The sequence below is a fragment of the Pelecanus crispus genome, chromosome 5 (assembly GCF_030463565.1).
Source record: "Pelecanus crispus isolate bPelCri1 chromosome 5, bPelCri1.pri, whole genome shotgun sequence".
Taxonomy (NCBI): Eukaryota; Metazoa; Chordata; class Aves; order Pelecaniformes; family Pelecanidae; genus Pelecanus; species Pelecanus crispus.
In genome coordinates, this window is record NC_134647.1 from 41,944,547 (window position 1) to 42,014,873 (window position 70,327).

The 70,327-nt window shown below is 49.8% G+C and overlaps 3 protein-coding genes across 3 annotated transcripts; 1 reads left to right on the forward strand and 2 right to left on the reverse strand.

The window, feature by feature from the left end:
• The first annotated feature begins 6,373 nt into the window (after window positions 1-6,373).
• RAB17 (RAB17, member RAS oncogene family) lies at window positions 6,374-9,528 on the forward strand. The gene is made up of 5 exons (XM_009478188.1): window positions 6,374-6,530; window positions 7,896-8,047; window positions 8,485-8,610; window positions 8,820-8,913; window positions 9,416-9,528. Exons 1-5 carry the CDS (start codon window positions 6,374-6,376, stop codon window positions 9,526-9,528), a joined length of 642 nt encoding a protein of 213 aa, XP_009476463.1.
• Window positions 9,529-11,333: 1,805 nt separating this feature from the next.
• PRLH (prolactin releasing hormone) lies at window positions 11,334-12,434 on the reverse strand. Its single transcript, XM_075711188.1, has 2 exons — window positions 12,335-12,434; window positions 11,334-11,506 (listed from the first exon to the last, which is right to left on the reverse strand). Exons 1-2 carry the CDS (start codon window positions 12,432-12,434, stop codon window positions 11,334-11,336), a joined length of 273 nt encoding a protein of 90 aa, XP_075567303.1.
• A 4,567-nt stretch (window positions 12,435-17,001) lies between these two features.
• On the reverse strand, window positions 17,002-46,156 carry MLPH (melanophilin). The gene is made up of 17 exons (XM_075710737.1): window positions 46,047-46,156; window positions 41,886-42,107; window positions 41,527-41,663; window positions 40,073-40,111; window positions 38,885-38,979; window positions 37,751-37,879; window positions 34,184-34,376; window positions 32,687-32,847; window positions 28,063-28,146; window positions 26,141-26,332; window positions 22,344-22,538; window positions 19,980-20,135; window positions 19,774-19,866; window positions 19,211-19,276; window positions 18,975-19,032; window positions 17,441-17,538; window positions 17,002-17,028 (listed from the first exon to the last, which is right to left on the reverse strand). Exons 1-17 carry the CDS (start codon window positions 46,154-46,156, stop codon window positions 17,002-17,004), a joined length of 2,055 nt encoding a protein of 684 aa, XP_075566852.1.
• Window positions 46,157-70,327: the final 24,171 nt, after the last annotated feature.

Sequence of the window (70,327 nt, forward strand, 5' to 3'; positions counted from 1 at the left end):
CCTGTTCCAGCCTCTGCAGAGCTGATGGGAATGGACGGAGGAAGGTAAACACTTTCTTTACCTCCGGCAAAAAAGCTGCGTGCAGGGTAAGATCTGCTCTCAGGCTGGAGGTGTATGTGGGTATACTCAAGCCAGTTTTGCTGCGACGGTGCAAATCCGTGCATAGACACATTCCCAAACGAAGGGAAACACTCCCATTTGGCTCGCAGACCAAAACCTCTCATGGTGATTCCACTTGGTGGGGGCACTGCTCCCATATGAACTCTGTGCAACTCTTGGGCGTCTGTACATGGCATTTCATCATAGAAATGGGAAGTAATCAAGCCACAGCAGTGAGGCCTTCGAAGTCACAAGACATGCTCTTAATTTAAAAACTGGGATGACATTTTTTTAAACTTGCTTGTAGGACTCCTGTTTTTCACCCTGCTCCCTATAACTATTAGGACAAGATTTTGTAAAGTCTGTTTCACTTCCAGAAAACTTTGGTAGCTGTTACTTGAAGGAACTACACTGACTATGACAAGATGAGTGACGGAAATACAAAAACTATCTTCATTTGGATTTTTAATTATCAGATCTTCCTGTTCTTACTCCAGACCTGTCATCCCAATGCATTAACATGTTGTGTTTTCTCTCTCAAGATATTAGAGCTTTAACAAGAGCAGCCTTCTCCAAAGCACCAAGCCCCAGCTGCCTGCGGTAACTAGCTATTACCTTAATTAAAAGGCAGGAAAAGCCCAAGCGCTCAGTTTTTGCTTGCTTTGCACCTCCCCAGCTCATCTGCAGAAGCACTTTGCAGGAGAAGCGGGCGTGCTGTCTCGCACCAGCTGGTAGACCAGCCATGCTCCTGCAAACAAATCGCTTCAGCAACCCTGGGCCCAAGTTATCTGAGGCTGTACCCTGGCACAAGACCAAAGCCAGGTCTAACGTGCGTCAGCAGAAATTGCTGTATGATAAAAACCCGGAGAAGGCCAGATCCCCGGTGCGCCGTAGCTCCTGCCGGCCCCGCTCCTCAAACCCCTCTGGTGGGGTGCGGGCTGCTTTTACTCCCCATGCCCCTGGTAGCCGGGCTGGCCTCGGACCCTGAGACACGGGGGAAAACCCACCCACACGCATTCATCCACCCACCCACCGCCAAACCCCAGCATGGGAAGGTGGGAAGGAGGGAAGGATGGATGGATGGATGGAGGGGCGCGGGGGGCACGGCCGCCGGCCCCGCTCCCCGTGAGGGCAGCCCCGCGGTCCCGCCTCGCCGGCAGGTCTAAGGTTCACTGCTCTGCGGTCGCCTCTCACCTTTGACGCCGCTCCCCGGGAGCCACCGGGCAGTTTCGCTTTTGCGGGCCCCCGGAGCAGCGCGGCACGGGCCGCCGGACGGGGCCCTCGCCCCCGACCCCGCGGAGCGGAGCGCCCGGAGGAGAGCACGGCTGCGGGCAGGTAAAGGCACCCTCCGCTGCGGGATCACCCCGACCCACCGTCCCCCAGGGGCCTTTCCCAAGCTCCCGGGACTCCCGTCCTCCCACCGGGAAGCGGCCCCGCATCCCAGCCGCAAAGGGACATCCACCGGGGAGGGCGGCACCATCCTCGGCGGCTACCTGCCCAAGAGAAGAGATTTTAGGAAGACTCAGGAAGCCCTCTGCCCTACCCCCATCCTCTTGGGCAGCCGAGGAGCAGCTGCGAAGGTCTTAGCAGGGCGCTTGGTCTCACCCACGGCCCCGGGCAGTCTCTCTTTATTGCTGCCTTATTTTCCCAACCCGCTCCGCCTGCACAGTGACTGACCCTTATTCTCTTCCCCTTAGCTTTGAGGAGGGCTGATTGCCTCGAGAAATCAGCACTATGTAAATCTAACAGTGTTTACGCATTAAGTCTCTGCAGTTGGGATTTTCGTATCCCCTGGTAACCTTGGCTTAAGCGAACTTTCCAAGCAGCCACTCTCCTACTCCCAGCACTGTGAGAGCTTTAGCAGGTAGGAAGAGGCTCCTAAAAGCAGAGGAGTGCTTTGAGCTGAATACTGGACAAGTTAATGGGGGAGGTAGGTGCACGACCGCTATCTGCGGGGGGGGGGGGAGGGGCTGTAAAAAAAAAAACCAAAAAAAATTCTGCATCTGAAAGAACCTAAAGCATTGTCTCCAAAAATTGCAGGACTAGGTATTGCAGACTTAACGGGTAGCATTGGGATCCTGTTTTCTCTGAGGAGCTGATTAATTGTGGTTCTTGTTCACTGCTGCACCCCTGCAGAAACTCAGCAAATAGTTTTAGGATCTTCTTAGAGCTTGTGGTTTAGAAAAGCTTAGACATCAGTTAGACATCATTAGACTTAAACATCATTAATTTCCCAGGAAGTTAGAGTCTTAAATAACACTTCCCAGTAGCTCCATCCCCAAAGGTATGCATTTCTTTTCTTTTTTTACTGTTTTCCTTTCGAAATAAAAGGCTTACCCCCTGACCATAAATATAACAGGATGCCCCCTCCCCACGTTAAAAATACTGCAGAGGTACCAATTTATTGAGTGGCAAGAGCCAAGCCCTTGCTGTTGCATTCCAGCGCAAATATCTACTCTGCCACCTCATGTTTCTGATTTTTATTACTAGTCTTTATGCCCATAAAACACGAGTTTGAAAGGATGCTCCTTAGATAAAGTCCACTTTCCTGCTAATTATAAACAACTGAGTCACCATCATAAACAGATCTGTCAGGTTCCTTCTTGGAAACAATGAGGGCAGGCAGTTCAAGTGCAGTATCACTGATCTGGCGCTGCTGCCATACCCGGTGAACAGATTACCTTTAACTTGATTTACATTAAACCAGTGGGCTGATCAGAGCTGCCTCTGCACAATGTATCCACCTGGTGCCCACAGGAAGGAGAAGGGAGACATCAAGAAGGGGGGGACAGGGATGTCTGGTGGAGAACACAATTTCCTGGGTGCAGCGATGCTTAATCCTCAATTAGGAAGTGAGAAAGGATCTGCCTTGCAGTTGTTTCAGTACTCGCCTTCTAGGCAAGCATAAGATCAGGCAAGCCTGCCTCAAATATCTGCTGCTAGACACAGCTGTCACAAAATATTAAGCTCTATCTGGAGACTAAATCTGCCAACTGGATTTTTACAGCCAATTGAAGAGAAATGCTTGTCTAGCCTAATCTCTGGCTCTTTATATTGAATCTGAGCAGGTTCAGCTTTCCTTGCCCCTTGGCATGGCCCCTAGGCATGAGGACAGGACTCATAACACCTCAGCTGTTCCTCAGGTTGCTCCCTGAATTGCTGAGTTATTCTTTACTAGGATCGAAGTAAAAATCCCCAAAATCCAGCATCTAAGCAGTCCCAGTTCACATCACACCTCAGCCTTTCAAAGCCTGTGTGGGAAAATTTGCTAAAGCCATTTTGCACAGAAGCACCGGTGACTTCTTCAGAGTTTTGAGTTTGTAGTGAGATAAATCAAAATTATTCTAGTTATGCCAACAGAAACTTTCTGGCTTGCAGGTGCGCTCTGCTGGGGCTTAACTCACAGAAATCAGCAGAAAAGTTGCTTTAAATGTTTCTCCTGGATATGCTCAGTCAGTCACTCCCAGCCCAGAGAAGTCAGGGAGGTTTCCAGATGAAGAACAAGCTTCCTCTGCTTCACTGGCAGCACAGGCTGAAAGAACAAGGATGCTGTTTGCTGTGAGGCAGCAGCACCCTTATCCGCACCCAGAGTGGGCATCAGTGATCCTGCCAGAGCAGTATCCTGGATTTGCAGAGCTGACTGTAACCCTAAGCTGGGTCTTGCCAACAGGCTCTTCCCCAGGGCAGGGAGCAGCTGCAGAAGGGTGACTACCAGCCACATGAGATGTCTGGAAGGCTTTTCCCATAGTCTGTTAGCCAGCAAGCACAGAGTTTTACTCTGTACACTCCTTTTTCAACAAAAAAAGGAAAAAGAAAACAGTTTCCCCTAAATTGTATTTTCCATTGAATTAAAACAAAGCCACATGTTTTGCTGCCTTGCTGATCTCCTTGGGTGGAAAGGGAGATTCACCTCCTGCCTCTTAACACGGAAAAGAAATTGTTTCAAATGAGCTTTGGGAAAACTCCCTGTCTCTAATAGGTGCTTGCTAGCATGAAAAGTTTGCAAGGAAATTTCTGTCATTGCAGTAATTCTCAGGTGAGCTTTGTTCCAGCGTCAATACAGCCTTCTAGGGTTAAACAGAGAGCAGCAGAGTGAAATAATGAGAAATTGAGTTTAATATAGTCAATCTTGGGTGTTTTTTTTTCATGCAGCTTCTTGCTTCCCTAGAGAGTTTTATGGCATATCACCTGCAGTAGCTAACATAACTGCCCAGAAAGGGTAGCAGTCTTATTTCCAGGCCTACAAAAAGGCAAATATGTGTAATTAATACCATAAGGAGCACCCTTATGCTGTGCTGCAGGGTTTATCTTTTTCCTGCTTAAAAACCATAACCCACCGCTAACTAGCTGTTCTGCACAAACTGCAATGCTGCTGTTCATCACTGGGCTGTACAAGCTGGGGGAGAAGATTTTACCCCTGTTTTTTAAGGGGATGAAAGCCCATCTCACCTAGCAGAAAAAACACCTGCATCTAGAGATACACACCCAGGCTCAGCCAGCACAGGGGAACACTCTTAATGACAGCCTGCTTTGATAACAGCTCAGGGAAGGGAGAAGAATTAATCTGGAGCCTTCCAGATTGCAGGGGGAAGACAGGCAAAATAAAGGAGACACGTGGAATGAGCAGCGCGCAGGAACAAGAGGCCTTTGTCAGATGAGGGAGCCACAGAGACCTTCCTGGGCCGGGAGCTACATTACTAGCACTGCTGTTGGGTGTCTTTATAAAGGTACTTCTTGCTCACCTGCAAGTTCTGCACACCAAACTCCTGTGAGCTCCAGGTAGAAATTGGAATAATTGCACCAGATCTTCATTATAAGTCTTGCAGGTCTCTGCTCTCTGGTTGATGAGGGCTTTCTTCAAAAGCACATGGAAGGAAGCATGCCACACCAGCAGCATTCAGTCCAAAATGCAATAGCGTTGAGAGTGTCAGGACACACAGGCAGGGATGAGCAGCAGGAGACTAACATTTTAGCATCCTTCAGAAGGCTTCTCTGCTGCCTTTGGGTGTTAGAAGATTAGATCTATACAGGAGGCACATCCTGTCTCTGTACACAGCAGTTACAGGCTTGCTGGTGGCTTATTTCCCCTTTGCTGCTGTGTGTGAGATGGGATAAGTGCATGCAAGGTCATCTCATGCCCCGCTTCTGCTCAGTCCAACACCCTATTACCCTTCATCTTCAAGCTCTGCATGGACCTCCCTCTCTCCTGCATAGCTCTCCGCACAAGCTGAGTAATTTTAGAGGAGGAGCCCTGCAAGGAGGAGCCAGGGCACAGCTTTGGCTAGCTGCAAGACGGCATTATTCGCCACTCTTCGCTGACAGCAAGGCAGCGTCACTTCCTTGAGCTCAAGGCTGGGAGAAGGGGACACGTGCCACCCAGGAGGGCTCACACCGACCATCCTCTTCTCAGGGTATGGCCAACGCTTCGCAGCGGCTCTCTTCGAGTCAGGTTTGAGGTGACCACCGTTATTTCGGGCCACACTCCCCCATCATCCCGGGTCACCATGCAGTGTAGCTCCACCCCAAGTGACACAGAGTCACACTCCATGGTGCAATGGTCATGAGGGCATGAGACTTCATGGGCTTGGTCTGCCCAGGGTTTCTTAATCCATGGTGGAAGAGCACGTGCCATCTGCTTTGTGCGCTGCTGTCCTCAAGGGTGCTTGAGTCAGGTCCCCTCATTCCTGCTTTTTCACCCTGGCGAGCAACGTGCTGACTTGAAGTGTTGCTGCCACAAAGCCCGTCAGCTCTTGGGGTGCCCAGCCAGCCCCTGGGCAAGTCTTTAGCAAGCTGGTAGGAGCATCACCTCCATGCCTGAGTTCACCTCCGACCTTAGGCTCTCCTGGTATAACTTCTAACCAAGACCCACAATAAGCATGGAACATCAGCCTAAGCTCTTCACCTGGACTTTGAGGAAGGAGGCGTGCTCAAGAGCAAGGTACACCCATAAGTGATGTCCCTCTGCCATTAACTTTCTCCAGCATGCCCTTTCTTTAAAGGAGGTGCACCCAATCCAATCTCCTTGTCTACCTCCAAGAAGGCCTCTTGCATCAAGTTTCTTCCTAAAGATCTCCACCCTCTGGTCATAACTGACAGTGGCAGATGGTTTGAAGTATTACATTTGATTCAGGATTTTAATGGGTTTGTTCTAGCCTATTTTGAAGTTAAACCCCACCTGCCCTGCTGCCACTGGTCAGGAGTTGATGCAGGAGGCTCAGCTGATGGACCTGGGATCACTGCAGACGTGTTTTTAACGTTGGTTTCCTTGCAGGGCATGGCACAGAGAGCAATGCCAGGCACCTCCCTGGAGGGGATTCGTCCCACCTACATCTACAAGGTGGTTCTGCTGGGAAGCACATCAGTGGGAAAGTCAAGCCTGGCCTACCGATACGTGAAAAATGACTTCAAGGAGTCACTGCCAACCGTGGGATGTGAGTGAATGGCTTCAATAACTTGATGGCTCTGGACAAGAGACCAGGCCTGATGCCCTTCCTTGCAGTGGGGTGGGATGCAGGAGAATAGGTTGGTATATCCTGCAGTAGCACAGGCCCACTTTTCAACATGATATGGACCTACCCCAGAGCCAGACCTCCCCCATTGCTGTCACCTTCAGATCTCTGCAGCCCATTTTCCTCAGCACCAGGCTGTAAGCAAAGCCACATCCAAATTGCACAGGTTTGGTTTAGTGTTGCTTTTTGGAGGCAGATGAGCAGTTAAATGAGTGAAACCTGGGGTCCAAAGTGCATGGGCCTATCTGCCCTATGTGTCCTTCATCCTGTGCTGCCCTCACAGCTGTTTGGACACCCCAGGAGACTCTGTCCTCTACATGTGCTGCCCCAGCCTCAATGTCCTGCTGGAGCAAGGAGATTCTGGCTGGGGTGCAGGTGGGCAGGACAGCCCAGGAGGTGATGGCCAGCTCACAGCAGTGCCTCATTCCTCCAGCCTGCCTGCAGAGATGAGAGCGCAGACCTCCCCATGCCCTGGCCAGGCTGCAAACCCCACGATCTGCCCCCCTGGCAAAAGGGAGAGCATCTGCCCCTGCGCATCCTGTCCTGACAAGCCATGCTGAACAACCCCCATCACAAGGCAGGCCACATGCGTGCTCATGCTTTGAGGAAAATCATCTGGAGAGCTGTGAGAGCCCTGCTCCCTCTATAATCTCCCTCTGGCCAACACACCTGCTGGGATCAAGCTGCCTCCCCTGTACTTTCACATCAGCACAGCTTCCTACAGCACCTAGACATTATAGTTGTTAATTTTACATGTTATACCTGGGTTTTGCCCTAAAAAGGCACAGCAGGCACACAGGTTGTGGTCCCACCTGGAGCCTGAAGAGCTAGCTGGTGGAGGAGAGCAAGGTGCTACGGAGCTGCTCCCCTTGGTTCATGTAGGTCCACTCACACCGTCTGCTCCCTGGGAGTAGGGATGGAGGCTCCCCTCCAGTGGGAGCCCTTTTCAGTGGATATTCCTATTCACAGCTGTCACAGGTCTGACCCACCAGCAAGGTGGAGGTGGCTTGCTCTCTGGGGGCTATTCTGCAATGCTCAGAGCTATCTGACATCAAAACTGGTGTGCATCCACCAAATCTGCTGCCAGGAAGGGCTCCCAGCCTGCCACAGGCTGCCCTGCCTTGTAACACACCATCTCATCAATTGTGCCAGCGCGTATGAGAAATCGGCCCCAATTTTGTGCATTAGAGCATCGTTACCAGCCCTTGGGATGAGTTTGACCTCACAGCAGATCTGAGCTCTCTGCTCTTGCTGCGAACAAACATTCACGCTGCATCTTGCTTGCAGGCTCCTTCTTCACACAGATGCTCAACCTGGAGGTAGCCACTGTCAAGTTTGAGATCTGGGACACAGCAGGCCAGGAGAAGTACCACAGCGTCTGCCACCTCTACTACCGGGGCGCCCACGCTGCTCTCCTCGTTTACGACATCACTAACAAGGTAAGGCAGGGGACCCTGATCCTATCTGTGCCAAAACTATGCCATGCTGCAGCAGCACTGGCACGGCAGAGGTGTCCAGATGGTGGTGTTTGTCCTTGGTAGAGCAGAAAGCAGTACATGAGCACTGCCTGAGAAGATGAATGTCCAACCTGGGACATATCAGGGGCTGTCCCTGCTCATGCAGGACCACACCACCACCCCAGGGACAATTTCTGCTGCTGTGCAGAAAGGGTGCATCCAATCCAAGGCTGATTTATCCCTAAAGGTGTTTGAGGGCTAGTGACCCGTTTCCCTGAGAGAGAGGGCAACCAAAGTCTCCCCACCACATCTCTTCCACCCCCTTTGGTTTGGTACCACCTGTCCAGCTTTGCTATGCCTGAGGCAAAGGGATTAAATCCAGACCAGATCAGTGGATGGGTTTGTCTCCATCTCTCCAGGAAACACTGAACAAAGCAAAGCTGTGGCTGAGGGACCTGGAGAAGGAATTCCTTCCCGATGAAATCGTCATTGCTTTGGTGGGTAACAAGACGGACCTTGCTGCTGAGCGAGAAGTTGCCACCGAGGTGAGCGCCCGTGGTGAGCTCCCAGGCCCCCCTCATCAGCCCCTTGCCAGCAAGCACTGGGATACGTCCTAGTAAAGCCAGGAATTTAAAAGGCTTTCAGACACCTCCAAAATCCCCATACAATTACCGACCTGCCATGAAATGCCACCGTAACTGAACAAGCAGCCCCAGAGGGGGACGGGAAAATAACTCTGCTTGTCTCCACCTAGGAGGGGGAAGAGTTTGCAAGGACCAAAGACCTCCTGTTCATGGAGACATCTGCAAAATCCAACCACCAAGTACACGATATCTTTATGGCCATAGGTGAGTTGTGTGATGGCTCTAGGTGAGAGCAGAGGCGGGTGAACCACAGGCCCCAAACCTCTGCTTTGGGGCTGCAAATACCTTCCCTCCCCCAAAGCTGACCCCCTTCGTTGCTCGTGCTTGCCACCGAGGTCTGCTCCCCTGCTGGTCCAGCCTGCGCTGCATCTGGCAGCTTCAAGGGCCATAGCCACAACAGTCTGTGGTTTCAGTGCAGCATGTCACACCTCTTAAGGCAGAGGGACGGACAGATCCATCCCAGGATGCTCCAACATCAGAGATGGAATTCAGGCCCTCACCCAAAGCCACAGTTTTATTTTGCTTTAGTACCTGAACTAGGTGCAATAGTGTCTCCAGTGTAGCTGTTTGGTAGAAATCTAACACCATTACTGTGGGATGGTACCAGTGGCTGTCAGTGGGTTCCCTGGCATGGGTCGGGACAGCCATCACATCCCACCCCACTGGCAGGAGAAATGAGCCGTTTCTCACCTTGTGTTTCTTCTAGCCCAAGAGCTTGTGCAGCGGGAACAAGAGAAGGCATCTGCTGCATCCTTGCATGGGAGGTCAACAGTTGACCTGGGGGAGAGCAGGGCGAGGACGGGGTGCTGCCAGCTCTGAGGATGGGCAGCTCTGGACCTGGGCAGTAGCTGGATGACGTCTCCAGGAGGAGCAATGACAAAGCAGGGGGGAACACAGAAGCGCAGGGGCAGCTCAGCCCCACCACCCTCCCCCTCAGAGCCCATCCTGGGGGCACAGGGCCTCTTCAACCCTCTAGCACTGGCTTCATCCAAGAGGTAAAGCACAGGGGTTTCTTCTACCAACTTTCCATTTCCAGAGAGGAGCGTGACCCACCAGCACCACTGCACATCCCTCCCACCCCAGCTGCATGTCAGCTCCTCCATGTCCCATCCCATCTGAAAAGGGAGGGCTTAACTTTCTTGGAGCAAAACAGGTGCATCCTGGTAGCTTGACACCCAGGCTGCAAATAAAGAGAATATTGCCCTAAGGGTGTTATTTTTTATTCCTGACCTGGATGTCAGCCTGCAGGTGGGGACCACAGGAAGCCTGGACGTGGCAGGGACCAGAGCCAGTGCTCCCCTTACCCTGCCAACCCTCACCTAAGCCATTTCATGGGTCACAACCCATCCTCAGGAGAAGTCACTGATTTACTGCTGACGTAAGAGCCAGGTCTGGGGGCAGAGCAGGGCCAAAGTAAATGCCAGGCATTGCGGCAGCCCATGCCTTGCAAGGTCTCCCCTTTGCACATTACGAATTACACTGCGGGAATGTGCCTTGCCTGGAAGAGGAGAGGGAAAAAAAAAGTACCCAGGTTCTCTCCAAAAGCATGCTGGTACCCAGCAAACCTGGGGCACATCAGGCTCAGGGAATACATTGCCCTTTCTGGGAGAGCTGTGGCAATGCTGGGACGGCCACAGGAAAAGAGCAGCACCACTCACCCTGTCTATGGGGCAACATAATCACTGAGTTTTTGGGGCATGCCCTGACAGCGATGTCAGCCTGTGGGGCAAGGCTTGGCTGGGCTGAGCTCAGCCACAGGGCAGCAGACACCCTTGAAGATGTTCCCCATGGAGAGGATGGGACTGCAGCACCTTTTGCCCAGGTTTGCCAGGTCAGGTCCCTGCTGAGGACCCCCCAGCAACCCACACCAGCTGGGGACACCCACCTGCAATGCTTTCCCAAGGTGGGGCCATCCTGGAGTAGGACAGGGACTCCTCAGCAAGAAGGCAGATATACTGCCTCCTCTTGCCTAAATACCCTGTGTTAGAGCAGCTGAGAGACATTGGGTGCTAATTGCCACTTATCCCACCCATCTACCCCCTCCCTCCCAAGATTAACCCTTCCCTCCCCAAACAGCCCCAGACCCTCAATGCGGGGCCAGGAGCTGCAGACAGTGATGCTGAGGGTTACCCTTCTCTGTGGCCCCTCTTGCCCCCAAACTGGAGAGGGGGTAAAATGCTTTGGCTTGGGGACACAGCTCGAGAGAGGATATCTGGGGACATGCAGAGTGATGGACAGGGCCCTGTGTGCTCCCCCAGCATTTCTGACCCAGGCCATGGAAATGGGGTGGATGTTTCTGACCCCAACACCATGGAAATGAAGGTGTCAGGGTCATGGGTGCTGGCATGCTGCGAGGACCCCAGGGGATGCACCTGGGAAAGGGGGCCTCTGGGGCTTATTTTTAGGGTGTTTTTTGGGGTGTGGGGGGATAAACATGCAGTGTCATGCAGAGAGGGAAGTGCTGCTGCACCGCATGCACTGCTGGGGCGGGCTGCAAAACTGCAGCAAGACCAGCAATTTTGGGGGTTGCACACCCCACCCCGCAACCCCCTGTGCTGTGTTTCAGAGCAGAGAGGCTGGGACACAGGGATGAGAAGAGAAGGGCTTTTATTGTCAGCTTCAGCTCAGGGGCTCCGCTCTTCCCAGGCTTGCTGGGGGTGCAGGCGTTGGGGGGCGCAGGCTTGCCGCCGGCCGGCCCCCCTGGGATGAGTGCCCTCACCCAGGGCTTGCCGCCGCCCGAACCGCCCCACAGGCCTGATCCCACGCCCTGTGTACCAGGAGGGGTCGATGTCCTGGTCTGCAAAGCAAAAACCAAGGAGCCATCAGGGAGTGTTGCGGGGGGGACACAGAGATGGGACAGGGCATTGCACCCATGGGTGGGGGGTAAGACTGTCCTGGTTTCAGCTGGGATAGAATTAATTTTCTTCCCAGTAGCTGCCATAGTGCTGTGTTTTGGATTTAGTAGGAGAAGAATGCTGATAACACACTGATGTTTTAGTTGTTGCTAAGTAGTGCTTACACTGGTCAAGGACTTTTCAGCTTCCCATGCTCTGCCAGGTGCACAAGAAACTGGGAGGGGGCACAGCCAGGACAGTTGATCCAAACTGACCAAAGGGCTATTCCATACCATATGACATCATGCTCAGTATATAAACTGGGGGGAGTTGGCCGGGGGGCTGTGATGGCTGCTTGGGGACTGGCTGGGCATCAGTCAGCAGGTGGTGAGCAATTGCACTGTGCATCACTTGTTTTGTATATTCTTTTATCAGTATTATTACTTTCTCTTCCTCTGCTGTCCTATTAAACTGCCTTTATCTGAACCCATGGGTTTTACTTTTTTTTCCGATTCTCTCCCCCATCCCACTGCGGGGGTGGGAGGGTGAGCGATCGGCTGTGTGGTGCTTGGTTGCCAACTGGGGTTAAACCACGACAACCATGAACCCCAGGGGATTGGGAAAAAGGGGTGGGGATAAAAGCTGTTGCAAAGGCTGTTTTGAAGCAAACCTTTGCTTCTGCATAATGAACTCACCCCTCCGCCCCCCAAATGCAGCTGAGTCTGGGGATGAAGAGGGGGCTGGAGGCCGGGGGTTGGCTGGGGGGAGTCCCTTACTCCTGCTCTCCTTACTCCTGATTTCCATGGAGCGCTCGCGGATGCGGCCGTGGGTGACGGGCAGGGTCAGGCAGGCGAGCAGCAGGCACAGAAGGCAGGCGGCCCCCAGCTTCATCCCCGGCACCTCTCTGGCCACAGCGGCTCTGCCCCAAATCCCTCCGGTCTCTGGTGCTTCCTGCTGGTGCCACAGAGATGTCGGCCTCTGATGTGGCTGCGGGAGTGAAGGGGTTTGGCTGTTGCAGAGACACCCTGCTTGGGTTAAAATGTTCACAGGGTGAGCCCCCCATCAGGAGGAGAAGGGTGCGACAGAGGGGATGCGGTGACCGTATCGCTGCTGCCATGGGACTGCCGTCCCCATCACAGCATCCCCAGGCTGGCTGCAATGCAAAAGGCACAGGGCAGCTTGATCTCCCCTGCAAACATGAATTGTACAAACCTCATGTTAAATAAAATAGGTTTTCATCCTAGCCTAGCGCCTTAGGCTAGGCCTGGCATTACCCTTTCTGGCTGGGACCCCCAGTGTGCCCACGGTGGCAGGACCCTGCAGCCCAGGAGATGGGGAGAGGGGCCAATGCCAAAATGTGGGACTGGAGGCACAAATGGGTTTTGATGCTGGATGCCGAGTTGTGGATGGATCACAGCCACCTCTGTGCCCTCAGCAACCCACCCCTGGAGCCAGCTGCTGAAATGATAACCTGGGAGCACCCCGTAACATGCTTTATGGTGCCAAAGCAATGAGCAGGACCTGAGGGTGGGCTGAGTGATGGGCTTGATTTCTGAAGCCACCTGCAATGAGGGAGTGGGGTGAGGGGCAGAAGCAGGAAAGCTGGGTTAAGCAGGACACAGCGGGGTTGCGGTGGCAGCTTTATGTCCAGGGACTTTTGCAAAGAAGTTTGCAGCATGCCAGGCAGAAGCCAGTCTGGGCTCCTGAGAGCTCAGGTTTGCTGTGGCCACTGACTTTTTACAACCCCTTTTTGAAAACTTCTCAGCCAGCTGGACAGACACAAAGACATGCACACGCAGGCAAAGCAGCACTCAGGAAATTATCCAGCAACAAAAGCATCATGAAAGGGAGAGAAAAGCGGCGCTCCCCGCCACCAGGGCTGCACTTACCGCGGCACAGTGAGGCGAGGTGCCTGGCTGCCGTCCTGCTGAGCTGAGCGGCCAACGTCTGAGCAGGAGTCCCCTCCAGTTGCCGTTTTTATGGCCAGTTTTGTGCTGATGTCAGAGGCGAGCCCCCGCGGGGACTGAGCTGGGGCATCTCCCCTCCCCGCCGTCCCCTCTCATCAAATCAGCACAGGGATTTTCATGACTCAGAAAGGACCTGCATTTTAACTTCCGCTGGCCGAGGCAGCTGGCTTGGGAATATGTTAATCCCTGTCCTCAAGCCGGTGAAGTTTTCTTTTCCATCACCATGTTCACAGGGAGCCCCTTGCCCAAAACCCACTTTGGAGGGTCAGTGGGTGATGCCACCCTGAATGCTGTGCCCATGTATTGGGGTCCTGCTGTCACAAACCGGCTCCACCACCGGGTGCCACCACCCTTCATCTTCAACCCTCCCCCCAAAGCTGCGTTAAGGAAATCAGAAAATTAAAAGCGGAGAAGAGGGGAAGGCGACTGGCTGGGGCACATGGACTGGCAGAAGCGGGGTCATCCCTGCAGCATGGGGGCATCAAACATCCCGCTTTTAAAATGGGTTAAACCACCCCCAGGTGGAGACTTCTGATGTTTGTTCTGCCAGATGTGATACTAGAGGAGCCAGCTCGGTCCCCAGCATGGAGGGCTTGTCAGGGTCTGAACACACATCCACCTCCAGGCAAAACTGGAATTACTGGGACTTTGAGGGACGTCCCGAAACAGGGACATCTCTATGTTAGCAGGGTGATGAAGATACCATCACGTGTGGGCAGGGGAAAGGGGTCTGTCTGCCACCCCCATGCAGGGCTGGCATTGCCCTGGGACACATCTCCATCTCATGTCGCGGTCAGCTCCGATGCCCAAGCACAGTCATGGGAGCAGCACGGGACAGAGGGTGATGGCTGCAGAGGGGCATCAAAGGCAGGGAAAGGGATGAAGAGAGGAGAAAAAAGAAAAACCCATCAGCGAAAGAAACCTAGACCCTGTGCTCAGCAGGGCACTCTCCACCCTGTTGCTATTATTTAATGCAGATTTAAAGCATCCCCTTGACATTGTGGGCTTGTGTTTCAGGCTGCTTCAGCTCCCAGATTTGCTCCTGGGTTTCTATGCAAGTTGGAGCAGTGTGTTTCAGGGTCAGCCCCCTCCTTACCCCCACACTGCGCATCCCCTTTGCCCACCTGGCCTTGCTGCTGGGTACTGCTGACCCATGCTCATCCCACCTGCAGCTCTGTAACCAGCATCTGACAAGCTGTATTTCCACCCCGTTCACCACCATCTCCATGCATTCTGCTTCAGTGCCACTGCTATGGCTCCTGTCTGCTTTCACCTGCCTAGTCTTAAAGTGAGGGGTGCACCAGCTGGTTAAAGAAGAGGATGGGGAGAGAAAGGAGCCTTTGCTCAAGTGAGCTGAAAGAACAGACACTGCAAAACAGGTCCTAGGTTCTGGACACAAAATCGGCTTTATTGCATGATTTAGTGTACATACATATAATCTCTACACAGGCAAATGGGGCAGGAAACTAGCAAATAACAATGCAGGTGACTACAGCCTGAACGACGCCTTAGTTTGCACTGCTGAGGCTCATGGTGAGGACATCTTCAGCGGGTCAAGCGTCCAAGCGGTTGCATGGAAAGACTTGAGGTACAGCTGAAACTGGGTACAGCAAGAGGTGCTGTTGGGGGGAAGGCTGAACCCTGACACCAGAAGGGTGGGTGCAAACCCATAGCATTGCCCAGATAGTGGTGGAGCTCCCTTCTGCCAGCCAAGGAGCTGCCATCCTAACACCAAGGCCAGGCGAGTAGCAAGAGATGCAGCCAGTAATGCCACGGTGTCTGGGAGAGTTTCTACAATAGCAGTGGTTTGCATTTACCCTTCTGAACTTCAGGCCAGAAGGATTTCATTTTAAAATAAGAAACTGGTTTTGTTTCCAGCTGGAACCCAGACTATGGACTTACAAGACTGCTTTGGGATGATTGTGGGACCAATTTCTAGGCAGTTAGCAGTCTCTACTACTACCAAAGCCAAACATACAAGTTACTTACATGAGAATTCACACTGCGGCTCATAATTAAAATGGTTTTAGTTCAGATGCACACAAATGGCCTGAAATGGTCCAGTCCAAGTGGCCATCGATGGGAAACTGCCAGCACCAGTCTGACATCCCCACTCCGGCTGTGAGCAGTCCTTCCCGCAATGCCCACTGCAGAGGGAGGGAGGTGGGGGCTATGAAGGACAGGGACCAGCCGGGTATCAAGAAAAATTTTTTAACATGAACCTCCTCCAAAGTTTCCTGCAAGAGAAAGCAACCCCCTCCCCGTCCCGATGTCCTGGGCACAGGTATGGGGCCAGGCACTGATCCACCAGGGTCAGTGGACATTAAGAATTAAATTTTGGAGAAAAACAAACAGTTTGGAGTTTCTGGGGGAGGGTGTTACTAATGCTGCTGTCACCTGTCAGTAGCCCATGGCCACCGCAGCCTCCAAAGGCCATCCCCTCCAAAGGATTGGATGGTCCTACCAGGTCCTACAATTCCATCATCAGGGACAGGGGACATGCTTATCCACAAAGTACCTCTTGGCATAGGCTGACCCCTCAGCAGAGCAGGGAAAGCCTCCAGAGAAGCACCTACTCTCTGCTTGCTGGTGTCCTGAACTTGCTGGTATAACCTCGCAGGGAGAGGAGACTTCTTCGAGAGCTGGAAAAACAAATTGATCTCCAACAAGCCCTCTGGCCTTTCTTCCACCCTTCTTGCCACCGCTTCCTGCAAACCTTGCCTCACTGATGTCCCCAGATGGTCACAGCTGCTTCAGGCACGGTGGTGAGAAGCCTCAGTGGGTGTTTGGATAGCTTCATGCAAAGATCTCTTGGCCAAGTGCTCACTGGGAGGGAGCTAGTGCTGCTCTCACCCTGCTTTGCTGCTCAGGGAAGGGAAGTGATGCTCCAAGGGACATCACAGGGAGTTGGGACCAGTGCTAGGATGTGAATCCCAACCTTGAATGCCTGCTCTGCAGGGTCCCTGCTCTATCCAGGGTACCCTAAGGGCATCCCATGCCTGCTGTCAGCTCCTGTTCCCACTCGGCACCAGGCTGGGAGAGCACAGGGACAGGCTCTGACAGCAATGCAATGACTGTGGCAGATGACATTGGCCTTTTAGAAGGGCTGGGCTGTGTCACTGCTCCCAGTCCCCACGCTGGAAAGACACACTGACGTCCAGCTCCCTCCAAGGAGGTCACTCCTGCTCTGCACCCCTCTCTGGTCCCCTTGGTTGACCTGGTACCAAAGAGCTGGCCAAAGCTGAGGTCTCATGCCTGCATCCTCCCATGAGAGCCCCTGGCCACATGTCCACACCCCAGTGCCTCGCTCCTCTCCCCAGCAGCTCCCGGCAAGACACCTGCCCATAGCCTCCAGCTTCCTTCCTGTCTGGGGTTTCAGGGAGAGACGGGCGTGGGAGAAGGAAGAGCAAGCATGGGGGGAAGGTGGCAAGACTTCGGGCTGAGGTCTTGTATCATCAGTGAAATGCGGTGGCAGGAGGGTGCCCCTCTCTTCAGGACAGGTGGGTCATCACAGGCTTCTGCAAGGTACCAGAGGGAGAAACCTCTGCTCACTGCCATGCCCATGCCACCCCAAGACACCTCTCCCACCCCAGGTGACAAGGCCAGCATGCTCCCTGTCCCCTCCAGCTGCCACTGCATGGAGCGAGGACCTGCCCCATCCCATGGACGATGCGAGCAGTGGGAATTCAAAGAGGTACATCTTGTTTGGTCCCCCCCACCCTGGGGCTTATGACATCCCAGACCTCAGGGGGTGATGCCCAGGTGTGCCTGCCCTCACCGGCCAGCATGGTGAGACCAATGCTGAGAAGCCTGGGGCTCTGCCAGCTCGAGGGGAGCATGGGGAGGGATAGGTCCCTCTGCGCAAGCCCAGGGAGGGAGGTCCCACACGGAGCCCAGGCCAGCCACCCTCTTGGGCAGCTGGGTTCATACCGCAAAGAGCCGCTCCACCCTCCTGTTCTTCCCGTTGGGGTTTCTCTGTGTCAGGGAGCCACGGTAAACGGAGTTGCGGTCGAAGGAGTCGTCAAGACCTGTTGTGAAAGAAGAGAGATGGGCAGCAGGACCTCACCAGAGGTTTCAGTTACCCACCAAGTCTCTTGGGTTTTACTATCCCCCACTTACTGTGGTTTTGAATGCATGACTGCACTTCCCTCTCCAGGTGGGTGGTGGGAAGCCCTTTGACAACAGGGAGGCAAAAGCTGCTGCTACTTGTGTTTCCAGAGCACCGTGCGAGCTGGATCAGCCTGCCAGTGGTTAACTGCCAAGACCTCTGCTCCTGAACCTCCATGGTGCGGCAAAAGCCTAGGCCATGAGGACTTCTCACCCCCCAAGGCTTTGACCTTCTCTTGACCTGCTAAGTCATCTCCACTTCTTTGCCATCAACTTCCACCAGTTACACCTTTGCAGGCCCAACTTTGCAAGTCACTGACCTGTGGGGAGGGTGGTCAGGAGACCGAGTTGCTCCATCACCCAGCCCAGGCAGAGGGGATTAGGCTCTCCTGGTGACGTCCTTCCTGATTGCACATCCCTCTATCTCCTTGCGGGGCTGATATGTGTCCCAGGCTACCTCTATCTGCCTGCCCTTTACAGGAAGGAGAGCAGATGACTCCTCCTCAGCACAAAGAGAAGGGACCTTTCTGCCTACCGGCCTCAGCTTGGGAAATGGGACTGTTAATTGTCTGCACGCACAGGGAAATGCAATTCCTTCTCTGCATTAAATGATCTTTCCCCCCTTCTCTCCCTTCATCTTTCATTATCAGGAAGGAGAGCCATTCTTTCTGGCTGTCAGCTTATGCAGCAAGATAAGAGAGAAATAGAAAAGTCATTTCCTAATGGGTCTTGCTGATATTGGTCAGGATGAAACATTTCCAGTGATTGCCCCCTGCCACACAAGCTGCTGTGCCAAGTTTCAGGTCACCATCTAATTTGAAGCACTCCCAAGCTGCTGTTTGTCATAGCTTGGCTGTGGAGGGCCTCTTACCCCCACCAGAGACCAGTGGCCAAGGCAGGTGGGCAACAGGGTCAAATATACCTTCCCCAAGATGACCAAGTGAACCAAGCAAGGAAGAAATTGCTATTGGAAGAGATAATGGGCATATGTGAGGCTTTGAGGTCTAACACCCAATGGGATGCCACAAATGAAGTAACGCAGATGTCTGCCTGGACTCTGGGGTGGCAGGAGCCCAGGCTGCAGAGAAAGTCCTGGTTCTTGGAGGACTGAGCCAACTCAGCCTGACCTCCATTCTCCCATCACTGTCCCCAATCCTGCCAGATGCCTCCTCCTTTCTAAATTATCCACCACAGGTTTCCCATGTAGCTGTCCTAACAAGAGACCGTGAGGACAGGGAAGGGGAGCCCCAATGCAGACACACAACTGGATGCAGAGAGAGATGACTGAGTGTCCCCCAAAGCCCAGCCCATCCACCCACAGGTTCCCACCTCCCGCAGGCAAGTCCGTGGTCCTTACCGGTGGTTTCAAGGAGACTGTTGAACTTCCTCCTGAACCCCTGCGGTCCAGGCATCGCCTGCAAGAGAAGCGGAGCAGCCTGCTGTGGGGAAGGGGATGGGAGGACAGAGGTCCCCTCCAAGGCCACCACTTCAAAAGTAGCTCCCTGAAGACCCTGGTTGTCCCCAGGCTTAATGCTGTGCCACATGCACACCAGGAAAGGTGCACTAGCCAGCATAGATTTAACACATACTCACTTTAACATCATCCGAAGACTCCCCTGGACTGGTGCTGGTGGAACCGGGAGAGTGGATGCAGGCAGCCTACGGGCAGAGGAAGGGCAGAGGTTTCTCTGGGGGTGCAGAGGAGGCAGACAACTTGGTCTGCCTTTCTTTGCATTTTCACCTCTTTTGTTTAGTCTGGACTGATCCTAAGGTGAGCAAAAGAGGCAGCACACTGCCACAGCAGCAACTCTACCTGATTGACTGCCATTATAAAAATCAGTATGGGAACACAGGAGTTGAGCCCAGGCTGTGGTGCATGCAGTAGCCCTGCGTGCCCTCCCTGCAGCCCTGGGAAGAGCACCCCAAATCCAAAATCCTCCCTTGATCCATGTAAGGAATCAGCATTATCCCCCATCCTCAGTGAGACATCTACTCTTGGAGCCTTGGGGCAGAGTACCAAGCAGCAGGGAGGGAGCTGGGCACAGCTCAGCAACCCAGGCAGCCCTTCACATCACCCAGGGATGGCAGTAATGACCCGGAGGAGCACACACATTGCAGGGCTGGAACCTCTCATACCCACTGTCCTCCATGCTCACCTGCCTGCTCGACTTCTTCCTTGCCTTTTCCACTGACTTCACTGTCAGCCCTGCAGCAGACAGAGCCGCAATTCGAGATTCAATGTCTGATATCTTTAGAGAGAGGAAAAAACATGCAGATGATGGCCAGAGGATCCATCACCGGCTTCGTTTGCCATCACTGTCCAGGGGTCTGGGCAAAGTAGCTCTCAGAACCAAGCCCTCACCTCACTCTCTGCCTGCTGCACCTGAGCGGCTGCTGAGGCCACTTTGTCCTCCAGCTCCGAAAGCTCTGAGTCGGTAGTGCCGCTGTGCCGAGTCCCTTCCTCAAGTTCCTTCAGGGTCTTCTCAAGCCAGTAGGTCTTCCCAGCAGTCAGGTATACCTGAAATACAAGCAAAAAAACCCCACATTGCAGAATTAAACTCCCTGGATTCCTCCTCTCCTGGTGTGACCGCAGCCCCAGACGTAACAGCTCCTGCCACTATTTTAAGACTGCCTTCTTGCCTTGAAGCACAGACAGTACCAGTCAGCTCTGGCAGGGCTTTTCATCTCATTTCCTCCCTTCCCTGGGCTTTTTGAGAACAATTACCAACAGGGTGAAGTGGTAAAAGGCTCAATGGGAACACAGGAAGGACCAAAACTCAGTGACCTACTCAAGTAGCACCAGCATCTTTATGCCATGTGCTCAGAGGGAAGGCACGTACCTGCAAACAAGCACAGGCTGCCATGTCCTGTGGTGGCAGCAAGCTGGGAAGGAGACAGACCAACTCTCCAAATCCAGTCAGGCTTTTTTAAGGGTGTCTGTGCTGCTGGGTTGCCTGGGAGTAGGGTCAGGAATTGGGAGTTTGGTTGTGGGCAGTTAAACAACTTGACCCCTGCAAAAGGCAGCTTTGCACAGGGACTGCTCTGGACACGCAGGAATGATCCTGGCCAAGAGCCCCAGCAAACACGCATGTGAATGGAGCCCAACGCAGCTGGTGAACCAGGTGGGGCGAACCAGGGAGTGCTGACTGGGGATGCATGGTGGCTATGGGAAGCGACATGTTAACTTTGCTGTCTAGGTAAGAAAGGTAAAAGGATGTGACCCAACAAAACCACTGGTTTTGCTGTCACTTGGCTCCTCCTGGGCTACTACAAGGATGCAAGTCCAAGCAAGGCAATTTAGGAGACATTAATACGTCTGTATGCAATGACATAAGATGATCAGATGGGTCGTGGCTACTGTTTTACTGACAGATCCCAAAATCTTGGTACTGCTAATGCAAACCCTGCTCCTCCAGCCCTCTCTGCTTTTTCTGGGCTGGGTATTGTGTGAAACTGCCTGGCATGAGCCCTCTGCATGCACTGAAGTACTGACCATCTGCCCAAATCATAGCAACACTCCCCACGTCCCATAGGTCCCACCAATCCCAGTGCAAACCCTGAGGCTGTAACAGATTGCAAACGTTTGCAGGTGCTAGCTGTGAAGCTGCTCAACCTGTGAGTTACAGGGACACAATTTGTTGTTGGGCCATCAAATTCTCCCAGTGCCCTCTGAGGTGGGTGTCATCCCTCAGAGAGCAGCAAGCCATCTGTGACTCAGCCGGGGTGCCCCGAGGGAACGGCAGGATGAGCATGCAGCCTGGGGCCATCGTCTACCCACCGCCCAGCCCCTGCCCCGCCGCTGACAGCAGCAGCACTAAGCCCAAAGTTCATGTACTTCCCAGCCCCATTCTCTCTCCTGTGAGAGGGGGAACCTCAAAAGCTTCATGCAGTCACCCATCTTGGTGTGCATTCAGCCAGAAAGCAGCCAGGCGGTGCAGTTTCCAAGCGCACTCTGCTCCCAGCAGGTCTTTGCTTTATGTGTAAGCTTTCCCCAACGTGAGACGAATCACAGAGCATGTTATAAAACCCCGCTCCCCATCACAGGATGTTTCTGACAGCAAAACCCAACCACCAGCATGGAGATGCGACTCTTCACCCCATCTTTGAGCTGTTTCTTTGCAGCTTGGTAAATGGCACTGCAGATGTAATCCATTTCCCACGGGGAATCGATTCATATGGGTTTACAGTAGCTAAAAAAATTGTTGGTGCTTCACACAGTCACACAAACCTAGCAGGGGATTACGCTCTAGATGTACACTTATCACCTGCATGAGCCCATCAGCCCCAGGCACAAATAAGCCTTAGCGAACAGATAGGTCATGCTATCCTCATTTATGAAAGCCTTAATGAAATGCAGTGCTGGGAGGAACCAAAGAGGGACAAAATCTTTTGCTGCAGCTGGAGCACAGGACTGCTGAAGTCCAGCAAAGTGATGCTACAGAAAGCTGGGGACTACACTCGTCCTCTCTCCCTGGCACTCACCTGGGGGAACTGGGGATGGAGGCAAGGGAAGGCACAAAACAGAGCATCTGCACTTGCTGTTGTGCCATCTCCCTCGTAAGACAGCCCTGGCCACCACTGGACAAGAGCAGACTCTTTAATCCCTCTGTGGTGCCCAACCTTTTAATGCTGACCTATCCACTAACAAGAAATTTGGGGTGGGTTTCCTCTGTATTCCTACCCCCCAATGCCCTCCCTGCTTGCAGAAACCTCTCATGAACCTTACGTTTTCTTCAAGCTCACGGTATGCTTCGGCCACCTCTTTCCTGTCTCCCAGGCTGGGAAGCTGCCCCGCAGGGAGGGAACAGCTGCCATTGCACTGGCTCTCTCCGTGCAATGACTCACACACTGCTTTCTCCGTGGCGTTTATGGCTCTCAGTACTTTGCCCGTGATTTCACTCAAAGCCTGAGCCGACGACCTCTGCGAGTGCCCAGCACAGCCAAAGCGGAGGGTGGGAAGGGAAAAAAACAAGGACATTGTTTTAATGTAGTGTACAAAACAGCGCAAGTGGCAGGTGAAAGGGGCATCAGACCTTCAGGAGCTGGAGAAAGATGGAGAAGCAATAATTAAAGGGCTCACGCTCTTCCTGAAGGGCTCTCCGCTGGAGACGGATGCATGGCTAAAGCAGAGCTTTGATCTCAGCCCGTGCTTTATGGAGGATGGCTGTGACAAAAGAAGTCATCTCAAAACACTTGGAAAAGAGGTTATCGAGGGATGTGTTTCTCGCTGGAAGCAGTGCCACCAGAGCTGTCTGACAGCAGCAGTACCTGGCCGCCTGAAGGCCACTCAGTTACTCAGCAGTTAAGGTCTAATTGCAACATATTGCTTTACACTTCAGCAGGCCTGAGCATGGATGCAACTAACTCCTTAAGTTTGTGGCAAAAAAAACCCCAACCCATAAAATTACTGTATTGCCACACTGCCAGAACTTGGGACTAATGTCCCCTCTTCCTACCACAAGAAGCACTGATGGCAATAATGCTCGTAAGTGCTGCCTTTCACTTGATAAGGCACAAAGTACATGTAAAAATAGAATGAAGAAACTCATCATCTCTCTCTGAACTGATAATTACCTAGAAACCAAGGAGATGGGGGTGATATATGCACTGGCGACAAACAGTTATGTTTACAACTGCACATATTTCCAGGCAAGCTGTCCTGCAGAGAACCAGCTAACTCAGTCCAGCTGATATTTTTATCATTTTATGATGCCTTCATGGTACAGCATAGTTTTTCACATTTTCCATTAGGAGCCTCTGCTTTCATTGCAGTGTTGCCCAGTTAGAAGACTTCCTCCTGACTGGAGAGGAGACTCACATAAAAACAAACTGAGAACCATGCAAAATCCAGCCCTGGATCTGGTGTAAGTATAAGCAAAGTTGCTGTTAAAAAAATCCACACTGACACAGCCTTTGACGAAGGCTGGTCCATCTACATCACTGCAGGCATTTCTAACTCAGTACTGCATGAAGGTATATGACACTTTGAGTGTTGCTGTGATGCAAAAAGCTGAATTTTGTTTCACTTTTCAGATTTGGTTTTGCTTGAGCTGTTGCAACCCAGCTGGGTCTCTCTTTGCTTAGGAGCTGTCATATGGCTCCTGTGTTACCTGTCTGCACAACCCTACTAAGAGACAACAACTGTGCCTGTATCCTTCCTGTTCATAGCTGCGTTTTGGTCAAAAAGAGAAGCAGATCTGGAGAATCTGGGCTTCATTTTATGCGAATGAAGCAGCTTTTGTTAATACCCCACTAATATCTCCCTGTTCCTCAGTGCAGGTCAGAGTTTGAGCCTCTGTCTGCTGCAGATCAGCAGCTCACACAGGAATTAAGTTACCTTGGCTTGGTGAGTTACCACTTAACCCCTGTGTTGCAATTAACTGGAAACAGCTACTAAGAAGAAGAACATCGTTCAGCTGATGAGTGGTAGTTAAGTCTGGCTGCAGCAATCATCTAAAAGCAGCTTTCAGGAAAAGGGAGGCAGTGAAGGAGTGTTTCGGTAAGGATGCAGCACATTGCTGATCCAGTGTCAGTAAGAGCACAGCAAATAGTACCCAAAACTGTGAAGGAAGCCATCCTGGGAACAGTCACTTGCTCTAATCCTGAAATTTTATGTAGAGCCATGCAGAGACTCATACCTGAGACAGACTCACTAAGTGCACCACGTGAGTACATGCAGCCACACTCTCCAAGCCCAGCAGCAGCCAGGTTTTGCCTTGTGAGGCTGAGGAACTGTCCTGGTTTCGGCTGGGATAGAGTTCATTTTCTTTCTAGTAGCAGGCATAGTGCTGTGTTTTGGATTTAGTAGGAGAAGAATGTTGATAACACACTGATGTTTTAGTTGTTGCTAAGTACTGCTTATGCTAGTCAAGGACTTTGCAGCTTCCCATGCTCTGCCAGGTAAACAAGAAACTGGGAGGGGGCACAGCCAGAATAGTTGATCCAAACTGACCAAAGGGCTATTCCATACCATATGACGTCATGCTCGGTAGATAAGCTGGGGGGAGTTGGCCGGGGAGCAGTGATCGCTGCTTGGGGACTGGCTGGGTATCGGTTGGCAGGTGGTGAGCAATTGCATTGTGCATCACTTGCTTTGTATATTATTAGTACTATTATTATTATATTGTTATTATTACTACTACTGTTTTACTTTATTTTATTTCAATTATTAAACTGTTCTTATCTCAACCAGGAATTTTTCTCACTCTTACTCTTCTGATTCTCTCCCCCATCCCACCAGGGCAGGGGGAGTGAGCGAGCAGCTGCGTGGTGCTTAGTTGCTGGCTGGGGTTAAACCATGACAGGAACAAAAGCACATTAGAGAGAGGCCTTGTGGCACAATGAAAGTCTCCATAACCTCGGATGAAAGGAGCTTTGCAGGAGAGGAGAGGGGCAGCGCGGACCCCACTCACTTCCTTCACCGCCCTCGCCAGTGACAGATGTGTCAGAGCAAATGCATGTGTACCCCATCCACTGCCAAGGCAGAAGGGAGGGGATGAACAAATAACTCATTAGAGACCCAACAAGGAACACTGACCTCTCTATTTTGTGCTAATGGACCACCTCGGGAGGCTCCGCACAACTGGGGATACACAAGATCTCCCTTTCTTTCTGTGTCACCTGAGCCATCATTGGTTGCTAATCCCTGATGCGGTCACCCAGCCCTACCACCTGCTGGGGAAGGCGAGGGGGAAGTGGTTCAGCACCTCTGCCTGCTCTTGCTCTCCAGCCAGGGAAGCAATTCTCCCCTGCAAGGCTGCGCACAAACGAATGCCTCCCCAGACCTGCCGTGGGGATACATGGGGGAAAAACAGATCTCCAAAATGCACCCAGGAGGCAGAGGGACAAATCAGAGCTGCAGTGGGCCATGGGGGTGAGGAACCTTCTGGGGTGATGGGAACAGGTCTGCACAGACTCTGTGATCCCTCCTCCTCTCCCTGACCCATGTCCCATGGATCAGCTACCACTGAGTAGGGGACAGGAGCCAGCACAGAGCTGTAAGTACGGGAGATGCTGCCTAGCAGAGTGAAAGTGGGACCAGGGAAACTGGGAGACCCTTGCCTAGTGCAGGAGCACTGACAGGTCTGGAAGAGACATTTCAAGCTGTAGCAGGTGCCTGACAAATGCTGCCAGTACTAAATCATCACTGAGCTCTCCTCCCACCCCAGGACTCTCTTCTCTGTAATGACATCCAGATCCTGGGACAACTCTTCTAAATAGATGTGGAGGTTGTGTACCTTCTCCCTGATGGGCAGTAGCCTGCAAGACCTCTAAGAGGCTTTACTTTTGACTCTTGGATGAGACTGGGAGAGCCTACAAGGACAAAGGTCCAAATCCAGCACCCTGGCACTTCCCTATCCCTTGACACCCTGTTTAAGCAGGTAGCCGAGCCAGACATCCCTGGGAGGCATCAAGGTGGAGGTGTGGGACAGAAGAAGAGTTGCATGTAAGCCATAAGCCACCGAGAGCAGAAGGAACCACAGATGGAACCCAGAACGGTATGGGTGGGAGGACACAGATTACCTTTCCAGCATCTCTGGCCACATCATCACTGGAGGAACTACTCTCTGGCTTCTTCACTGTCTTCTTTTCTTCATGTTTCTCTTCTTCAGAAGAGACTTCGTTGTCACTGATATTGCTAGCCAACTCCTCCAGCTTCCTCTTCAATTCCTCCTCCTCAGCATTGGGATCAAGTTGGGACTCTGGGGCTGGAGTCTGAAGGAGCATAAGAAGGTAGTTGTGTAAGAGTCTCCTGAGGTTGACAGTGGGGCATGCCTGGGTCCAGACACACTCACCAAGACTGGCTAGCAGAGGAGCTCGAGGAATGCTACCACAGATGGACTTCGCAAAGGGGACTTCAAGCCCCCTCTCCACACCCATTTTCACAAGGGGCAACCAGACTGCCCAGGGGAGCAGCAGAGCCCAGCAAGCTGCACTCCAGCTCCATGCTGAGGAATACAAACTATTGATCTAAAGAACCTCCCATCTGTTTTTCCTAGATGCAGAACCTGCTTGTTTTTCCCTGTGCAACATTGCCTTCCCCAACCCCCAACCCAAAAAAAAAGTTGTGCATGGGGGATTTGTGGCCAAAAATCACCTTATTTTCATTGGGAATCACAGCAACCCAAAGACATGGTCCACCAAGGCGAGGGAAGCAGCCACAGAGCCTCTAGGTTATCTTATTTGCAATGAGAAAAGACGCAGCAAATTTTCCTGCAGAATAGGTGGTATATTTCCACCCAGCCCTGTTATTAGGTGCAATTCATGGTACTTGCAGAAGAATCCTTTTAAACTCCCAGGTGCTGGAAGGGATCTTCAGAAATTACTGAACTCGCTGTCCCTTGTGTTAAGATGGGAATACAACTATCTGTGTCATACCTGATGGGTTTTTGTCTAAGATGTTCTTAATGACCTTGAACAATGGCATCTGCAGCAGGCAATCTTTCCCCCAGGCAACTTGTCCCTGGGCTCCGTTATCATTTCTGCTAGAAAGCTTTTCTTAATAGTTAAGCCAAACCTGTCCTGTAGCAATTTAAACCCATTGCCTCTACTCTGATCTGCCCTAGACATGGGAACAAAGCATGGGAACCTGCAAACATGCATGTCTCCTACTCCCTTGGTCAGATTTACTGACAGAAACACTGAATGGTTACAGACATGGCCATCCCCATTACGAATTTTAGAAAAAAGAAGAAATTGTGTTGTGTCATCTACATCTAGGTAGATCCTCTGTGATTATCACTGTCTGTTCTACCAAGTCATCAGCCGCCAGAGCAGCTCGTGGTGATGGGTTCACATGAAGGAAAAGAAGAGTATGTGGTCTAAAATTAGAAACCCCAAATCAGTGTCAAGTGACCTAAGTATTCACAGAGTTTACATCACTGCCCAGGTTTAACTTAATTTAGCTGTTTGCTTCCAGCTTGATGGCATGGTAAGACAAGGGCAGCTCAGAAGAGATACAGCAATCCTTCTTGACTCGGATGTCATATTCACAATAACCAGGTGACTTCCTCATAAGTACTAACTGATGCTCCCATGACTTCAAATGAGCCATCACAGCTCTGTGGATGTACCGACACACACTTAACAATACTCCTGAAATTAGCATTTCATAGAGTTTCAACCTGAAACCCAATTTTCCTTGTGGAGAAGGGGCAAGGAAGACGCTAGCTTGCATGGGCGCCTAAATGGCATAGGTTAAATTTGCTTCTGTTTCTGTCCTGCCATGCAATGTTTTTAAAGGCACTCCATAATCTGAACCTAGAGAAGAGCCTCCAAGGCCAAAACAGAGGATTAAAATCAAACAACATGAGCCATTTTGTCTATCTGGCTTTCTCCTGCAATGTTGGCTGTTTCAGAGCAGCCCCTCTGGTGACAAGAGCAAGGGACCAGCACAGCCCATGCTCTCTCCCTGCAGAGAGAGTGCCCCAGCTTTGCACAGTTACCTCATCAGAGCGCACCAGGATTTTTTCCTCCAAGCGGTTCAGCATGCGTTCGATTGCGGACATGCGTTTGTTGAGCTCATGAATCTAGAGGAAAGGAGAGAGAGAGAAAAGGAGTAGAGAACAGACCCGCCACCGCTGCCAGGACAGTGAGAAAACAGTACAACCAGCAGAAGAAAGCAAGGAGCAAGTGGGTTAAGCTAAAAGACATTAAAAAATGGCCCTGGATACCCTGAAGAGCTCCAGGAGGTGCACGGCCTCTCCTCGAACCTCGAAAACTGAAAGTGATGCTGAGTACCCAGCACACTCCAATTCCCACCGAAGCATCAGTAGCAGTGAGCATAAAACCGCATCACTGACCCCTTGTCCAGACAAAAGCAGCAGGCTGTAAGAAAGCCCTCTATCTTGTCATTATTTGCATGCTGCCCCAAATTCAAGTCAACATCAATTTTCACTTCCTACTAACACATTTTTCCAGCAGCTACTACCTCATCATCCCCCTGCCAATACAGCACTGGAAAGGAAGAGGGAAGAAGCTAAGAATTTCCCATGAAAAGTTCCAGATGGAAAAACTAAAACTGAAAGATTTCCCTAACACACTTCAAATTTTTCTGACTTCTCCATACATTGATTTACCAAGATGCTTGCCCCTCTTTTCTCCCTTACACTTCCAACTAAAAAAAGGGGCATGAAAGAAGAGAAGAGAAGAGAAGAGAAGAGAAGAGAAGAGAAGAGAAGAGAAGAGAAGAGAAGAGAAGAGAAGAGAAGAGAAGAGAAGAGAAGAGGACAGACAAAATCCTGAAAATCAAAGAAAAGGTGCTTTCTATGCTCATGAGCCAAGACAAACCTTTGTGGTTAAATCACTGAAAACATTAAAGGAAGCTTTTTTTTTTCCTTTTAGAAATCAAAGTTTTGCTTTCTTTTTTTTTTTTAAAAGAAAATCTTTCTCCTTTGATCCAAACAAATAAAACACAAATGATGAGAAATATTGCCCATTTTGTAACACTACCTCCCACATCACTGCTGTTCTGAGCCGCTGACTCCCATTCAAAGGGGAACGAGCAGCAAATGGAGTAAGTAAATGCAGTAACAAAGAGATGCGAGGGCTTGGCTTTGTTTTTATAACATTTTCATTCTCTCACTTAGTTTTTGTGCTTGCTTATGTTCAGTTAATTAGATCCTCACAAGAGCTTGAAGAGATTGCGTCAGCTTAAGGGAAGATGCATATAAAAACCTGACACTCTGGAGAACAGAGTGCTGTAATTACCGTCCCAAACAGAATGCATCTTTAAACAACATTAAACCCACAGGCAGGAAGCAATCCAATCCATCTCTAAGTGGTTTCTCGGTACTGTTGAAGGTCTGACTCCTGGTGACAATGAGGACTCTGTGATGGGCCATCAGCTTCAGAGGAAGAGATGGTGACAAACTGAGCACCCAGCAGCACTGTGCCACCATAACACAGAGGTTCAGAGAGGTCAGAGCGTAATGCATGGTCTGCTGTTGATGGGCTACAAGGATAGGAGCTGAAGAGCTTGCTTTTGTTCTCCTTTCCCAAGCAAGGCTGGATTTAATGCATGGTGGTCACCCCATTAGCGTGCATCCTCATCAGGGGCTGGACCACCCTACACTGCTCTCCACCAGACGAAGGCTGGCAAATGCTGCTCTGTATTAAAACATTTAAAGTGAAGAAACTTAAAACACAGCCCACAAGGAGGACATCAGTTAGGGCAAACTGTTACTTGCTGCTGGGGAGGGAAGACAGGTTGCTCTAGCAGAGGTGCTGCCTCCAGTCTCTCAAATACCTAAGACCTGTAACAAACGCTTTATGTAAAGAAGAGGAGCCAGATGGCATCAAAGCTTCAGGAATCCAGAACCACTGAGCTCCCTTGAGGTACAGCAGAACAGCTTTCGGGGAGAAACTTGGTAAATTGGTGCTATTCCTTATTCCTTGTGGCTTGGTCCTGTTCCTACCTGGCTTCTAAAGACTTAAAGGCAAAGACCTGCACAGTTACCAATTCAGGGCTTCTTTTCATGTCTCATCAGGTTTAAGAACTTTTTCTAATAGTGGAGGGTTTTTTAAAATTTTGTTCTAGCACCTTCAGCTCCTGGAGTCACAGAGCTTGGGAACAGCCTCTGCTTTTGTTACTGGAAAAGTTAAGTTTCTTGTGTTTGGGCCTGAACAGTGTATCATCTCCAGAATTAAAGCAAAAGCGATTTTCAGATCAAACATATTTTGACAAACGTGCACCTAAGGCAGTTTTAGGAAAGAGGGTTTTCATCTGTGGGGTCAAAGTGATGCAGAGCAAAGACTTGAGCTCTCTACCTCTTGAAACCTTCAGATGCCAACAAGGTGTCTACCAGGAAAACATTGCTTTTGAAGCCAGGCTAGGGGATCCAATACAGGATTAATGGGGGTTAACAAACATGCTTCTGGACCCTACACCCCACAGGCAAACATTTTGATTTGCCAAAGGGCACAGCCTCTGAGAAGTGCCACGCCAGGGTGACCAGTTGTACTCAGCCATCCTTGCTGTTCCCCACAATGTCCCATGAAGGGCTGGGATACCCTAATGATGGTTACATGACAAACCCTGGAACTGCCTGTAAGCAGCTCAAGAGCCACCATTTTGCTGCTCAGGACAATGCAGTCTGCTGCTCACTGTCCCAAATCTGCCTGCCCAAATCCCCTGTCTCTGCCCTCTTCTCTGCCCTCAGCCCCTCCATCTCCTCCAACCTCAGGACAAGAGGATGGACAGCAGCCTCTTCTGAACTTCTTCCAGCTCTGCTAATACAACAGAGCTGGCTAGCAATGAAAACTGGATGTTCTTGTCTTCTCTCCTCTTTGGGTTTGCACCTGGCCTCTTCTTTGCCAACAGCGACAGTGATGCATGCGTGCATCATTCTGAAGTTAATGGTCCAGCACAGAGCCGTCTCTCTTCCTGCTGGTGGAGGAGAAGGATCTGCGGGAGGGTGGTTGCTAGCTGTAAACCCATCAGCAGCACAAAGGGCAGGAAGGATGAAGAGCTATTTAAGCTAATGAACAATGTTGGCATAAGAGCAAATGGGGATAAATTGGGAGTGAGAAGATGTCTCGTAACCATTAGAGTGACAAGGCTCCACAGCAGCCTTCGTACTGGTGTGATGGAGCAAACCACAATGCAACCTGGACTGCCCTGAAGCGAGAGCTCGCCCAGCTGATGAAGGAAGTAATCTGAAGCGTTGGTAGAAATCTGGCCCCATTTCCCTACTGCAAAGCACAGTGCACATTTCATGCCTAATGTACTGTGGCCTCATTAAGGACACCCAGTCCAGGGTTCTTCCATTTACCACTGACTGAAAAAGGAATGGCATTTATTAATTAAAACATGTGCCAAGAGAAGTAAAAGGCAAAGGAAAGGTTTCCCTACACAGGCACATGAAGTGTGATGCCAAGGGATGGTTGTGGTTACAGATCCCCCCATCGATTACCCAAAGTGGGGTCCAGGATGTGAAAAATTACCAGCTGTGAGCAGAAACAAGCAGTGGGCTCTCCCCGTGTATCTGTGTAGTCAAACATCACCACACATTTTGCAGCTTAAGAGGTCTGAGGGTTGCTTTTTACCATTCCCACCACCCACCATTTGCAAAGGTGGAATCAGGAACTGCAGGTCCTTCCTTGCTTGACAATTAAAACACAAGTTTGCAGCTTTTTGACACCCTTCTCTAGACTGTTCCCCCTATTATCATCATTCAGGAGAGATACATGACAGGTCATCTTGACCCAGCCCTACTGGGGCAAGGAACACTACACACTGCAAAGGAAGAAAAGGATCTTGATGCTTATTAACTATCCCTCTCCAAACGTTGGTCTGATCATAAAGCACCAGCGCATTCAATTGAAGAAAGCCTTTTTGGGGACACAGAAAACCATAGGTAACTGGCAGATTAATAAGGACAGGCTGGAAAATTAACAGTGATGAAGGCAGGCTTGTTACTGCAACAGCCGCATGGGCAGAGCGAAGCATCAGTGCCTGTTTTTCTCTTTGCCATGGGTGTAAAAGTGGAAGGGCTGGAAGGAGGACCTGGGAGCAGCACGGAGCTCCAGAATACTTCTGTATTATCCCAACGGTGCAGAGAAAAGTCTATTCTTCCTCACCTTAATGAATGAAAGAGCCTTAAACGTACCTTCCCAGGTCTCAGCCCTGCTCCCATTTCACAACCACCTTGGCATAGAGGGCAGGACATGGCCTGGGCATTCATCTTGCTGGTGCCATGCAACCATGATGGGACACCTAGATGAGCCAGCTCCCAGGTCATCCCACAGGCTTGCTGTATTGCTCTGGCAATGCCAAGTGGCTGCACTTGCAGTTTCTTCAGTTCCTGAGCTGAAGAGGAGGACAGAGGGATTTCGAGTCTACAGAGATCTGGGATCCACTCTGCTGCCTCTTGGACCCACACATGGGAAGCATGGGCACCAAACTGCCCCATGCATCCTGGCTGGGAGACTACCTCGGTTTGCCACCACTGCTTCTCTTCGCCTTCTCCTCTCCTCCTCCTGCACCTCACAGATAACAAATGCCTTCTATGGCAAGAGAGGCTTGGCCACAGACTTGGTCTCACAAGAAGTTCAACAGCTGTTTGGTACCTGATTCCCAGAATGGCTGACATTGTCCTGGGAAGAGGCTCTGTTTCGGCATTTCATGTGATGGGGTGGGTAGGCAGGGAACTGGGCTCCCTTCACATCCTCATCAGAAGTGTCCATATCTGCAGAGTACCGGGACCGAGGTTGCTCGTTCCAGGGGCTGCCTTTGGAGAGAGAAGGCTTCAGCACAAAGGTACAAGAGATTCACACCCCTGAGTTACTTCCTAGACATTGGTTCTATCCTTAAGACAAGCAAATAATGAAGCACTTCTCCAAATCACCCTTTCTATCCTTTGGCAGGAGATGCTTCTGCGAGACAGACCAAGCTTAAGGATGGCTATGCTGGGCCAGGCTGCAGCTTATCCCACTGTGGCTGCAGAGCACCTAGCTCAGCAGGGTCCCACTGCTGACATAGCAGTGGGCACAAGGAGCATCGTCCTTGCTCTCTCACGCTCCAAACAGCCAGGCCCCTCACCAAAAACTGCTATTGCCCTCCCAATGTTTTTGGAGCACAGGTTCAGACGCTGCTCTTCATGTATTGTTCAGGTGCTGGAAGATGTTTATCTCAGACTAAAGAGGTACCAGTCTAGCATAGAGCATTTAAAAGAGTGGAATTTCTCCTTTTTAAAGGAGCACTTCAAATGGGATAAAAACAATGAGAGAAAATGGAATTAACAAGCCAGGGTGCCCTGCTGCTGTGTCTCTCCAGAAGGGCTCAGAGTAGGAATTTAAACAGCGCACAGTAAGGTTTATCCAGTGTTTCCTAGTGCCCTGAAAATCAAGCACTTGAAAATACAACCAAGCAGTTGGAGACCCAGAAGGATATATATATTCTACAGCTGCATGTGCACAAGCCAGTACCTAACCCTCCCGGCTCTGCTATCACAGCAGGAAAAACAATAGTAGTAAAAGGCAAATTCTGCACTGTCGTTTCCTAGGGTATTTATAGACTCATGAAACCACAAATCCTGCAGCCTGCCAGTGCACCCTGCCCAGCAGCAAGGATGCTACTTAGCAACCCCCAGTGCTTGCCTCCAGTTCTTGTCCAGTCTTACTCCAGTTCAAGTCCCCTTAAACCTCTAAAATGTCTGCACCTACAACATCCTTTGGCAAGGAGTTCAATTCATCTGTCACTGCCTGCAGGAGGAAACGCATCCCGTTGTTTCTAGTGTGGCTTCTAGTAGTGTCATTTGATTGTACCTTGTTCTTACTCTGGACAAGACCTCCAGATATAAAAGGGCTGGACACCTTAAGAACAACCCTTCTGGCTTTGAGAAATGAGTTTGCTGGGGACAAAACCAGCCCATTACAACCAAATAACTTCAGCTGATTCTCTAATGAAAAAAAAATCACTTTTGCAGATGGGTATTTTGTCTTGACACTCCAGCCTTTTAGTGGCTTTGAGGTTGTTCAAAAAAATCAAAGACATTTTCATTTTGGTCCAACTCTTGCAGCTGCTTTTCCCCAAGATACAAGAAGAGCCTGGCCAGAGGCACCTACCAGGTTTTACATTTCTTTCCAGGCTCCTTCTCCGTGAATTGACGGTGAGCTGAACCTCTGTACTGAAGTGCTGCTCCGGAGGGCTCATGCCAGGTCCTTGTTCCTGCAAGATGTGGTGGAAGACCAGATCTGCCTCTGCGATCCTGGACTCCTGGGAGGCATCTTCAGCTGAGTTGGGGAAATCTGGGAAGGACTGAGAGATGAGGATTGCTGCTGAGCAGCTGCCCGTGAGGTCTCCCTGCCTCTCCTGACCTTTGCTAACAGCTCCTAGCTTTATCCTCCAATACATGCATGGATTGACCTTTTATAATGCCAATTCCTAATAATCCATTTTAAAGCCTTATCTTGCTGAGGAACCCTGTGCAATACTTCTCATCACTGCCAGGGGGCACTGTTAATTTTTTCGAGAACTAGGCACAGGGTCCCTTCAGTTAGGCTGCAAAAAACTCTAGTCTTTTAAAACACGTTGCCCTTTTGCGTATTCAAACAACAGCCACCTTCTGCCCCTCAAATAATCTGCAACCAATAAATTCAATTTGGATGATCTCGACAGAGGCCAGCCCTCCCTAGACTCACGCTGAATTCTGCTGCATAAAGATGGGCTTAGATAAAGAATGAATCTATTTGTTAGTCCAAAATTCTTATCAATGTACACAGAATGGTGTGAATTGGGTTTTTTTTGTTTTTTAAAGCCTTTGTTACGCATCTCAGCACATCCTAGTTCTACCCAGGGGTACAGTTTAAAGTTTAAAGAAGCTTAATTTAAAAAAAAAAAATTATTTTTTTTAACTGAAGTCCGGGTGAAATTTCAACAGGAAAGGCAAACAGGAGTAGCCCAGAAAGCTTGATCTGAAGCATCTCAGGCTGGAAGATTTTTTGTTACATCCAGGGCATCCCCATCTGCATTGGTACCCAGAGGTGGAAAGTGGGAATGGCTGACCCCCAGCCCTCACTGTGATCACAGGGCACAGCTCACTGCAGTCACTTGTGCTGGAGCTGCCCATGGGTCCTGCTCCTGGTCAGGATCTCCTGACACTAAGACATGTGTAGTCTCCTATATAGACATAACCAGTGTTCATGCAGCTTTTGGTCTCCCTGTGTTCTCCCCTCTGACTGATGGGGACCCCCACCCTGCAGGTGCCATCCCTGCAGTCATGCTGGCTCTGCAGGATTAATCTTCTCAATCTCAGAAGGGTAGTGTGCCATGAAGTTGCCATCCAACTACATCCCCAGTGCCACCACATGGCAAAACCAGCCCCAAACTGTATGGGGTGATGGGAGAGGAGTCTGGCAACATTTCATAGAATCATTTAGGTTGGAAAAGACCTTTAAGATCATCAAGTCCAACTGTTAACCTAGCACTGCCAAGTCCACCACTAAACCATGTCCCTAAGCACCACATCTACATGTCTTTTAAACACCTCCGGGGATGGGGACTCAACCACTTCCCTGGGCAGCCTGTTCCAATGCTTGACAACCCTTTCCATGAAGACATTTTTCCTAATATCCAATCTAAGCATCCCCTGGTGCAACTTCAGACCATTTCTTCTTGTCCTATCACTAGTTACTTGGGAGAAGAGACTGACACCCACCTCACTACAACCTCCTTTCAAGTAGTTGTAGAGAGTGATAAGGTCTCCCCTCAGCCTCCTTTTCTCCAGGCTAAACAACCCCAGTTCCCTCAGCCACTCCTCACAGGACTTGTGCTCTAGACCCTTCACCAGCTTTGTTGCTCTTCTTTGGACACACTCCAGCACCTCAATGTCTTTCTTGTAGCGAGGGGCCCGAAACTGAACACAGTAGTCGACTTGCGGCCTCACCAGTGCTGAGTACAGGGAGGACAATCTAGTCCTGCTGGCCACACTATTCCTGAGACAGGCCAGGATGCTGTTGGCCTTCTTGGCCACCTGGGCACCCTGCCGGCTTGTATTTGGCCCTCTGTTGACCAACACCTGCAGGTCCTTTTCCACCAGGCAGCTTTCCAGCCACTCTTCCCCAAGCCTGTAGTGTTGCATGGGGTTGTTGTGACTGAAGTGGAGGACCCGGCACTTGGCCTTGTTGAACCTCATACAATTGGGCTTGGCCCATCAATCCAGCCTGTCCAGATCCCTCTGTAGATCCTTTCTACCCTCAAGCAGATCGACACTCCCACCCAACTTGGTGTCATCCACAAACTTACTGAGGGTGCACTCAATCCCCTTGTCCAGATCGTTGATAAAGATATTAAACAGAACCGGCCCCACTACTGAGCCCTGGCGACACCACTTGTGACCAGCCACCAACTGGATTTAACTCCATTCACCACAACCCTTTGGGCCTGGCCATCTGGCCAGTTTTTAACCCAGCAAAGTGTATGCCCATCCAAGCCATAAGCAGCCAGTTTCTCCAGGAGAATGCTGTGGGAGACAGTGTCAAAGGCTTTACGAAAGTCCAGGTAAACAACATCCACAGCCTTTCCTTCATCCACTAAGCGGGTCACCTTGTCGTAGAAGGAGATCAGATTATTCAAGCAGGACCTGCCTTTCATAAACCTATACTGACTGATCACCTTGTTGTGCCGTACATGCCACATGATGGCACTCAAGATGATCTGCTCCATAACCTTCCCTGGCACCAAGGTCAGACTGACAGTTCCCCAGATCCTCCTTCTGACCCTTCTTATAGATGGGCATCACATTTGCTAACCTCCAGGCAACTGGGACTTCCCCAGTTAGCCAGGACTGCTGATAAATGATTGAAAGTGGCTTGGTGAGCACTTCTGCCAGCTCCCTCAGTGCCCTTGGGTGGATTCCATCCAGCCCCATAGATTTGTGTGCATCTAAGTGGTGTAGCAGGTCACTAACCATTTCCTCTTGGATTACGGGGGCTTCATTGTGCTTCCTGTCCCTGTCTTCCAGCTCAGGGGGCTGGGTACCCTGAGAACAACTGGTCTGACTATTAAAGACTGAGGCAAAGAAGGCATTAAGTACCTCAGCCTTTTCCTCATCCTTTGTCACTATGTTTCCCCCCACATCCAATAAAGGATGGAGATTCTCCTTAGCCCTCCTTTTGTTGCTAATGTACTTATAGAAATATTTTTCATTGTCTTTTATGGCAGTAGCCAGATTAAGTTCTAGTTGGGCTTTGGCCCTTCTAATTTTCTCTCTGCATAACCTCATGACATTCTTGTAGTCCTCCTGAGTTGCCTGCCCCTTCTTCCAAAGGTCATAAACTCTCCTTTTTTTCCTGAGTTCCAGCCAAAGCTCTCTATTCATCTCTTGAATACTGAATCTCCAAAAGCTTGCTGGAAACTAGGGTGTCCCATAGCCTTGGGACAACACAAGAGAACTGTTGTCTGCAGAGAGCCTCTTTCTATCTCATCTTACCACTCATCCTTGCTTTGGTCAGATGTCCTACTCCTGACTCAGCCTTAGGCAAAGCACTTGAAATGAGAGAAGAAATAGCAAGTGGGGCTATGGGAAGTGAGGATCGGCAGCATCGCCTCTCAACACCAGCTGGAGGAGGAGGTAGCAGAGGTAGCAAGGAGGAAGAAGAGAAGAAAACAACCCCCCAGCACTCTCCCAGTACCTGGAAAGCATCCGGGCTGCTGGCTGCTGGAGAGAGCGGCACAGACTGGTGGCGAGACTGAGCAGAGTACTCTGAGTCCAGTTCAAAATCAAGGGGATGGACAGACAGCAGGCGCTTTGTCTTGCGCATCTTAGCATAGGAAGTGCAAGAAGGGAAAATTCAGCATAAACCACAGTTTACTTTGAAGAAAGGGGGAGGGAGGGCCCTTGTCTCCTTAGTTTGCCTGAGTTTGCACAGCCCAAAGCAAGGCTCTTACTTTTTGCAAAGAAAATTTGGGTCCAACGTGGTCCTGCTTGCAGGGAGCCAGATATATAGGGCAGTGTGTGCTTATGCTGGAGTTAAGGAAAAGTGAGTTCCTGATTTCCAGCCTCTGGCTCAGGACTGTGGCCATGAGCAGACAGTGAGACTCTCTTCCCTTGTTTATAAAGGCACTATGGGAAAGCTGGGCCAATTTACAGCTGAGAGTCCTGAAGCATCCCCCTGTCTCCTGAGAAAGTATGCTGTGGGCAGATCTCCCTGGATATCTGGGAGGTCATCAGCTGCCTTGGGGCAGGAGCAGCTTGGACAAGCCTCTAAGACTTCAGAAGTAGATCAAAATGAAGTAGCAAGTGTGTGAAATGCAGCATATACCTGTAGCTGCAGGTTGAAATGGTATGTATGTAACAACATGTATGTAACCGTACCAGCATTTCAAACAAACCGACAGATTTCACACATGCTTCAAGGACAAATAAACTTCCCATAAGGCTGCTTAATCTGCATTTCAATCCATACACACAGTCCCAGAAAAACAGAAGATAAATCAATGAACACAGCTGTGCTTTGCTACTCTACCAGGTATGTCTTCTTCTAGTAAAAAACCAAGTGGGTTCCCATTATATGGGTAGGAGCTGGTCTGTTTACATTAATTGGGGTCTTCCTGAGTGTCAGGAGCAGGTCTTTTTTCCAGAGGACAAGTATCTGTGATTTTACTGACTTGGCTGTTTCTACATAAACTGGGAGAGGGGCTCATCTCAGGAAAGGAAAACAGAGAGAAAGGCCCAGTTTTGAACATGGCACAGAAATCCACCACCACCACCCAAGACATGCCAGAAGCAGCTGAGGGCACAGAGTGAGGCAGAATGAAACGCTTACTCTGCTGTAGCACTCTGCTTCAGCTCCACAAAGGACATCGTCTTCGTCATTGCTTTCGTCCCCAATGCCACCACTGGTGAGGAGCTGGCATTCACCTGGAGGAGAGACAATGGTGCGCTGTGTATGGGCAGATCCTGCACCCTGTTCCTGCGGGAGGTAAGTTCTCACCGTGGTGGTCACACCTGTAGGTGAGGCCATGCTTCTTGTATGGGGTGAAAAGGTCCAGATTAGAAATACTTCCCCAAATTTTTTTTTTCTGTTTTAATTTTTTGCACACTACACCATGGCCAGTAGGTTGCACAAGTAAAGGGAAGGGGACAAAGGATGGGAAAGGGACAGGAACACATTAAGGTAGCCCCAATGCTGCAGCTGGCAAGCGGTGACCAGTCTAAGGTCTGTAGGCTAGAAGCTCTTTGGGGTACAGTTCGTAGGCAACAGTGCAGATATCCACCAGCAGCACTTGATCTTGTAAAATCTTGGCTGGCCTCTCATTGCTTCCCCTTCCAGCTGTGCACCAACACAGATGTGGAAGTGACCACTGCAGGAAGATGAAGGATGCCTGCACCACAGAGAGCACCCCAAGGTCCACCCAGGTGACTCCTGTGTTTGAAGGCACTACAACTCAGCCCAACACAGCTCTTCCTCTCCTGTTCCCAGTTCCCATCAGCCAGCTCTGCTATCTATCAGTGACCTGTTCCTTTTTGGGTCCCCATCTCTGTGCCCAGATCACTGCCAAGCCCAGTACAAATGCCAGACTGAGTCCAAAGTCAAGGCAGGCAAAATGTTTCCTCCTATATCAAATGGCAAGGTGGAGCAAATCCTTACTGCAAGGGCTCCTAAGGAATGCAAACTGAAGTCCCAAATTCAGTGGGTTCCTTAAGAATATGGCCAGCTTTAAGTGTATGACAAAGGTGCATTGAGATGATGAGGAGTACTTGCAAACTTCAAGCTTGGCACGTAATTAAAAGCCCTGTTGCATCCGAGTCTACCCTTGGAGACCCCAGGTGTGCTGCAGTGCAAGAGATGACCATCACAGCCCACCTCCACCACAGTGGGGAGGTGTCCTCCTCAGTCCAGCCACACCAAATCGCGCTGGAGTGCCCATAGCCGGAGGGTGTGAAGAGAAAAAGACATCAGAAACCTCTCTTGAACTGCAAGCCACATGCTGCAATTCTCTTTTTTACTTACTGTTAATGTCTGGCAGGCTGTAAACTCTGTCATGAAGACCTAAATGAAAAGAAAATTGGTGGGAAAAATAAACAAACACATTTTCTCTATGTACCTCGTGGACAACAAGCCTCAGAGCTATGGTTAACTAGAGTTCTCATTCTCTAGCCATCACAAGACGCAATCATCAAAAAGGCTCTTTGGACAGAACAAAGCAGACACTTTGGAGACAGAACTTGGCTTTTAAAAGTCAAAGAGCGTATTGCCACCCCTTCCACAGTCCTGATGCAACACCCTGCAGCCAGAGAGTGCAACAGCAAGGGAAGGCACAGCCAACAGCAGGCGGTCATGCAAAATGCAACGGTCTCACATCATTCTGCTGTATCTCCTGCAACCAAAGGTATGTCCCATAAGGAGGTTCTCACTTGTTCAAGGGTCAAGCCAATTCACCAGTGTTAATGAATTAATAACAACAAAATATTCCTTTTTCGAGAAAGACATCAGAATCTCAATTTTAACACTGTTATACTCATGTTTGGTTTAGTTTTCTCTAGGATTGCCCTTCCTGTGGGGTCTGATCCATTTTCAGACTGAACACTGCATAAATTGTCTCTCCGTCCATTAATTTTATATTCAATGCCACTACCCTGCACGCTCTTTCTGATATTTCTGCCATGAGTGGTCTGGATGGAAGAATGATTGGACCAGTTGAATCGGCTCATGTCTATCGTATTTGTGCAAACTTTTCTTTGGCTTCTCAAGATGGGAATAAAGTCCACATTGGTTTTCAAAGGCAATAGGCAAAGCAGTGCAGGAGCTGTATGAATGGCAACTAGCAGATACCCAGTAAATAATACTGTATTAACAACAGTCTTCAGCATATATTTATGCACTATTGGATCAATTTCAGAAATATTGAAGATCAATAAAGCTCTGAAGAACATATCTATGGGGACAGGTAACACTAATTTTGATACAATTTTGTCAATGTCAGAGCATCATCAGATTGGCTATAAAAATCATTAGATCATAGGAAAAAAATGAGCGTTGCCTCTATGCACCCACTGTTTTTTGGACCTGCAGGTTAAACTTGGGTTAATTTCACAAACTCTTCCCTGTGACAAAAAGAGCTAAAAGAAAGAAAAACAAGAGCTGCAACTCTTACACACTAACAAACTGCAGGACATGAGACTTTTAAAGCTAAGCATGAGATATTCTCAAATCTGAGGTAAAACCTTATACTTTAACAGAGGGAAAAAAATCCACCAAGAATATCTGCTCTGCTGCTCCCAGTATGAACACACCACTTCGAACCTCTGCTTCCTCCCCAAAAATGTTTTGCACAATGTTGAAACCATGTGGCACTCAGAGCACCATCAATGCTGACGTTTCTCCCTTGGTGCACATCCCAACATGGTGCTGCACAGACGCCCCATGCACAGCAGGACAGGAGAAACCCCAGCACTCCTCCTTACCTAGAAATGTGGAGTTCACCCCCTGCCCCGGCTGCAGCCTGCCGTAGAGGGACTGCAGCACTTTGGCGCTCCCAAACCTCTTGAAACGGGTTCGCACGTGTTCGTAGTACCACTCCAGGGAACCGATCTTCACGATCCTGCCCAAAGAGAGGATGCACTACAGGTGAGCCAGTCCAGCCACACTCATAGTGACCAGACCCTCACCCAGAAACTGTCTCTTAACAAAAAACACAGCCTGTTTTTTAACCAGCATAATTGGTTTCTAACCAGCATAAAGGAATGCTGAGTCTGGGTGACTCTTCTTGAGCCTCAGCCCCAAGGCTTGCCTTGCCCCTCGCCTTCCACTGCAGGAGCTGTACCTGGAGAGGCGACAAGGATCACAGACCCAGCCTTGTTCCTTCTTGTTGTAGCGGCTGCAGTTCTTGCAGGTGTAGAATTGGCAGTCCAGGCACTGCTGCTTGCTGTTCAGCAGGAACTTGAAGGGCTGGAGGCAGTGGACGCAGTGGGTTTCGTTGAGGTGGGACTGATTCATCAGAAATTCTCTCTTGCTGCTCTCCTGGTTGATCTTGCATTTCAGCTCCCTGCAGAAAACATCCCAAAACTCAGGAACTTGGTTTTGTTAGCACTTCACTGCAAACTCTCACATGGCACACCCTGTCACACTTCCATCATTTCAGGAATGATTTTTTAGGGAACATCCTGAGTCCCGCAGCTTGTGGAAACAGTTGTAGGGCAAATCTAGTAAATAACATATCACAAGTTAAATAAGCTGAGCAAAGGCGGTGGCTCCAGATTCAGGACAAGTTTACTGTACATTAGGATCTGCCACTGTTAAATTTAAGATTAGATTTGCTTATGCCAAAACCTGTCCCATCTGCTTCGCAGGGTATTGATCATAAATCCCAGGAACCTCAGGAGAGCAGCTCTTGAAGTCTCATCTGCATCCCAACGCAACATGATCTCTGAGCCTGAAGTCCAGCTGGGAATTAAAAGCTTTCTGGAATTTTCAGTTTAAAAAAAAAGCAATCTGAGATTAAAAAGGATTAAAAAGGGTTGTGATCTAGTCCTTCAGTGCTAAATTCAGCAGAGACTTTTATTAAGGGCAGAAGTGATGTGCAACGAGGCTGTTCAGAGGACAGCAGCTGGAGGAGATGCTCATGATGGTCCCATGAAAGCCCAGCCAACATGAGTGCTTTCCAAGAGCATCTTCTGGCAGCCCCTCACCACAGGCTTCCTTTGCTATCCAGACCCAGCTGTTAGAGCAGGAAGGTGCCTGCACAAGGCCAAACCCCCAGCAACAGCCAAGGCCAGCTAAAATGCCTGCGGAGCCAGCGGGGGCCCCCTGCGCTGCCCAAAGGCTTTCTGTTTGTTCCCTGTGCCACGTACTACCTCAGGTATGTTTACCTTTGGGGCTACGGCTGAGAGGCAATGTTTGACTTGTAGGCAATGTCCTAGAAGGTTGTTTTCTGCCTAGGCAGGGTTAGGAAGCTGCATTTCCCAGAACAGAAATCAGCCTGGGTCAAAAAACTCAAGTAATTAGGTTTGGAGGCTGCTTCAGGAACACGGCATGGAGCACAAGGCTTCTGGTGATTCTCCTGGTGCCCCCCAGCTGCTGGGGAGATGGGCTGATGCTGGGGTGACAACGGCAGGAGCCTTGCTGGCATGGCAGCGTGGTGCTGGGACGTCCACAGGGGCAGCGATGTGGCTGGTGGTGGGAATGACATGAATGTAAATCAAGCTAATCTCTTTTTAACCAAAACAGTTTGCACATTAGGCCAGCTTGCTGCCAGCATGCCAGGCTATGTTTGCTGTTACACTGGAGTGACACCAACTTGCATTAACCGAGGGTCTGGGACATGTAAAAATCAGTATAAAGACTGAACTGGGCACCTAGTTTTTATATTCAGCTATTCACCATCCTAGCAGTGTTTCGAATGACCTAGTGCAAATGTCCAGCAGTACATTTATATGTGGCTACTAAAAACAAACACCCAAATAGAAACCCCTTGGGTTGGGCTCAGTGCATCTTTTCCACCCCGTGCTCAGGCTGTTTCTAGCAGGATCCTAACTTTCACTGGACTGCTTTTTCTGGTTCCCAGAGACCGGTCGGATCCCTTCACCTCTCCTCCCTCACCCACGAGACCTGCTGAAAGAAGGACAAGCCTCAGCCAAACCAGTTTAAAACCTGTAGGAACCACATGCCTCTTGTCTCCTCTTGCTGGCAGGAGCACAAGCCAGCCCTTTCCCTACTCTACTCATGGCAGAATAAAACAGTGGTGGTGGGATGCCAAATAGCAGTGGGGTTGGTCCAGCTGAGCTCCAGGAAAGACACAGGGAGCTGTCCCCCAACAATGGGGTTGCTGGCAGGGATGTTTATGGAAGGAAGCAGGGAGAGCCCCCACAAAGTGGCCATTATTTAATTTCTTGGGCAAAGCATTACCCTTGCATGGTTGTGCAGTTTCTGGCTAGCTGAAGCCTTTGTCCGTTGTTGGTGAATATCTTCTGCCAAAAAGAAAATGCAAAGAAGCAGCAGAAAGGGAAGAAAAAGACCAAGCTGGGGGGGAACATTTCTTCAAGGCTTACAGGTTGAGACAAGCCCAGTGAATAGAAAAGCAAATGAATAAAAAAGTAAATGAGGGTGGTTAGAGCACAGGGAGCAGGGTGAATGGCTGCAGGGTCTCCCATAACCTCACATCATGTCCCAGCTTGTTACAGGTAGGAAACATTCACGTAGCTCCGTGTCCAGCATGCAGGAGTGTGGCAGACTTTCCCAGACTGGTGGTCTGGTTTATGCCAGGTATTACAGAGATATCTGATGGATGGACTTGGCTATGGCTGAACCTGCAGAGAGAGGCAACCAAGCCTCGGACCAGGTAACATGGTCTACCCTAGAGACTTGGGCAGTGCCAGGCACTGCTGGGTTAATGCCAGCCCTCTGCAGGGCAGAGTTAAATGACAAATTTAAAAAAAAACGTCATGACTGCTGGGACAGAGGCAATGCTGCTTAGAGGAGACAGCAGCTGGGTAGAAGCATCCTGAGACCTTCCCCCTACCTTGCATACCCTCTCACACCTCCCATACCAGGGCACTCAATTTGGGAGCCTCCTGGACATCAGAGCAGACCTAGATAAGTCAGTCTGGCACCAAGGTCAAGTAGGTAAGGAATTCACCTCGCCCACTTCTTTGCTGTGGGGCACAGCAACGTGGGTCCCCACTTTCTTCCTACAGGCAGAGCTCAGATCCATCACAAGGGAAACATTCACCCTTTCCAGGGTGATAATTTTTTTAAACACCCTTGTCTGATCTCCATCCTGCACTTCAGAGCTACCAGCAGAGGAGGGCAGTAGGCAATGATACCGAATTATCTCTGCCTTCCACACAGGCTGGGTTTTCTGAGGCAAAAAAATCAGGAGGTTTAAAAATATGTGACCAAGAGCTTCTTGTGGCTAATGGTGTAAACAGAGAGAGTCCCATGCAGCCTTGCGTGGAAACACATGATGGCAAGCTTTTGGGGGATGCTTCAACAGCTCTGATGCAGATGTCCCAAATAAGGAAGGATGATTCTCACCCTGCACCTTTCTCATTGGATCTGATAGAGGAACCATCGAGATCCTGGTCCCTAGAACATCACCGCGCTGTTGGAACCAGCCCTGGCTCACAACATTTGGAGCTAGGGGGGTATGAGGGCTTGCTGGGGGTGCAGCACTGCCCAAACCCGGCCTGGGAGCTCAGGCCATCCCACTGGGATAATAATGAGAATGTGGCCAGACCCTGAACCAGGATGCTGCAGCTTCTTGAAATAAAGTTAAGAAATTATTAAGTTCAATGCCTGATGTAGGTGATGAACAAGGTCTGAAACCCCACCACTTCTCACGCTCAAAATTTAATCTAATCTGACTGAGCATTTTTATAAACAGCACTTTTATCAAATGCCCTGTACATCCATTTGCTGCTCCAGTGACTTTCAATCTTTTCCCAATCTGTGGCCCCTTAAAACTTTCCCAGAACAGCACGTCCCCCTGTATAGCCTATTTAAGGCTACTACAATAGGTTTACTACTCTTCTCAGTTATTTTTCCAGGATCTTTCAGGAGTCTGTGGACTCTCAGGACCCACTCAATCACTGAATACCCACCCTGTCCTAAACACACAAGAACCATCACATGAAACAAAAGCAAGGGAGCCAAATCCCGTCCTTTGCTCCAAGGCAAGGTCTCCCTGTGAGGGAGGCATCTCCAGAGAGGGGGCCAGATATCTGTCCCCATAAACTGCCGTAGTGACACCGATCTGCTTTGCTGCTTATGGCACGGTGCCAGTTTGCACCTTGGCAGCCCGAATGCGTCACCTCGCTGCTGATAATGTAATCTATTAACCACTGGTTTGATTTTAACAGCTAGGTCCTGGCCGCTCCTCCTCAATGTCTTGCTTTATTCCTACAACCCATATGCAACAGGACGTACAGGGATCTGCAGCTACGGCTTGCTTGCGCCCAGCCTCACAGACCAGAGAGCAGATACTCACTCCAGCCGTTCCTCCTCTTTTTTCCGCAGATCCAAGTCCCGTTGAACGACTTCCCAAACGTGCTTGGCCTCTTCATCGGTTAGCTTGGAGAGGTCCAGCTTCCTCCCCATCTCGTCCCGGCGAGTCGAACCCCGTCTCGTTACTCGCTAGCCCGATGCTCTTGCTCTCCCATACGCTGGGATGCTGGCAGGGGGGGAGAGCTCAGCCCTACCTCCGTGGCTGCCCACATGAACGGGCAGAGGCAGAGCTGCGGGCAGGCCAGCCGGCTCCTGGCAGCACTGCAGCTGATCTGCCAGGCGAGCCCGCCCGTGGAGATGGGCGTCGAGCCGGACTGGCGTGGCGCCTATCTGCTGCAGGGACTCCCGTCACCCGGGCAGGCAGCCCTGCCTTCCCCCGGGGTCCTGCCCAGAGCCGCAGGCAGCTCCAGACCTGGTCTGCCTGGCTGGGGTTAAAGGAGATGTTTACTCTCGAAGTAGCTGCCTGCTTTATGCAGGGTGCGCGAATCAAATTAAACCTTCAAATGCCTCCCCAGGGAAGGCAGGCCACCGGGTTTGGGAGGGGGCTGAGCATCCCCGGGAGGAGCTGTGCCTGCACACCCAGGGTACCGGCTCCATCAAGGTGGGTCCTGCCCTACCACCAGCTTCTGCTCCCCTGTTGCTCGCTCCCTGGCTTGCTCTTCTGTGTGTGATCTTGTTAAACTGATTTCCCCCCCTGCCAACAGCTTTGTCAGGAAAAATCAAGAGCATCTGGCTTCCCCCCAGCAGTACTGCCGTGCCGGCGACTGGCGTCCTGCATTTGCTAACTGCTCTCACAGCGATTCAGGAAGCTGAGCTTTGCCTGTAGCAAACAGCTTAATTAGGACACAGTGCTCCTCTCATTTGCAGTTAGCAAGAAAAGATGGTTTGACGGGATTTTAAGAAAAATGCTAAACATATCACATACTCAAAGGGATATATATTGCAATAATCCAACTACCAAAGCTGGTATCTTGTTCAGTAAAATGCTCTCTGTGTCTCTAAGCAGGAACTCCCCAGACCTTGGATATTAAAAGAAACCCATTTCTCATCTTCATCACAGCAAATACCAATACTAACCACACTATTTTTTCCCTGACAGGTATCTAAACAGAGAGCAAGACGGCAAGACTGAAGAGGAAAACTACTCTGCCTGGTGGGACCAGCCTCCCTGCTGCTCAGCCACTGTGCTTGCCCATGGGGTGCAGGGAATTATCCACTCCAGTAACTCACTTGAAAGAAAGGTTAGATTAAACTCTATGAACAGAGCCAGAAAAGGATTTTGAATCCAAACTTGGATTAATTTTATACAGAAAAGGTGATGATTACAGATGCAACGTTGAGCTTGGATATCAGGAATGTATGATCTCCATTGGAAGCCAGAAATTGATTTCTACCTCCTCTCCCAGCAGAGATGCAGTCCTGGCAAAAGCAATTAGTTTATTGGCAGGAGCCAGACATCAGTTGAGCTGCTCCTTACGTAAGTGTGTTTGAGAGCCTGTGCACGCCCTGTTGCATCCGAACAGTGGAGCGGGTCAATAGATACTAATTAACATCACAACGAGACCCTGTTCCAGGGCCTGTCAGTACAATCCCACCAGGAGCACTAACACTGGGGTTTGTGCTGCCTGGATCTGAATACGTTCTTCTTCAAAAGGATAATGAGATTGCATAAAATCAGGAAGATGTGGCCTGCTATGCCATGAAAATGTGAAAAATGCAAATGCTCAGCAGAGCCAACACCACCAAAAAGTGATGGTTTAGCCAGATGTCCTGGTTTCGGCTGGGATAGAGTTAATTTTCTTCCTAGCAGCAGGCATAGTGCTGTGTTTTGGATTTAGTAGGAGAAGAATGTTGATAACACGCTGATGTTTTAGTTGTTGCTGAGTACTGCTTATGCTAGTCAAGGACTTTTGCAGCTTCCCATGCTCTGCCAGGCGCACAAGAAACTGGGAGGGGGCACAGCCAGAATAGTTGATCCAAACTGACCAAAGGGCTATTCCATACCATATGACGTCATGCTCAGTATATAAACTAGGGGGGGGCTGGCCGGGGAGCAGCGATCGCTGCTCGGGAACTGTCTGGGTATCGGTCGGCGGGTGGTGAGCAATTGCATTGTGCATCACTTGCTTCGTGTATCATTATTCTTATTATCATTATTATACTGTTACTATTAGCATTACTATTTTACTTTATTTCAATTATTAAACTGTTCTTATCTCAACCCAGGAGTGTTTCTCACTCTTACTCCTCCGATTCTCTCCCCCATCCCATCGGGGTAGGGGGAGTGAGCGAGCGGCTGCGTGGTGCTTAGTTGCTGGCTGGGGCTAAACCACGACAGTCCTTTTTGGCGCCCAACGTGGGGCTCGAAGGGTTTGAGATAACAACAGATTAACCAGAGTGTATTAAGGAGTCTGTTAACAGTTGCCGGTCACGATATTAGTTCTTCTGATCTGCACCATGTTCTTTTTTTTGCAGCATGCGTTAAAGCTTGCTGTCAGTTTGTGTAGTGTGCTATGCTCTGCAGTGATTCATGATCTTTTGCTTGGGAGGCTCCTTATCAAAACCCTGACCTTGAGCATTCTTTGGTATTTGGGTTTCATACAGAAGTCACTACTGTACTTCGGGTACTACCTCATAGAGAGAGTTAGCAATTATACTTCTTACTCTGAGAGGCTTGTTGTGGAGGAAATACAGAATGGCACCTTTGCTGCTTTCTTCTATGATGTTTCCTCCTTCATTACAACAACTTTCCAGTATCTTGAACACCCCTGGGCAGTTAAGATACTTCTATTGATAATTCTTGGGAATGTTGTTTCCGTTTTGATAAAGGTCAGTAAGCAGTTTAAAAATACCATCCAGAGATCTACCCCAAGGCTGGATAGTTATGAGTGGCAGGGTGTGTGGGAACGTATGCGCAAGTACCTAGGGCAGTGGGGACCTCCAGTGTTTTGGAACTTCACCCCTGAACAAGTGCAGAATCCTGAAGAATTAGTAAAGTATTTGGAAGAAGTATGTTGTCACCCTGGTAGCTCCAGAGAGACACAAATCATTGCAACATGCTGGGGACTGGCCCATGCCTATCGAGCCGTGGTCAACGCTAATCAGTACCCTCAAAAGAAAGAGAAGGTCTCTGGATCTGATGACAAAACAACAAACACTGTGGCTACTCAAACCCCCACTACAGGCCCTGCGGCTACTCCAACCCCCATTACAGGCCTTGCAGCTACTCAAACCCCTGCCCCAGGCACTGTGCCTAATCCAGCCACAGCCATGAGCACTGCGGCTACTCAAACCCCAGTGACAGACACTGTGGCTAAACCAGAGAACCAACCTGCGCCGGTATCAGTTGCCCCTATACAGAAGAAAAAATACACGAGGAAATCAGTTCGTTTAGTAAGGGATGAAGATGAACCAGGGCCATCACGAGAACCAGAGGAGGAAGAACCCATAAATGAGATGGTGACCACCCGATCCCTATCCCTGAGTGAGCTGCGAGATATGCGAAAAGATTTCGGTCGTCATCCAGGCGAGCACATCATCACCTGGCTGCTCCGATGCTGGGATAATGGGGCCAGTAGCCTGGATTTAGAGGGTAGGGAAGCCAAGCAGCTGGGATCCCTTTCCAGGGAAGGGGGCATTGACAAAGCAATTGGAAAAGGGGCAAAACCGCTCAGCCTCTGGAGGCGACTTCTGTCAAGCGTGAAGGAAAGGTATCCCTTCAAGGAGGATGTTTTATACCGCCCAAGCAAATGGACCGCCGTAGAGAAAGGTATCCAGTACCTGAGGGAATTAGGCGTGCTGGAGGTGATTTACAGTGACCTGAATGATGAGCGGTTAACCAAAGACCCAGATGAAGTCAGGTGCACGCAATCCATGTGGCGGAAGGTGGTACGGAGCGCACCAGCATCGTATTCCAACTCGTTGGCAATACTAGCCTGGAAAGACGACGAGGCACCAACGGTGGATGAAGTGGCTAGACAACTCCGGGACTACGAAGAAAAGCTCTCTTCCTCCCTACAAGCCTGTGTCTCAGCTGTGGAAAAACTGTGCCAAGAGTTCCAACAACTCAGAGAGGATCTGTCCTACTCCCCACCTGCACGGACCAGTGTCTCAGCCATTAGGAGTCAACGTCCCTATGCTCAAGAGAGAGGATATAGAGGATACACACCACGGGGCACCCTGTGGTTTTACCTGCGTGATTATGGAGAGGACATGAGAAAGTGGGATGGAAAACCCACCTCAACCTTAGAGGCACGGGTGCGTGAGTTGCAAGGAAAAACTATTAGAAAAGGCGGTTCTCCCAGGAAAATTGCAGCTCCAGTTTCCAGTGAGCAGTTCCCGAGACAGAGTAAGAGGGCTAATTTTACTTCTGACCTTGATCAGGGGACTTTTGATTCACATTTACAGGAAGTGAACAGCGAATACTGTGACCAGTGTTAGAGGGGCCCTGCCTCCAGCCAGGTGGAGGAAAGGGACAACCGGGTTTACTGGACTGTGTGGATTCAATGGCCTGGAACGTCAGACCCACAGGAGTATAAGGCTCTAGTGGACACTGGTGCACAGTGCACGCTAATGCCATCAAACTATAGAGGGGCAGAACCCATTTGTATTTCTGGAGTGACAGGGGGATCCCAACAGCTAACTGTACTGGAAGCTGAAGTGAGCCTAACTGGGAATGAGTGGCAAAAGCACCCCATTGTGACTGGCCCAGACGCTCCGTGCATCCTTGGCATAGACTACCTCAGGAGAGGGTATTTCAAGGGCCCAAAAGGGTACCGGTGGGCTTTTGGTATAGCTGCTTTGGAGACAGAGGAAATTAAACAGTTGTCCACCTTGCCCGGTCTCTCAGAGGACCCTTCGATTGTAGGGTTGCTGAAGGTTGAGGAACAACAGGTGCCGATTGCTACCACAACTGTGCACAGGCGGCAATATCGCACCAACCGAGACTCCCTGATTCCCATCCATAACCTGATTCGTCGACTGGAGAGCCAGGGAGTGATCAGCAAGACTCGCTCACCCTTTAACAGTCCCATATGGCCAGTGCGAAAGTCTAATGGGGAGTGGAGACTAACAGTGGACTATCGTGGCCTGAACGAAGTTACACCGCCGCTGAGTGCTGCCGTGCCAGACATGCTAGAACTTCAATATGAACTGGAGTCAAAGGCAGCTAAGTGGTATGCCACAATTGATATTGCTAATGCATTTTTCTCCATCCCTTTGGCAGCAGAGTGCAGACCCCAGTTTGCTTTTACCTGGAGGGGTGTTCAGTACACCTGGAACCGACTGCCCCAGGGGTGGAAGCACAGCCCCACCATTTGCCATGGACTGATCCAGACAGCACTGGAACAGGGTGAAGCTCCAGAACATCTGCAGTACATTGATGACATCATTGTGTGGGGCAACACAGCAGAAGACGTTTTTGAGAAGGGAAAGAAAATAGTCCAAATCCTTCTGAAGGCTGGTTTTGCCATAAAACAGAGTAAGGTCAAGGGACCTGCACAGGAGATCCAGTTTTTAGGAATAAAATGGCAAGATGGACGTCGTCAGATCCCAATGGATGTGATCAACAAAATAACAGCTATGTCCCCACCAACTAGCAAAAAGGAAACACAAGCTTTCTTAGGTATTGTGGGTTTTTGGAGAATGCATATTCCAAATTACAGCCAGATCGTAAGCCCTCTCTATCAAGTGACCCGGAAGAAGAATGAATTCAAGTGGGGCCCTGAGCAACAACAAGCCTTTGAACAAATTAAACGTGAGATAGTTCATGCAGTAGCCCTTGGGCCAGTCCGGGCAGGGCAGGATATTAAAAATGTGCTCTACACTGCAGCTGGGGAGAATGGCCCTACCTGGAGCCTCTGGCAGAAAGCACCAGGGGAGACTCGAGGTCGACCCCTCGGGTTTTGGAGTCGGGGATACAGAGGATCCGAAGCCCGCTATACTCCAACTGAGAAGGAGATACTGGCAGCATATGAAGGGGTTCGAGCTGCTTCAGAAGTGGTTGGTACTGAAGCACAGCTCCTGCTGGCACCCCGACTGCCGGTGCTGGGCTGGATGTTCAAAGGGAGGGTCCCCTCTACACATCATGCAACTGATGCTACATGGAGTAAGTGGGTTGCATTGATCACACAACGGGCTCGAATAGGAAACCCCAGTCGCCCAGGAATCTTGGAAGTGATCATGGACTGGCCAGAAGGAAAAAACCTTAGAATATCACCAGAGGAGGAGGTGACACGTGCTGAAGAGGCCCCACTGTATAATAAATTGCCAGAAAATGAAAAGCAATATGCCCTGTTCACTGATGGGTCCTGTCGTCTCGTGGGAAAGCATCGGAGGTGGAAAGCTGCTGTATGGAGTCCTATACGACAAGTCGCAGAAACTGCTGAAGGAGAAGGGGAGTCGAGTCAGTTTGCAGAGGTGAAAGCCATTCAGCTGGCTTTAGATATTGCTGAAAGAGAAAAGTGGCCAGTCCTTTATCTCTATACTGACTCATGGATGGTGGCAAATGCCCTGTGGGGGTGGCTGCAGCAATGGAAGCAGAGCAACTGGCAGCGCAGAGGCAAACCAATCTGGGCTGCCGCATTGTGGCAAGATATTGCTGCCCGGGTAGAGAACCTGGTTGTAAAAGTTCGTCATGTAGATGCTCATGTACCTAAGAGTCGGGCCACTGAAGAACATCAAAACAACCAGCAAGTAGATCAGGCTGCTAAGATTGAAGTGGCTCAGGTGGATTTGGACTGGCAACATAAGGGTGAATTATTTATAGCTCGGTGGGCCCATGACGCCTCAGGCCATCAAGGAAGGGATGCAACGTGTAAATGGGCTCGTGATCGAGGGGTGGACTTAACTATGGACAGTATTGCACAGGTTATTCATGAGTGTGAAACATGCGCTGCAATCAAGCAAGCCAAGCAGTTCAAGCCCCTTGGGTATAGTGAACGATGGCTGAAATATAAATATGGGGAGGCCTGGCAGATTGATTACATCACGCTCCCACAGACCCGCCAAGGCAAACGCTATGTGCTCACCATGGTGGAAGCAACCACTGGGTGGTTGGAAACATATCCCGTGCCCCATGCCACCGCCCGGAACACCATCCTGGGCCTTGAAAAGCAAGTCCTGTGGCGACATGGCACCCCAGAAAGAATTGAGTCAGACAACGGGACTCATTTCCGAAACAACCTCATAGACACCTGGGCCAAAGAGCACGGCATTGAGTGGGTGTATCACATCCCTTACCATGCACCAGCCTCCGGGAAAATTGAGCGATACAATGGATTGTTAAAGACTACCCTGAGAGCAATGGGTGGTGGGACGTTTAAACATTGGGATACGCATTTAGCAAAAGCCACCTGGTTAGTCAACACCAGGGGATCTGCCAATCGAGCTGGCCCTGCCCAATCAAAACTTTTACGTACTGTAGAAGGAGATAAAGTTCCTGTAGTGCACATGAAAAATATGCTGGGGAAGACAGTCTGGGTTACTTCCCCCTCTGGCAAAGGCAAACCCATTCGTGGGATTGCTTTTGCTCAAGGACCTGGGTGCACTTGGTGGGTGATGCGAAAGGATGGGGAAGCCCAATGTGTACCTCAAGGGAATTTGATTTTGGGTGAAAATAGCCAATGAACTGAATTGTATAATATTAATTGCTTTATAATACTGTATGTTATCTCTTAACTGTATGTTATCTCTTAACTGCATGTTAATATAATAATATAGTAGGTTAATATTAAGTATATAATACTATATATTATGATTGCTATATGCCGCATCAATGGTATTGCAGTAAGAATTGCCCAGCTTAATGAAAATGAACTTTGATGAAACCATGTTGGAATGAGAACTGACTTCAGCATGCAACAGTCCAACACTGCACACCACCTCTCCTGCTCTGAAAGACTGTGATGACAGATGGAACCCAAAGTCATGGGCTAAATGAACTCAATGGACATTTTAGAGGGATGGGCCATAGACGAAGGGAATGATATCTGTGTGTATATCAAGATAGGGAAAGCGGTGGTGATGAATTAGAACACATTGGAAAGGGGAGGGCCTGTGCATGACGTAGATGGTATAGAATAAGGGGTGGATACTGTCCTGGTTTCGGCTGGGATAGAGTTAATTTTCTTCCTAGCAGCAGGCATAGTGCTGTGTTTTGGATTTAGTAGGAGAAGAATGTTGATAACATGCTGATGTTTTTAGTTGTTGCTGAGTACTGCTTATGCTAGTCAAGGACTTTTTCAGCTTCCCATGCTCTGCCAGGCGCACAAGAAACTGGGAGGGGGCACAGCCAGAATAGTTGATCCAAACTGACCAAAGGGCTATTCCATACCATATGACGTCATGCTCAGTATATAAACTGGGGGGGGGTGGCCGGGGAGCAGCGATCGCTGCTCGGGAACTGTCTGGGTATCGGTCGGCGGGTGGTGAGCAATTGCATTGTGCATCACTTGCTTCGTGTATCATTATTCTTATTATCATTATTATACTGTTACTATTAGCATTACTATTTTACTTTATTTCAATTATTAAACTGTTCTTATCTCAACCCAGGAGTGTTTCTCACTCTTACTCCTCCGATTCTCTCCCCCATCCCATCGGGGTAGGGGGAGTGAGCGAGCGGCTGCGTGGTGCTTAGTTGCTGGCTGGGGCTAAACCACGACACCAGAAAACCACCACGTGGGAAACGTCTGAGGTGCAGGTCCATGGAATAAATTTCCAATATTACATTGGCCTGGGAACTGTGTCTCTTTAGGGAAACTCTCCTCCCCTAGCTCAGTGGTGTATCTACCAGCAAAGAAATACTTTTTTTCCCCCTCTTTCAAAGCAGTTTGTTGAATTTTGTAGCAGTCCAGACCCAGCAACCACCAACTTCCAGCAATCCTCTGCTTTGAGAAGGACAATTAAACCCACCTGCTCACAGCTCTTTCCCATATCATCCAACCACAAATAAAGGCTCCCAAATCTTATGAACTCATGCAAAAGAAAGAAAAAGCAAACCCAGAGGCACTCACACAGACACTACCATATGTCATAGGACCAGATATGAAGTTTACCAGCACCTGTGGTGACCACGCGTGTGTGGGGTGGAGGTTAGGAATGGGGATGCAAAAGACAAGGTGAGTTATGTGTTTCCTATTAGCTGGAGGCTCAACTGGACCTCAAGCCCAGTTGAGTTGCGGGTCTGGGTACCTGGGTGGCAAAATGGGAGAGAGAAGTGTTACAAGCTAGGCCTCTCCTGGGAAACCATGTACAGATGGAGCTCGGACTCAATTTCTGATTTTCAGTCTTGTGAGACAATAAAAGAATGGGATTTCTGGGCTATCTTCTTTAAGGGAAACATGCCCTTCTAGAAGCAGGGCTGCTTTTTAAAAGAAATAGTATTCACATGAACTGTTATCTTTGCAGTTCTTGGTAATCTTTTATAAAACAACTGTGAACTGATACATAGGACAAGTGGCCTGGATCTTCTCCAGCCATCCATTTTACAGTGTTTTTTCTGATAACTGGAAGTAAGCCCATAAGCAGAGTTCAACAAAAATGATAGATGAAGATAATAGTCACTTCTAAAGATAGCAAATGTCACCCCAGTGAAAGCAGCCAACACTCTCACTCTCCCATCCTCATTTTCAGCCTGGCATCTCCAGGTGCAGAGGATCCTGCTTGGCCAAACCAAGGGGAAAAAAAAAAAACCAGTTTCTCTAAATATAACAATGCCTAATTTTTCCAAACAGCTGCCCCAAGTGCTGCAGAGGGAAGACATGCCTACACAAGGTTCCCACCACCCTGCATGTAAACCTGGTGCTGGCACACGCAAGCAGCCGCCACCGAAACAGAAGGTCAAATGCCACTTGGGAATGCAGGGGAAGGACATGCCATGCTGCTTCCACCTCACACAAGCAGTGGTTTGCAGTGGATCGCCATGCCAGTGCAACTGCAGCACAGCATGGTGCACCTGCAGCCTCGAAGGTGGGAAAACAGGGTCTTGCAGGCAGCAACCAGCAGGCTGATTGGGATAAGCTGCTGAAATAATGCTCAGGGGGGTGGGTTGATTTCCAATGGCACCAACTCTAGCTTTGCTCCTCACTCCATGGACAACTCTGATGGGTGTTTTGGCTCCCATCGGCGTAGAGTCATCCTAGTCAAGCTAGAGGAGTTCCCAAAAGCCAGGTAGAGTCCGACCAGAAGCATCCACCAGCAGCTCCAGCCCATCTCCAAGCCACAGGCAGACAGGACACAAAACCCTTATTCACAGGAGCACAGCAAAAACAAGGCAGCTCCAACAAACAAGGCAGCAGTAAATATATTGCTGCTGACCTTAAGGATGCCTTTGCTGGTGGCAGAGGCAATTTCATGGGTCCCTCTGCCTCTCTCACCATCCCCCTGCAATCATCTCCCAGTCATGAGATCTCTTAGGCCTGGGATGGCATTCCTTCTCCCTTCAGCTTCTTGGCAGTTTTACAAAGACCTCTTATCATTCCCATCATGCTGGAGCAGAACAAGCAGGACAGGGAAGGGGTGTATAATGCCGCTGCTATTTCTGTACATGACCTGCGAGGGATCGTTAAGGGTTTTATCTATTAATACCACTGTTTAATTATGTTACAGCATGACCACATCTCATTTGGATGACCCCAATGGCCTCGCTTAAAGAAAATGGCCATTCAACATTAATGATCACAGACAACGATGGTCTGACATCTGTTGCAATGAGAAAACTACCGTCACGGAAGACTTGAAAACAAAGGTTGTGGATTATCACTTATAGGGTGGAAGCTGTAAGGATATTTTTCCTAACCATGTGAATGTTCTGGAGCTTTAGTCTGGATGATGGCACAGTAGGATATGTGATCTCTCCCTTCTCTTATCTACCCCTATTTTTCTAATATGGATCTAACAATATTTTTGATGGATTATGCCACAAGCCTACTGTCAAACTGACGTGAGAAGCGCTGCATCTTTGCATTGTTTACAGAGAGGACTATGCATCAAAACCTGATCCAAGTTCACCATACTATGCTCATATCATTCACAGCCCTATATTGCCATGTATTCAGGAATTATTTCCACTTTCCTCACCTGTTTTACCAATACGTGTGAGGCTAAACCATCCCTAATCTGTTTCCAGCTTGCCTTTGGAAAGGAGCAAATGCCACAACTTCTATTCACCATTTAGTGCCCTAATATGAAGAGAAACACAGACACTTGCCTAACAAAAACCTCGCTGGGAGAGTTCCCACCAGAAATTAAAGTTTTTTACCTTAATTTAATTAAGAGAACAGGATTTTCCCTAGCAAGCTAGGTGAGCTTGGTCCTGTGGGAATGCATCATTTGTAGCGATCAAAAATATAATTCAAGCATCTGCCTTTGGGCAGGTGGTAAAATACTTGGCAAAGGCCATCACCCTCTACAGCTCGTAGGAATTACAAAAGTAAACAGTAACTGAACAAACACGAGTAAATCCCTACAAAATCAACATTAATTCAAGGTCACTTCTGACACAGGTGTCTTGATGGATTATGTCCTATTGCAACCCAGCAGCAATGGATGAAAACAAAGACTGCTTTGGGCTATGTGGACTATGGAGACCACAGAAATCCTACCCACAGTCAGGAAGATGTGATTTGAGAAACACCTTCAGGGTCAGCACCTGGGTCCCGCTCAAGTCCATCACTGACTAACACGGATGTAGGAGTTATGCCAGAGACCAATGGTTCAATACATCTTAAATGCAAAATGCTGATGGATTGGACCAAGAGTACTTCGATATTTCAAAGATTGTGAGTTCTAGGATGGAGGAGACTGCTCATTAGACAGGCCAGTCCATTCCTACTCCTCCACAACTGGTGACGAGAGCACTGATCCCATATCCTTCCCAGTGCTCCACAAGAAGACCAGACCAGATCATGATGGTCAGGTTTCTACCCCTTCCCTCTGGAGTCTATGTCCTAGCCTATCTCAGAGGGCTGGGCTTTAACCCACATGTTCAAATACCCTCCATTGCAATAGCCTAGAATAGCCTGAGGACTCCTCAGTCATCACTGGGAAAGGTGGAGGTCTTTGCAAACATCTTAAACACAGCATAGGCCATAGTAATCTTGTCTCAAGGCAGGGGATGGACCAGCTGCACTATTATTCTAGGATAGTCCCATCTAGTTCACAGTAAAACCTGGAGTTTTTCACACTGTTTTGACAATGGTGAAGTGGAAGTTTTGCTGCAGATGTCAAACTCAAGTGATCCCAGCAAATGCCCAAGAGGGTCATCCTGACAATTTCAATTCTTTTTTTCCCTTTAAAACTTAAATGTAATTATGCTGTGCCTGGGATTTCAGCCTCCAGTGAAGACTTGGATTAACTCTATGCATAAGGAAAACAATGTTGTAGAAGGGGCTGGAGGCTTCACCGGTTACACTGGAAACAGCCTGAGCATCTATGAAGATGTGAAGAAGATCAGAGTTATCGGGTAAGGGCACTAACTGGATGTTCCTGTTCAGACAGTTAGCAGGGTCAAAAATGAAACAAACAGTTTTAGAGAGCTAACCACCTGAGAAACAAAGCAGCTTGTGCATGTCTAGGGTGCTTCCTCCAGGCTGTCTGAAGGCACAGGCTGTCATTACTGGACTCATTCCTGCTTTGCTAAAGCCCAGAGGGGTCTCTACCATCATAAGAGGCTGGTATCACTGCAAAGAAGAAACAGACCCCAAATATCTGTCCTTTGCTGCTGCCTGTCTGCTAAGAGATGATGTTGGGGAGACAGCATAATGAAACAGATGATAATGAAGGACTCAACTTGTCTAAAGGACACCAGAGACAAGTCCCTAGAGATCAGTGGAGATCCACAGGTATTAAAAAGAGGAAAAATCAAGCCTGAAAACATCTTGGAAAAGACTTCATAGCTGGGAACAAGAAAAACAGACCATTCCCACCAGAGGGAAACCCTCCTGGAGGTCTTGTTGACTGTCCACACAAGCAATCACAGCTGGCTTTTACTTTTTAACTCACCCAAGATGGTGATCAGGACAAAGGACCAGGAAGGGGCTCAACATCTTCCACAATGAAAGCCCTGAGGCTCTGGAAAGGCAGAGGACCCCAACACAGACCCTACAGACTAAACAACAGCCTCTCCAAGGCCAGGCGGGATGGTTTCCACTCTGGAAATCCCTGTGTACCCCCAGTGCCCTTACCTCACTGAATGGGGGGTTGGGGGTGCATGGGAACCAGGACTGGAGCTGGTTTGGGTTCTATTTAGCAAGGGCTGCTCTGAGGCACCAGGTTGCAAACAAGGTTGATCTTCTTTTGCCTTCAATATTTAAACAGTGGAAACAGCAACCAAGCGGTTGTGAGTCCACAGAAAGAGCTATCTAACATGAAAATCCTAAAATCTAAATCTTTTTTACCCTTAAACCTTGTACACGATGCATTTCTCAGCGCCCTGAGGAGCATCATGTCATGTAGTGGAGGGGCAGAGATAAGCTATGCTTGGTACCTGACCACGAGGAAGATATGACTTTCTGAACTAGTAAGCAGAAAATAAGTGTATTTGACCCCTAGAGCCAGCACCAGGGAATGGAGCCAGAGCTTAGCTACCCATGACCCACTCCCCCAGCCCCTCTCCCCAGAGGAGGCAGAGTGCAGGCATCAGGGCCAGTCACTGCTGCTGAAGAGCAGCTTGGCACACCTCTGCCAACCTCACTGAGATGCCCTAATGGCAAAACTCTCCTTCCCTCACCCTGTCTATTAGCCTTGTTTATTTTTTTCCTTTGTAGAGGCTGAAAGTTGTTCTGAGATAATTTGTTAGGTCTCTATGGGCTCATCGTGCCTAAGTCACCGGCTGTGGGTGTGTGCCCATGCTGTGGGATGTTTTCAGACTATTGCTCTATTTATTTTCAATAAATGTTGAAACAAATAATTATCTTTTCTTCTGCACCTCCCAGTAATCCGCTGTGATGTGAGGTAGCGCTTCAGCCCTCCCAGACCTGCCCAGGTGCATCCTGCTCAGAAATGTCTCTGCCTTTACTTTAAGCAAGGGTGTGAAGCAGGAAGGTACATCTTGGGCTGGAGAAAGTTTGGGCAGGCAGATGGGGCAGATGTGGGCATGGAAATGAAGGTGCAGAGCCCAGGAGATGGGCCCCAAGGCTGGGGACAAGTGGATGGGCAGTGCATTTGGCTTAGCCCTGTGGTCTGCAGCTCCATGAACGTCCAGCCGAAACCCATCCCCTCCACAACCATGTGGCTTTTTTACCACTGTTCATGCTACTTGCTGTGGCTTGGGTTTGAATCGACCAGCAGAGAGCCTGAAGAAGCTCCCCGTGATGGTTTGACCTCAAAGGACACCTGCTCCATTCTTGCTACCCAGCCCTGGGCACCTGCTAGCCATGCCTGCACTGGCAGCCATCCCCACACCAGTCTTCCCATGCTCTTTTTTAGCACCCTTCTTTGCTCTCAAGCTGGGTGGCTTTGGCACCAACCATGGGATTTGTTTTGAGCTGCAGCTTGTTTCCAGGCCACCGACCTGCTCTATTTTGAAGCTCCAGCTTTCCAGGAGGCTCCCTGGTCCCTCCTGAAGCTGTCCCAGTGCTTCATTGCACTCCTTGTTCAAGAGGTGAGACACCTTCCAGCTAGAAAAGACAGAGCATGTTGCTTTTCTCCTCACCAGACTTGACCCTGGAGGGTTGGGAAGGACTGGTGGGAGGCAGCCGGCAGCCTCGGTGCCGTGCAAGTGCTCCCAGCAAGGTCACCTAAGGAGAGCCTCACCGGTCGATCTGCTCTTTAATGAGTTTCCATGTGTCCATCTCTGCCCCATACTGCCAGTGAGCACCATTATTCCCATCCTCTTTTGAAAATGCCGCTGGCTGATGGCTCCCATCCATCGCCTTACTGGGACGAGGTGGCCACTCGCCAGGGCTTGGAGCAAGCAGGAGGAGGGAAGACAGAGTCGTTCTTCCAAATATGAAGAGGCTGCAGAGGGGAAAGGGTGAGGAAAGAATCCTTCCTGTAATTATCCATTCCATAAATCTGGAAAGCTCCTTGCATTACCTTGGCTTGGCACCACTCCCTGGGGCGATGGGTGGGAGGCAGGGCGCATCCCAGAGCCCAGGCACCTGCCATGCCTGGGGATGCGACAGCCCAGAGGGCTGCTCCCTGCTGATCTAACAAGCGTCTGATGAGCAGGTTCAAGCTAGGATCCTGCTCCTATGCTTCTCGTCACCATTCCTGCTTGTCTGCTGCTCCAGGCCAACATCAGCCCTCGTCCTTTTTCCATTGCTCACAGCCTGCCCCTGCAGGCAACCGTGCTGGAATGCCACTTGCCCCGGTGGAGCCGGAGCCACTTGCATCACTGTGGGACGCACGCATTATATAATATTACATATATATTATATATTTATATATACACATACAATGCAGTGGTAGTGCAACCTAGCATCCTTGGAGACTTACCCGGCCCTGAGGCTCTGCACTGCGGGGCAGGGCTTTTCGGCTGGGGCAGGGGTGGTTGTGCCTGAGCAGACCTGGCTGGGGCACAGGGGGGCTGCAGGAGGTGGCAGGGGACAAAGCTGGGCTCTGCCTGCCTCTCCTGTTTCTGTTAGCTTGCACTTGAGATCACCAGCCTGCTGCGGCATGGGCTTGGTGGTGGGAACATTGAGGGGTGACATTTTTCATCTGAGCATCGTCCATGAAGCTCCCAGCTAGCACCTCAGCAGCAGCTTTGCACTGAGGTCCCCCAGCTTAGGTCCTAGCCTATGTCCGCCGTAGCACCTCTGCCATCCCAGCCACATGGGCAGGGCAAGAGGCCTTTGTCTCTGCCAGATTTTAGGTGCCTCCTAGTCTGTGAAATACCAGCTACCTCTCTGAAGCCTCTGCAAACCTCATCACCTCCCCATACGTAAAAAAAGCCCCCAGCAATGCCAGGCCTTGGCTCCGCAGAGGTAAACATGGACCTGATGACTTGCACAGCACTGAGCAGGTGACAGAAGCGAGCTGGCATGAAACACCCCCCCAGCAAAGCTCTCTAAACTGCACAAGCTACCGTGACACGCTGGCTCCACAGGATACAGCTCATCTCATTCAGCCACTAGAGATGCTCAGATAAGTCATCTGCTTATCAACACTCTCTTGCTACTCCCAGTAATAAATGAACATAAGCTGCTTTTCTTTTCCTCCAGCCGTTGAGGCAGGCTGAATGAGCAAGCTGGAGAGGAAACCAGAAGCCTGGCTGTGCTTGTGTGGTTTTGGGTGAGTCATGAGAGTCCTATCCCCTCCATCCAAACTGCCACCCCAGGAATAACAGCGATGATGAGAGTGGGTTGGCACATTTGTGGCATGGTTTGAAATGGCAGCCTGTTTTCGTGGGTTTTTTTTCCCAAGGGAGACGCAAAATTGATGTGTCTAACTTCCGGTGGCTTGAAGCGGGCATGACTTGCTTGGTCTGGAGAGGGGAGCTGCCACCCAGAAATACTCCGGCTGGAGGGGTAAAGGGCGGTCCACAGGACACAATGGAGTTGGCAGGCTACAACATGGATGACACCAGACTTGAGAAGAAGCACCAGGGCCCTCAGCAGTGGGAGAGGCTTGCCAGGGTCCTTGGATTGACAGAAAAAGAGAAACCTTTTAGCCCAGCCAGAAAGTGTGATCCACTTCATAAAAGAAAAACAACCTCCCGTGCATCTGTAGCTGTGGTTTCCTCCTTTGCTGGCATTTCTGATAAAGTTCCAGCCAGAGCCAGGCTCGCTTTCTTGCAGCTTTTTTCCGGTGTAATTCAGATTTCACCCTGGGGTGCACCCAGGGCCAGGGTCATCAGCGGTAACTGATGTCAGAAGGGCCCCAATGAACAGCTATGGGGAAGGGGAGGCATCCCCACATGGGTGCAGCAGTCAAAATATGACCAGCCCCAAATCCTTTCTTGTTTTGCAAGCTCCGAGCAACAACAAAAGTGTCGTGCTGCACATCACCCTGCTTGGCACGTCCTTTCTGGGCACCCAGCAAAACATAGTTTGAGCTAAGAAGGAATAATCCCCATGTAAGATTTTTTCAGTTCTGCTGGAGGCTACAGCTGAAGCCCCCGCAGCCGGTTGCTGGTGCAGACCCAGTGCGGAAAGGTGCAGTCTGGGGAGCCGGAACAGCCCGGGGATGCTTCTCTGGAGTGAGCAGTTTCCTTGTGCCACCTTGTGGAATCCGGCAAGAAATACAGGCAGCAAGCATGGGAAGTCAGCACATGAAGAGGGACTTTTTAATATTAAAAAGGGTTGTTGCTTTGCAAAAGCAGCTCTCTCTGCTGCTCCCAAGCCGAGTGCTCTGATTTCAGACCTGTACATTAACACTGAGAGAAATCTCCACCCCTAATATGCATCTTGATGCCTCCCCATTCACTCTTTCCTGGTTGCCAGCCCAGCAGCAAGAATAGCTATTTGTCGAGTATAGTAACCCCCCCATCACATCAAATGATACCTCAGGGCTGGAGGTATTTGCCTTAGCTCTGGACGCTGAAGCCACGCCCCTTACTCTGTTCAGATAGAGCAAACCTGGGCCATCACCCAAAGGTGGAAGAATCCAAAGCATCACTCAAACAAGCTCTGCGCCAGGAACATGGTGTTCATGCCCAAAATCACACACCACCAAACAGCTCTGCCTGTCTTCTTATCAAACAGACCCAGGTCCTTCTTTCTAGAGGACCTCTCTAGAAAACCCCCTTTGCAACTGCAGGCAACCACAATCTCCAGTGACATGATGCCCAGGAGCAACTTGGCCCAGGCTCCCGAGCTCAGGCATGTTCTGCATGCTCCACTACCCTGGCTTGGAGCCGGGCATGGAGGCAAAACACTGGGATTTTTGTCTATAACTGAAGACACTGCGTATTTTTTTTTTCATAAACAAGTTTTTCACAGCTCTCTTGCCAGGTACCGTCAACAGAGAAGTGTCCTCCCCACCCTCCCAAAAGCTTAAACCATGGAAAAGAAACAAACACCATCTCTAAAAGTCCCTCTTATTCTTTTTTTTTAAACCTTCGGAAAGCTCTCCCCCCTCTGGGGAGGGATTATAATTGCCCTTTTCTCCTCCCTGTTCCTTCTTCTGGTAGAGAAGGAAAATCCCAACTGCTATCCCATGACCAGTGAAGTCCAGCCAGGGCTGGCCTCTTGCAGGGGGGAAAAAAACCCAGATCTCCTCCTCTCTTTTTCTGGTATTCCTCATCCTAGTTGAATATAGGCCAAATTGGCATTTCTCTGAAGAGCTTCAGGTCATTTATGTAAAAATTGCTCCTGCTGTTAAATACTGAAGAAGATTCGACCCTTGTTTTCTGTACATCTAGACTCTCCTGCAGCATCTTCCTTTGACTACCCCCCTCTCCCAGTTAAAAAACCTCATGGCCAACTCTGACTTCATTGTGATGCCTGTGGGCCACAAGTTTGTGCTATAGAAGTACTCAGTTTGGTGGAAAATGAGTGTTTTCCACTTCTCTTTGTGCCATTGACCTCTTTGGTCTTGTCCTTTGGACTGAGAGCCCTTGGGGACTGAGGTAATTACCCACCCTCTGTTTGTGCAGCACCTTGCACAGCCTTGACCCCAAACAGTGCTCCTGGGCTCCACCAAAGCACAGCTGGAGGAAACCACTGCCTCCGAGGCACTCCTCAATACAGGACCTTGTACCTCTATAGCCATATAGGTCAGCTTAAAGCCACATAATGCAACAACAAGTTACCTGGGACACCCCAAGCTCCCAAAACATCACAAGAATCAGCAGCCTTTGGGAGATGTTGGACACAGAGGTGATCCCTGAAGGCCCTCTGAGCTTGTTCCCTTTCACAGGGGATTTATGCAGCTACCAGGATGATGCCATAGGTGAAGGGAGAGCATCCCCCTGCCAGGTATCCAGTTACTGCATCATCTTGCCTGAACAGTCCTCCAGATCTTAGGATCTTAAGGCATTGGCCAGATCAGCCCTTCCAGGGAAAGGAAGAGTCAGCGCCCTGCAGGCATCCCCGCTGCCTGCTCTGAGATGCAAGTCTCAGCAGGGGATTATTTCACGTACAATGACTCTTCATTCAGCCCACAAGTGTCTAATTTGATCCAAGGACTCACAGACCAGAGAGCTGGCAAAACTAGATGACCAGATGTTTTCTGAGGAGGCACAGAGAGAAGCATGTTAGTGGCAGCCTGCTTGAGAGTATAGATCAACAGAGAAATTAGTGAGAACATGCTGCTGTAAGCATGAGAGACGTACATGCTGTACTCTGTACATCACTGCACGTTCCTGCTCCACCAAAGCTTCCCTGCTGCAGAGCGGAGGAGGAGGTCAAATTACTGAACCGGTGCTTCAGATCCACAAAAATCCTGCTGCTCTGCAGCAGGTTGCTCTCTGCCCCAGCCAGAGGACTGAGTTGCAGCTGATGGTGCCACAGGTATGTTGGCGGGTTTTGGTAGAACAAGAGGTGGAGATTACTTCTTGGAGCTAGATGAAGTATGTACAGGGTGATTTCCTCTTTAATTTCTGGGTTTCCATCCCAGGCAGGGTAATGCATCTCTGGAGCCTTGCATTTGAGGGCAATGAACTCATTTAGCTTTTACCTTCATGTCTGACTCACATTCAGAGTGATTTTGGGACAGCTGGCAACCTACCAGCATTTCACTTGCCTGGGAGGAATGACCAAAATAGTAACTCAACAAAAGCCTGTCCTCATTGCTGGTACCTCTACCTTTCCTTTGCAAACCAAGCAAAAGCTGGGGAGGTCCATCTCCCCCTGGTGCCTGCCACTGTCTCCCTGCCAAAGCTGCTCCTGTGTTGACAGCAAGCAGCAAGAGAAAACCCGTCCTCCATGCGAGATGCTGCTGGCATGAGACCCAGCAAAGCAAAACCACATGTCAATGGCAGCCAGGCTGGATGCGAGTCTTTCTAATTCAAGAACAATAAGTTCAATGGATAGAGGAATCAAAGCTTCCAGTGCCAGAGGACAAAAACATCTTCAAAAGTATTAGATTGCTCCAAAGGTGAGGAGGAAGCCTAACACAGATTGACTGTGATCTGGGAGAGGAAACCAATGAAAGAAATGCTGGTGTTTGTGGATGGTGCTTGTTGGCCACTTGGCATCCATCTCCTCTCTGGAGGCCAGAGGAGGAGGTCCTCTTGGAGGACCAGAGATCCCTGAGTGTTAGATAAAGCAGGAAAAAACATACAGACAGTAAAGCAAGAAGATCCAAGCTTTGGGACCCATCCCCAAAAAGGAAGAGGAGCTCGTTGGTACACAGCCTTCAGTCTCACAAGTGCAGATGCACACTGGTGCATCCCGTGGAGATAAGGCTGGTCTTTGAGCTGGATCATCAGTTATCTCAGATACAAGACCTTGCCCTGGCATGCGGCTGCCTTGCTGGGCAGCAGCACTCTGTCAAAGCTGCTGGGCTGCAGTTGTTTTTGTCTTTACAAAGTACAGAAATGGTCTGAAATAGAGGCTTTTTGCACCCAGCAAGCCTCTGCGTATCCAGCATTTACCAGAAGGTTTGGTGGAGAATGCATGTTTAAGATGGAGAAGGTTTGCTAACCCACTTCATTTATCAGACTGGAAAAGCAGAGTTTTGACTGCTCCATCTTTTTACTGAAACAACTCATTACCTGGTGGAAGGTGGACAGCCCCCAGCATATTCACCTTGAATCCAGCTCCAAATTATCCCCACTTTGAAAATTCACAATAAAACCATCTCACCCTGCAGATAGCCTGAGATTGGGACAGGAGGTTACATGATGGAGGTTACATATATTTGGAGGGGCTTGAATTAGACATGCTTCAGCTGTACTTGCTCGCAAGAGGATAAAACATGTCCCGAGAAAGCTGATCAGGCTTGATACGCTCAAAAACTCCAGCATCTGAGCTTTGGAGAGCAGGTTCAGATGAGAGGACCACCACTGGGGTGGACTCTGCCATTGCTGGGGGAAAGCTCACCTTTGCAGGCAAACCTTTGGAGTGATGGCACAGAGTGCCTGTTGGCAGCTGGTTTGGGAGAAAGAAATTAGGTGAGATCATCTGCCGCAGACTCACCCTCTCCATGCACCTCCTCCCTAGGAGTGGTGATGTGCCATCCCAGAAGGAAGGGGCCAGCATGCCTGGCCACATTATTTATGGACCGCAGGGAGCCAGAACAACTCCATCAGGCTTTGCTGGCATTCAAGGTTGCTCCTCCTGAGTTTTACTGGCATAGATGCTTGGTCCCATAAAGATCAGCCGCGTTCCAGATTGCTTGTAGTTGACAGGTGACTTGCTGCTAGGTAGCATGGGGATTTTTTAGGGACAAGCATGCTGTTTTTCTGCCTTGGGGAAATGACACGATTTTCACGCGTCCCTGCTGCAGAATGAATGAATGAAACGTTTGACGAGGACACATTAGTAAGGCTGGCAAGCCTGCTGGCTCTGGGTTTTATAAGGAGTACTGAAGTCTTTTTTTCCACTCATTTCTGCCATGAGTGGTTGGAAGGGGTGATAAACAGCAACAGTAACCATGCAAAACCATCCCCACCTCTTCCTGCCCTAGGACAGGTTGATGTTTCACATCCAGAGACATCCCCAGCCCAGGGGCTGCAGCAGGGCCCCAGCACCACATGAGCTGCAGGTGCCTGCAGGAGGAGGCAGTTGCCCAAAGGGATGCCTAAGTTTGCAGGGGGGGAAAGGTTCCTTGCCACAGAGGTTGCCCAGTAATCCAGAGATGTTTGCATAACCTCCTGAGCCTCTGCTGCCAATGTTTGCTCCCTAAAACTGAGCTAGAGGATGAAAAGACTGAACTTCTCCTTTGGCTCTGTAAAACCAGGTTGGCTTCCTCAACACAAAAAAAAAAAAAAAAAAAGCAACAAACAACAAATCCACTTGCCAAACTTACAAACTTCAGCAAAACAGCATTCTTTTCCCAGGCAAATAATTTGTTAAAGCTTTTTTTTTTTTTTTTTAAACACATTGTACACAGATTTTAAGTGGGAGCTTATATCTGGTCATTTGTACAGCTTTGTATCAGGTGAGTTTTGGTTTTTTCCACCGCTGTGACATCTTTATTTGGTATTGAAGTTAATTCCACTTACTTATTAGTTTGCATCTGATTGTGTGCAAATAACCTGGTAGTGCTGAGGAACTGATATTTGCTTAAAGAAAAACTATCCAATTAAAGACTGAGGTTGTGTCTGTGTCTCTGATGCAGCTCATGCAGAAAAATACATTGCTCTGGAAATCGCCTAGACCAGACAGAAATGCACCCATGCTTCAAGTGAGTTTCTAGATGGATTTGGGCAAAAACCTTGACTTTTTAGCTTCCAAAGGAGCTCCAGCCATTTACAGGGGAAAATTCAGCACCTCCCAAATGATGCCTCATCAGCTCTACCCAAAGCAGTGAACATCCCAGTGGAAACAGCACAGTTTTACCTCCTTGTTAGAAACTCAGCATCTCCAGATGCCTCAGACACAAACATCTCAAGCACAAGTTGTTCCATATGCTTGGTGCAAATCACAGACAAGTCCCTGAGGAATAAATACATACTGACTACATACATGCTATTTCCTGGGTTTTTTTTTAATGCTAACTCCAAACAAAACAGCTACGATGTGGAGACTCTGTTTATATCGGCTACCCATCAAGAGACAGGATGTTTATAAGGGAGAGAGCAAGATTACGCAGCCTGGACCCCTGTGCCCACCCAGTGGGACTCCCTGACACAAGGAGCCCTGTGCCACCCAGCTGGGGACAGCAAGGACCCTTCATGGAGAAGAAGAGGAGAAACAAGTGCATCCCACCCTGGGGTACCTTTAGCAACAGCAATGCCAGGATGCAATGCAACATGAGGATGCTCAGTAACTAGAGCTACTTTTTGTTATCACCGGGAAATATAGCGTCACCCTCTGTGTTGCAGCAGATCCGTGATGCCCTGGGGAGCAGCAGCCACCCCTGCCCACCACGACCCTCCCCAGGCAGGGGAGTGTGCTGCTACAGGAGGCGAGGCTTTGCTGCCAGCACCCTGCCAGCTCCTGCAGTCACTTACGCCCTCAGGAAAAGAAAATACCCATCCTATGTTAAGGCCCAAGAGACCAGAGAGGGACTATCAGTTGTGGGATGAAGCTGAAGGAATTAAGCCCAGGGAAGAAACCAAGAAGCTGCCTGATGTGAGAGATGGAGAGAGGGGTGAGGATTCAACGCTGCTCAAATCCATATGATCACTTTGAGCAAAATGTGGGGGTTTTTCCCTTCTCCTTAATTCACAGCTCTTTTCAATTCAAGGGAGTGGCCCAATTTTCACAGCTGAATTAAGCCTGTTCAACTTAGCATTGGCTCCAAAGACTAAAAAGCAGCAGTGTTTCTGGCAGATCACCTGGCAGGAAACCATGGCGAGGGATGATTAAGGACCTGATGCCCAAGGGGAGAAGCAGAAGCCCCAGTGAGTTTGGGGTCACAATCCCAATGGCATGCTTCAGACTCCAGCATTGCTGCTCCCCTGGCTTTCTTCTCACCCTGCCTGCAAGCAAGAGATGCTCGTGGAAAACCCCATTTATCATGGAAAACCCCACACGAGCAAGATAAAAATATATATTCTTGTTCCTTTAACAGGAACCCTAACAAAAACATACCCCCTAGGGACTGGGATGTATGATACATCAATGCAGAGCTTTACATTTCCAGTGCTGTCCTCTCCCTCTTAGCATAACATGCAATTTTTTTCTTTTTACCACTGGTGCACAATGACCACAGCTTTCCAATGAACTGGCTACAGCAAACCCTCAGGTGTTTTCCTCCCTGTATCTTCCCGACTAACATAACACTCATTCACGGGTATGAATAATTCCCTGTAATTCCTCTTCAGCTCGTCTGCCATTACATCATCCTACCCGCGGGGGCAGCGAGTATTTCTGGCTTCTCCCTGACTCCAGCTCTTTTCAAGCCACCTCACTTCTCTCCCCAGTAATTAGTAACAGTTGTTTCCATTGCAAAATGGGAAGTTTCATTGAACCATTTAAATTCAGCCCATTTCAAACCGCTTTTTATGCAACACAGGACTTTGAAGTAGCCACAGGACATGGAGGCCAAGACTTTGAAAAAAAGACTTTGTGCAAGGCATCACCTGGAAGTATCTAATGCAAGAAAACAGGAGCAACCCAAAGCGATGTCTGGCCACATCTGCGTTGGCCAAAGCACATCTCACGCATGCTTCCTGAGTTATCTTTTATACTGAAAAAGAGCTCAGCTAGCATCTTTCCCAGAAGCTGAGCATCACGGTTCACATTACTGTTTACTGACCTACAAGCTGTG

Coding starts and splice junctions, on each gene's coding strand:
- RAB17 (XM_009478188.1), top strand. CDS start 6,374: ATGGCACAGAGAGCAATGCCAGGCACCTCCCTGGAGGGGATTCGTCCC. Junction 6,531..7,895: donor GTCACTGCCAACCGTGGGAT/GTGAGTGAATGG, acceptor TCTTGCTTGCAG/GCTCCTTCTTCACACAGATG. Junction 8,611..8,819: donor AGCGAGAAGTTGCCACCGAG/GTGAGCGCCCGT, acceptor GTCTCCACCTAG/GAGGGGGAAGAGTTTGCAAG.
- PRLH (XM_075711188.1), bottom strand. CDS start 12,434: ATGAAGCTGGGGGCCGCCTGCCTTCTGTGCCTGCTGCTCGCCTGCCTG. Junction 11,507..12,334: donor GCGCTCCATGGAAATCAGGA/GTAAGGAGAGCA, acceptor TTTGCTTTGCAG/ACCAGGACATCGACCCCTCC.
- MLPH (XM_075710737.1), bottom strand. CDS start 46,156: ATGGGGAGGAAGCTGGACCTCTCCAAGCTAACCGATGAAGAGGCCAAG. Junction 40,112..41,526: donor GGTGAACTCCACATTTCTAG/GTAAGGAGGAGT, acceptor CTTTTCATTTAG/GTCTTCATGACAGAGTTTAC. Junction 22,539..26,140: donor TGGCCAGAGATGCTGGAAAG/GTAATCTGTGTC, acceptor GGGCACTCGCAG/AGGTCGTCGGCTCAGGCTTT.